This window comes from Sinohyriopsis cumingii, chromosome 8, assembly GCF_028554795.1.
Source record: "Sinohyriopsis cumingii isolate HCF-2022 chromosome 8, ASM2855479v2, whole genome shotgun sequence".
Lineage (NCBI taxonomy): Eukaryota > Metazoa > Mollusca > Bivalvia > Unionida > Unionidae > Sinohyriopsis > Sinohyriopsis cumingii.
In genome coordinates, this window is record NC_142968.1 from 19078633 (window position 1) to 19150721 (window position 72089).

At 36.6% G+C, this 72089-nt stretch overlaps 2 protein-coding genes across 3 annotated transcripts in view; both read right to left on the minus strand.

The window, feature by feature from the left end:
• Positions 1-13906: 13906 nt before the first annotated feature.
• Positions 13907-39058, minus strand: LOC149793078 (uncharacterized). 2 transcript variants are annotated; one of them, XM_089966976.1, is made up of 3 exons: positions 38903-39058; positions 20886-21008; positions 13907-14068 (listed from the first exon to the last, which is right to left on the minus strand). In XM_089966976.1, exons 1-3 carry the CDS (start codon positions 38976-38978, stop codon positions 13929-13931), a joined length of 339 nt encoding a protein of 112 aa, XP_089823102.1. In that variant the 5' UTR covers positions 38979-39058; the 3' UTR covers positions 13907-13928. The 2 variants fall into 2 exon arrangements, with proteins under 2 accessions (XP_089823102.1, XP_089823103.1); XM_089966977.1 differs by lacking the exon at positions 13907-14068 and adding an exon at positions 15767-15804.
• Positions 39059-68322: 29264 nt separating this feature from the next.
• Positions 68323-72089, minus strand: part of LOC149793079 (uncharacterized) — a 10012-nt gene continuing 6245 nt past the window's right edge. The window contains exon 3 of the mRNA XM_089966978.1: positions 68323-68480. Within this exon, the coding sequence (XP_089823104.1) occupies positions 68350-68480 (131 nt within the window). The 3' untranslated portion in view covers positions 68323-68349. The remainder of the gene's footprint in view (positions 68481-72089) is intronic.

The following is a 72089-nucleotide window of genomic DNA, read 5'->3' on the forward strand; positions in this document are numbered from 1 at the left end:
ATGTTTCTTACAAAAGTAGCGATCTGCAACAGCGTCATATCGCGGACGTAAAATTAATTCACGCGTTAAATGCTATTCCTGATAAATCCGTCAAAGAAAAATTGGCCTCATGGTTGGTAAAATCGGCTATGAAAGGTAAATTAATGATTGGAAGCGGAGCTTCTCGCGCTGGTAATTGAAAACGCTAGCGTTTATAATAACAACATGGAATCCATCTATTATTCTCCGAGAGGATACTGGAAGGGGAAGGCCGCAATTGGTAAGCTTGCAAGCGCTGCAAAAGTAACAAAGGCCACTGCGGCTAATTGGTTATCCAAACAGGCTATATGGCAAATTTATCTACCACCGCCTAAACAAATCAACTTCTCGCGCTTTGATGTCAGCGTACCTAATGAAGTTCATCAGGCTGATATACTATTTTTGCCGCATGACAACGGTTACAAATACGCGCTAACCGTAGTTGATGTTGCGAGTCGATACAAACAAGCGGAGCCGTTAAAAACAAAGTCACCAACTGAAGTAGCCACTGCGTTTGAAAGAATTTATCGAAGAGGTCCTCTGCGCTGGCCAAATCTATTACAAGTTGATCCCGGTAGTGAATTTCGCGGCGCTGTTTTATCAACGCTGAAACATCATAGCGTCGCGGTACGACGAGGTCATACTGCGCTACATCGTGATCAGGCTATTGTTGAACGATTCAATCGGACTCTTGCTGAACGGTTATTTGGATATCAATACGCGAAGGAATTCATCCAAGAAAAACGATCTCGTGAATGGGTCAAAAGGTTGCCAGGCGTAATTGCAGCTTTAAATAACGAGATTACCCGAGCAATCAACATGAAGCCCAGCGACGCGATTAAATACGAGTATATACCCGGAAGATCAAAAATAGATAGCGTTTCCATGCCGATTCTCGGCGATGTTACCGTGAGATATCTATATGAACCAGGAGAGCTTGAAGGCGGTAAAAAAAGAGCTACTGATCCTATCTGGAGTGTTACCACACATAACATATCAACGATAACACGATCAACTGGTAGACCACCGATCTATAGACTGGATTCAACTGCCCCGCAGCGGGGGTTTACACGCGAGCAACTACAAGTGATACCTGACGATACTCAATTACCCCCGCGTGGTCTTAACTAGCGCCGTTGCGTCTATTGCACTCAAGACAGGTCAATCTCACATTGTTTTTGACATGACCAAGACTGTTATCGATCCTGTCCACGGTAAATTGGCGAGCGTCTTTATCCGAATAGCGCCAACTCATTATACAATTACAACTCGCGCAGTGATTATTCTGTTGTTGTCGTAACGCAATTATTAATTCGGCATCAATATCAAAACGCCGCTGTTTGTTTTAATCCTGTTGGCGGTAACCCGAGAGTTTTCTATCAATGACGCTTGCATCGATGATGTCGTTGTCGTTGGTGACTCCGTCACTGACTCCGTCAATAACAATTCTTCGATGCTGATTTATCCTCCGTACTCGGGACACTGCAAGATAGACTAGATTCGACCATTCGATGCGATTATCAACCATCCAAACAATTGTGTCCGTGATGGTTAGTCCCTGCGAGGAATGTATTGTTGTTGCGTATCCTAGCGTCCACGGGGATTTATTAGCACGTAGCGCGTCCTCGACGACGCTGATATCAACGAGCACAATATCATTCAGCACGAGAATTTGTTTTTCTGTCCGGCCTGGAATCTCAACTTCAATGTTCTGCCGCCGTGTGTCCGCGGGTCTATAACATAACGGCACTGGACGCGTTGGAAACTTTTCCTTATGCAACGTAAACAACTTCCGCTGAAGTGTGTCTCTGACTATCTTTCTACTCGCTACAATTAAATCGTTTGGTCTCCATGTTTCCCAGAATTCATTTAACGGCGTTTCCGGAATCACCTCGCGGATTATTTCACACTGAATTCTATCCGGCTGTAATCTGATTAATTTTTTAACCCCGCGCAGTTGTTCATCAAGTGCCCGGTAATCAGTATCGGTTTCTTCATAATAGTCCACAAAACCCCTTAACCAATCATGTGGACCCTCGCCGACAAATGGTGGTGGTTGGCCATGATCCCCACACATGATTACCGCTGTATTCGCGAGCAGCAACCAATCAAGAAACATTCGTAAAACATCTAACGAAACAGTACATATCTCATCCCAAATGATAACCCCAGGAATAAATTTTTCACCCATTCGATCAGGAGTCCACTCGCCGCCGCTGTATCGAAAAAAGCTGTGATAAGTAACGGCGTCAACATTTCGTTGTTTTATCTCTCGCGCTAGTCTATGGGTCGGTGTAAGCACGATTATACTTGCCCGCGTTCGAAATAATTCAATTACCCGAGTCGTCTTTCCTGACCCGCCACAGCCGCTTAAATAAACCGTCTTGTGTCTACAAATTGGATCAGAACACGGTGGTGCATTAGACCATTCTGATAATTTATCACCGCGTAAGTAATTGTTTTCAACGGTGACATCTGCTGACGGGGAATAATCGCGTCGTATTTCATTTTTAATTCTCCATGTACCCCAACTCTCGTCTGGACTAGTAAACTCGGCTACGTTTTCCTTATACGCTACGTCAACATAAAACGAATCAACGGCTACTCTAACCGCTGTGTCGGGGAATCTATTTATCATCGAGAATAAATTGATAGCGGCGTAACCCAGCATAGACGCCCTCAAATGCGGGTATGCCGGGCTGTCTCCATCGCTGTAGGTAACAACTGTACCCAACCTTGTTCCATTGGACAAGAAAGCTGTTTCGCAGTTCACGTATCTATTTTTCGCCACTGCGTCCTTGATTACGAAATCATATTCTGCGTCATCTATAATCAGCCGTGAGCAATATCGTTTGTAGTCGCAGTTTTTTCCACCTTGTGTGAACTTACCAATTATTCTTCTACCGAGATCTTTTGCCTCGCGGTTTCGTTGGTTGAATATCCTCCTGGACCATTCGACGATATATTCCTCGTCGGCATCGATGTGTTTTCTGGATTCGTCAATTATGCTATCTAGACGCTCCGGTTCTGGTAACCAGACTTCAGTCTGCGCTCGGTATGATATAATCGCGTCACTGACAATCAACGATACAAGCATGCTACAATCAATCATGTACCGTAGCAGCGCTATTGGCAGCCACTTCTTTTCAGCCATGTGTCTACCGATCCAAATATAGCAACAGCGATGAAGTCCTGCCGCGAACTCAAATGATACTACGCGAGCGAATCCGGTTAAATCAAAATCGGGCAGTGGTCCATTAATAGCAACACGAGTCATTTCATGTCTGGGGTGTCCAAATCGTCTAAAGTACTCAGCGGCGGATCCATACCCGAGAAAACTCGCTGGATAACAGGCAACCATATCAACGGAAATCATAGCGTCGCGGTTGTATTCAGTGTTCCATAGTCCACCGTGATAGTATTCCAAACAACTGGATTGTACATCCGGTAGAAATTCCTTGCGTGTTGGACTCCACGCATTTTTCCTCGCTGCAACATGAGCCGCAACCGATGGAATCGTAAAACAATTTGTTAGCAGTTGTTCATCATGCTCTTCAAATTCTATGGCGGTTTTTTTCATCCTGTTGTGAAATGCTTCAGTGCGGTATAATTCACCGTTTGGTCTTACAAACTGATCAAAGGTATCAGCGCTGCGAAGTAACCACACTGATACAGGGTCGTTTTTACACAAATAAGCGATAGCATCAAATAGTTTCCTCTCCGCGAGAAAACCATCCTGTATAAATTCCCCGGGAATATACTTTACTGTTCTATCCCGTGGAAACACTGTGATCGCGGGCGTCCATGCGTGTTCGTTATGGTCAATAATTTTGATTGGGGCCCCATTTGATTTGTACTTTGATTCGTATAATACTTCACCGGTTATCGTTGTAACGGTTATTGGAAATCTCAGCGATGTTTCTAATCTCGCTATGTCGCTGATGGTTGCTCCGCGCTCTTTTACGGTTAGTTCCCACTGGTTGATTTTGCTACGTCGTAAATCAGTCAATTTGTTTCCTCGACATGCATTTGTAAAATGCTCTATTATTCGTTCTGCTACACAATTTATCCCAGTTGACTGTTTCATTGGTTTCAGTTTTCCGATATCAGGTTTCTTATTTAACTGGTATATTCCATAAACAACTGCTGTTTCAGGATACGCTCGTTCATAGTATGGTTTGTCAATTCCGGTTAACAACCCCGGCTTGGAGTCGCGGCTAACAGTGACTGTTTTCTTGTCGCTGAGAACTGGTTCAAATTTATCACGTATGATCCAATCACCTGATTCCACCCGGACAATGAATTTTACTCTGAAGAAATACCTTTTACCGTCAAGTTGTGATATTATCGTTGCTGCGCGGTTGTCGTTCATGGTAGCATCAACAACGCCATCAATTCGAAATGTTGACCAACTATGAGATGCGCCATCACGCTTGAATTCATTGATACAATCGCGTATTTTACTCAACAGGGTTCTATCGTTTATTAACGCTTTTGGTGTGTTCTTGAGGACTCTATCGAGATTGAACTTAATATTTTTCCGGGGCTTAATTGCTGCCAATCTCTCGAACTCATCCATATAATTAAAACAAGTATTTAAATGAAAGAATATAGTATAATGAATCACTGCAAATGGTTGATGATTGGGTCGACAACCCCGTGCAATAAATCATGTAGAGGTGAATTCTGCGGGTACCATTTACAAAGCGTTCGTAATGGTTCTCTTGGCCCCCTCCCGTGCTTGGTTTGCCACGTCGGTGTAAGAGGAAAATCGCAGTTGTGTATCAATTGTGGCGGAAAGCGATACAGGGAACTAAAACGCTATTATGACAAGCGAATTAAAAACGCCGTCATTGACCCCACCGCCGACTTCGTCATCAAAACCCCCCAAGACTACGTTGAAAGATTTATAATTAAACCAAATAATAAATTAGACAAGTAGTATTATTATATAAATGGACCAAGAATTTCAGCCGCATCCTGTGCTCGTCAATTACGAGGCATCTCGCGACGGCATTGTTAGAAACCGCAAACTGAAGAAGCCGGTTGGTACCGTAAGTAATCAGGGGTATCTGATGTTTGGTGCCGGAAAGAAGAAGTACCATGTTCATAGGGCGGTATTTGAGGTATTCAACGGATTAATCGAAAATGGACTTGTGATTGATCATATTAATAATAATAAGACTGATAATTCTCTTATAAACTTGCAAGCTGTCTCGCAGAGTCAAAATACCAAAAAAGGCCAAACCGGTAAATACCCAAAGAAAGCAAAACCCGTAAAGTCATTTGATACAACAACTCACGAGGAAAAAATATTTCAGTCGATGAATGAAGCCAGTAGATACTTTGACATTTGTATCGCCTCAATACGAAAAGTAGCAGAACGAGTATATCAAACAGCAATCTCAAAAAAGACCGGGCATAGAATTCGATTTTCATATATAGATACGAAGTCACCGGCGCCTATGGCGCTGACGAAGTCGCCATGACAATAAATTGTCCATTCCGGAAGAAAACAAAGTATTCAGTATTGTTGAACACCTCGGGATTGATACACGGGGTTTCATTTTTTTTATTTAAAAACAAGATGTTCTATAATAATAATGAATATCGAAGACATCAATAATATATTAGCCGAGATTTCAAAATTAAAAAATCAAGGAATTGAATTATCTGATGGTCTCGACAGTGAAAAAATATTATCCGATTATGAGATTATTAACGAACAATCGAAACGGGGGCGTTTTACCCTGGCCCGCGAGTACTTTTTTATAAAACGATTACAACATACGATCAATGAAAACTTGTACCACAATGACGCAAATGCATTCATTGGACTATTCACTGCCGTTGAAATAATACGAAAAAAACTCGGACGTGTTTATGAACGACGCCGGGAGATTTCTAGTAAGATCAAAAACATTAGAAGGATTATAGACGAAAACTCCGGCGAGAAATTAGAAATTGCTTCGCAATTGCAATAATGGTAGGCGAATCACTTACTACTCGGCTAGCCAGAGAGCGGCTAGCAGCGCTTAAAAAGTTCATACCGTTACGAGACAGGGTCCGAGAACAACTTCAAACGCGGCAGCAACTACAAACCGATTTTACTGTTGGAAGCGAACAACTCTTTGCCCCGGTAACTAAAGCGACCAAAGATGTTACGGCGGCAACTGTACCCGTCCTCGATGCGCTTGAAAAGATAGCGGCTCAGACCGAACAAACAAAAAGGTCTTTAGAAACACTCCCTGCAAAAATAGCGACTGCCACAACACGGAGGCCACCACCACTCGCTATAACCGAACCACAAGAACCTTATGTTACAATGGCCGACGAAGAAGAACTAGGTGCTACCGCAAGAGAACCAGAAGAAGAAATACCGGAAGAAACATCGGAAGAAATATCGGAAGAAAAAGAGAGAGAGAGGAATATACCCAGTAATATACTCAAGAAGGGCATAATAGATCAAATCAGGGCCTTCAGCGATGAAGAATTAATTGATTTTGCCGCCAACAATTTTGCTAAGAATTTACGAGATAGGCATATCAATAGCGGCTACGAGAAAAATATAAAGTCGTTAAGGGATTGGACAAGAATGGTGTATTTAGCGAATAAACACAAGAGTGCATTACTACGTGGTGATGGCCCCGATTACGACGCATTCTACAATAAAGTAAAAAGTAGAATACCAAAAAAAGGAAAAGGATACTCTGTTGGTAAAGAATCCTACGGCGTTACCTGTCCTAACAGTGTTCTCAGTGATATATCACGGCTAGAGGTACTAATCGGAGGAAAACGAGCCGGAAATAACTCTCCGGAAATAATCAATGAGGCCGCTGATATTTGCAAGCGGTTATTTACGGGCGGTATCATGGACGTTAGTGCGTATCGAACGCTCATAGACGAACTCGTGGATGATTAAAAAAATTATCGTTTTTGTTAATTCTGGCCGTTTTTTGCCATTTTTCGAGGGCAAAAACCCCAGGAAATCATTTAGAGAAAATCGATGTTTTTGCTGAAAAATCGAAAAAAAACGACTATAGGCAACCAAAAATGACTAGAAATCAAGAAAAAACCGGAAAAAAACCGGATTTTTATCGAGGGCAAAAACCCAAGGAAATTTTGATAAAATTTATTCCGGTTTTCCACACGGCGGTGGGAAGGGGGTGGTGATCACAATCACTGGTGATCACAATCACTAATTGAAAAACCGGTGTTTTATAATAAAGATGATCATACACTACAACCACGATAAACCAGTACTCGTCTACGTGGTAAACTCGCGATTGCCTGTTTACCGCGCGTACTATGGAGATGGTCTCGGTAGCACCATTGCGGGGTTATTTACAAGAATGGCTCCAAAAGTAGCGCCGTTAGCCAAACAATTAGGAATGAAGGCTATTGATGTTATTCGTGATAAGGGAATCAGCGCTATTGGAGACGTTGCCGGAAAGGCGCTTTCTGCAGCAAAGGACAAACTAATGTCGTTGGTGAGGAGAAAAAAACAGAAACCACCGGTGATGCCATCAACGACAGTGATGCCTGCGAATGTCAGTAAAGTAATAAATAACGCCGTGGAAGAAAAATTAGAGTCGTTGGCGGCTCAGTCATCCACCAACGCGCCCATAAACGCAATAGCGGGAGAGTGGTCTTAAACAGAATTCAAAGAATTTACGACGAAAAAATCGCAATTGAAAACATCAACATGATAAATAATAGAAATGTTTGCGCGAACCTCTGATCCCGCGTTTGATATGGATGCCCCAGTGCGCAGGGATGATTCTGTCCGCGATTATCAATATTATTCTTATTATGCAGCGCAACCTGACCTACGATCGCGAATTGAACTTCAAATCCAAGATACCAGTAGATACTTTCTGCCATGTGAAGCGTTTATCGAAATTGAGGGAGAACTCGTGACAAATGCCGCCGATAATGCACCATACGCAGATGACAATCATGTTCGAGTTGGTTTCGTCAACAACGGTATCATGGCGTTATTTGAGAGCGCCAGATATCTTATTGACGGGCGAGAAATTGAATCAATAGAACGCGAGGTTGATGTTGCAACGACGATAATTGGGTTAGCGAGATACTCGGACGATTATACGAGATCGGCGGGCCCATCTATGATGTTTGCGAAGGACTCCGCCGATAACGCTGATCATTTTCAGTACGTTAACGTGCTGACGAAAAAAGATATCGCAGGTGATCAGGCTGAAGCAGCCAATCCAGACCGCAGAGCAAAACCGGACGCTGATTTCACTGTTATAAAAAGTCTTAACGATAATTACAATATGGGATTCGCAGCACGAATGTCGATGCTAAAAAGACCACGCCGGCAGTTTTCATGCGTGATTCCACTCCATCACATATTTGGATTCTGCAGAAATGTCAGAAGGGTTATCTATGGGGCCAAGCATACAATCGCGCTAACGCGAAGGGGCGATGATAACAATGCAATATGGCGTGCTGCTGGCGTCGCTGCCGGTAAAGTCATTTTGACTAAAATGGCATTGTGGATGCCGGTTCTGACTCCATCAGTTACCACGGAAGCACGATTGTTAGCATTTATGGAACAGGAAGGAAAATCGTTGTTGAGTTGGCTAGCGGTAACAACTGATGCTAAAGAGGATAACGTCGCCGATACGTTTACATGGCACTTGGCATCAAAACAGGGTGTTTCAGCCCCGCGTCATATATTCATAGCGCTACAGAATAGGGAACGATTGGGCAGTCAAGAACGCAGCCATATGATATTTGATCAATTAGGAGTCAGGGATGTTTCGCTGAGAATAAACGGACAACAGGAACCATCCGAGGATATACAGCTTAATTACGGCGACAACCATATCGCACGTGTGTATCATCGATTGCTGACACTGGTTTGCAAATATCACAACATGATTTTAAAAAGCTGTATCCGATTTATTATTTTTCATTGGAACATCTTGATTTAACGAGACAATCCGTCGTTGATATACACTTCCGAGCTCGTATAGCCCCGGCTGGTGTTAATTATAGAGCGGTTGCTGTCATTCTCAGCGATAAATCAATGCTGTTGGAAGGTGTTGGTGGACGAATGAGAATCGTTGATGCACCAGTGGAAAACATGTAATTGAAAGCACAAACACGTTTACAATAAAATGTCGTATAGTGTCGTCAGTGTAGAGTTGACTGATGGTCAAGTCAAGAAATTACGATCAAAGTCGGCTAAACAATGCGGGACCACAATAACGCTGAAGCCGTCACAGATGGCGGGTGGTAATCATAAGATATCGTTGACGGCGCGTCAAATAAAACATTTCAATAATGCGATGAAGAATAAAAAGGGCGTTCAAATAGATTTCTCGGCCGCAGCGATCAAAGACATGGAAAAGACCGGTGGGATATTTCCGTTGTTAGCCGCGATTCCGGCATTGATTGCCGCGGCGGCCCCAGCAGTGGCTAAGGCGGCTGCGTTAGGAGCCGTTGGTACCGCGGCGGGGATGGCATTGAAGAAGGCAACCGGGAAAGGTTATAAAAAAAAACGACCCGTAGCCGGAAAGGGACTAAGACTACCGGGGACCCCGTATTCATGGTACTCGGGAAAGGGTCTAAGACTACCGGGAACCGTTTATTGACTCAGGAGTCTATGACTCCCATGTCTAATTTTGATTTAATAGACGCCGCAGACGCGCTAGCGATAAAAAACTTCAGAGGTGTTTTTATGAGGGATCAATTACCGGCGGCACCAAGGAATATTGAAACCGGCATAATTAACCTCGATGGGTCCTCCGGAGCGGGAACTCATTGGGTTGCATACGCGATTGATCCGCGTGCGATCGTCTATTTTGATTCATACGGGTTAGCCCCGCCGAACGAGTTTATGCGGTATATCCGGACGTGTTCAGCCCGGGTTTTTTATTCCACGCTGCCAACACAGCAGTTAAGCGACCCGCCGATATGCGGCCGTGAAGTATTGAACGTACTCGCGGCGATTTCATCATCGCGAAAACCACCTCATGTGGTTGTAAACGAATACACTAGTGGGGTCGTAGAGGCCCGGCGGGTTAATTAGAAACGCTGTTTTTTTTACAATAACGATGATTGATATTTGGGGACGACCTATTTCGGCGCTGAAAGGATCCACGGAAACGCCCGCCACCGATGACATAAAAAAACTAATCGAGGATGAAATCGCTGATACGTTGAATTTAACAAGTGTTGACCCAGGTGAAATAGTTGTATTTCAAGACCGCCAGGGTAAATTGAAATCCAGTAATGTGTCGCTGGATGACGTTTTAACACGACGGCGTGATGCCGCCGAGGACACTATCGCGCTGTATACCAGCGACGGACGACTCAAGCCGGGTGAACATCTGTCGACGATAACATTAGTCAAAGACGGTTTTATAAGGTTGAATAGATCGGTGACCGAACTTGACGCGCAGGTGAAAAAATCTGTCACCGAGGTGAAAAAATCTGTCACCGATATACAACTCACTACCGCTAGTTTTTTCGGGACCCCGACGGTAACCGAACCGAATCTTGCAACAATAAAAAATACTATTTCGGAGTTTACAACGCTGTCGGGCCAATTTTACACGTTACGAAAAAATGTTAACAGGATCGATGACAACTTTGATAAATTCTTTGGTAAAAAAAATACCAAGCTGGATGAAATCACAACAACTATAAATGATATCACTGCGTATGGACAGGAAATAAAAACAATCAAAACTGATGTTGCAGCGAACAAAGGGAGTGTAGACGTGCATGAACGGGAAATAGAAATAATCGGCGCTAATGTTGCAACGATCATAAATAATGTAGACTCGCATACAGGGGAAATAGGAACGATCAAAACTGATATTGTAGCGAACAAAAGGAATATAGACGCGCATACACAGGACATAATGACAATCAGAGCTGATATTGAAGCGAACAAAAAGGGTGTAGACGTGTATAGAGGGGAAATAGGAACGATCAAAACTGATGTTGCAACGAGCAAAAGAAATATAGACGTGTATGGACAGGAAATAAAAACAATCAAAACTGATGTTGCAGCGAACAAAAGGAATATAGACGCGCATACAGGGGAAATAGAAACAATCGAACTTGATGTTGCAGCGAACAAAAGAAATATAGACGCGCATACAGGGGAAATAGAAACAATCAAAACTGATATTGTAGCGAATAAAAAAGGTATAGACGTGCATGAACAGAGAATAGGAACGATCAAAACTGATATTGTGGCGAACAAGAATAATATAGACGCGCATGAATGGAGAATAGAAACAGTCAAAACTGATGTTGCAGCGAACAAAAAAGATGTGGACGCGCATACACGGGAAATAGATACACTCATTACTAAGGTTGCAGCGAACAAAAAAGATGTGGACGCGCATACACGGGAAATAGATACACTCATTACTAAGGTTGCAGCGAACAAAAAAAATGTGGACGCGCATATACAGGAAATAGATATACTCATTACTAGGGTTGCAGCGAACAAGAATAATATAGACGCGAATTTGCGGAGAATAGAAATAATCAGAACTGATGTTGAAGCGATTAAAGACGGACTACCGAGAGTAGCAGAGCAATTCGAAAAAATAAAAATCCCTCATGAGAACATCATCAACACAGTATACACAATTCGGCATGGATCATTCGATTGGACTCCTACACGGAATACAGTAAATACTACCGCAACTGTTAAGGGCATTTATCGACTGACACTGGTTTCAATGATGCAGTTTAATATATTATCGTCGAGTTCATCCGGGTTTAACAATACAATATCAACAATTATAGACAAGAACGCAACTGAACAGTTTACAATTTATGCCGTTGATGGAAATTTAGCCCGGGCAAACATCACATGGTATGTGGAATTTGTAGCGAATCTAAGTAATTAAAAACACTAGCTCTTTTAGAATAAAATGACCACCAGGGTAATTGAATCAGAGGTATCACCGACGTCACATCAATATCGATTCGATACCGCAAAAGAATTCTCCGCGAATTTGAAAACGCTTTCCGAACAATACCGCGCAAAAATAAAAAAATACCGCAGAAAAATAACCACCATCGACGCGGTCGTGTACTCGGTGTCGGGTATAGTAGCTGGCGCCGGTGTTATTTTATCCACGGTGACCACGATAGCCCCGATCGCTGTTCCAATCGCTGTCTCCGCGATGACAACAATTGCTGGAGTCGCCAACGCAATCACTAAAAAGATATCATCGTGTTTTCAGAAAAAACTCAACGAGTATACAGTAAAACATCAAATAGTATCCGACGCGTACTCGAAATTATCCGGGTTGATCTCATTATCGATTGATAATTTGTTCGTATCCGATGTTGAATTCTCCACGATGGTCCAGTTGTATAGCTCCGCGATGTCAAAAATCGAGGATTTTCAACTGGAAGCCGGAACCACCTGGTTGTTGAAATTAGACACTAAAAACAACGAATAATAATAATGTCGCTGAACCCCGAAGGGTCTCAATTACTTCAGCGGATCGCGGAGAATACCACTCCGGTACAAACAAATATGATATCGATAACGTCAACGAAACCCGAATTCAGTGTGAACTTCCCATCGCCGGTTCCAGTAAAGGAAATAGCACTGGCAAAATTGCGAATATATCACAGTTGGCCTAATATTCGAGCGGACGCATTTAACGGACAACAACCTAATAACTCGCTGGTTTTTGCACGGACAAATAAACCCGATGGGACCCCAGACTGGGAGAAGGTTACAATACCAACTGGGTCATACCAAATAGAACAAATCAATAAAGAATTTCAACGCAGGATAAAATCGATCACAGGAAAGGAATCAAAAATCGCTATTACGGTTCATGAACCGACGTTATCGTCGACGATTGAAATAAGCACACCGGGGTATATGGTTGATATTTATAACAGTTCAATAAGAACCATACTAGGATGGCCTAAGAATCCACCCGCGGACGCCCCCCCCCATCAACTATCCTCAGATACGATAACGGAGATGGTGGTAGGCATATTGCTCCATACAACGTAAATATTGCATCGGTGATAGCGATTAATCTAGTGTGCGATGTTATCGAAGGGAGTTACCAGGTGGATACCAAGCAATCAAATCAAGCTCAACAGGGGTATATCCTTTATTCGTTTTCACCAACAGCCCCTCCGGGATTTTTAATCGTTGAGAGTCCGATTAATCCGGTCTATATGCGATGCCATGATCGGTTTTTAACGAGAATTAATTTTAGAATTACCGATCAGTCAAATAACCTAATTGACCTACAAGAGGAGGAGTTAGTGATCACTCTGTTTGTAAGATCATAGCAGCAGGGGGGGCGATGACATCGACGCGGTCGTCGCTGTGCTTACCGGACGCTGACGACGCTGGGGATCGGCGCGCAGAAGGTATTAATTAAACCAAATGACGTCCGGACGATCCCCTCGACGACGACGTCGTTTTTTTTTTACCAGGCGCTGACGACACCGGATCCGCTGAGTGCAGAAAGTAATAATTAAGCAAAATAACGTTTGGACAAAATGTCGGATTCGCCCCCCCCCTGCTGCTGTTCTTGCTGGTGGTGGTGGTGGTGATTATTTTAGCTTTTACAATCACAACATTTTACCCGATACAGTTTCTAATATAGCATAGGAACTAAACGAATCAGTTCTAAACATCTAGCCTGTCCGTAAATAGATTAGACGATAAATAGCATACTGGCTTGTCTGTTGGTTATCAATGTACCTAATTTAATTAACTTCAAACTGGTTGACTGACTATCCGCGTTACTGTTCTACTAATTAATTCAGCGACTGACTTAAATTTTAATTAACTGAATGAGTGACCAGCTACTTCTATAACTGGTTGACTGTCAAAGATTGCACAAAGAAATCAAAAGAAATACATTTATTGATTAGTGGAAACCGTAGACACAACATTGTCCGAAATCAGTGTTTGGTACATGTTGGCAGAATGATCCGATTGGACACTCTGCTCCGGCAATTCCGCCACAAATTACCCCGTCGATTGGAAAGCTACCACATGGGCAAACATCTAGAAACAAAAGGAAATGAAAATGTTCAAGGATTAGCAGGTATGCAGGCAAAAAGGAGAACAGTATGCAGACCAAAGGGTATATATATATATATATATATATATATATATATATATATATATATATATATATATATATATATATTAAGCTTAATAGATCACAGAGTTATACATGACAAATAATTAATATAATATCAAGAGGTCTCTTCATTGTGAAGTGAGCACAACAAAATATGGGTAACATGGTCACCACAGTCTGGCGATTCAGTTTGAAAGGAAATCTAAGTTTGAGACGAACTTTGGATGTTTCTATGGTAGTTTTGTCCTCGTCCTATCGTTCAATCAAAATTTAAGGTTATTGAATATTGTTCTAAAAACAATTTTTATTGTGACTGAGCATATGCACTATACTCAACAGTTGAGAAATCTTGTCTTTAAGAACCAAAATTTCAAAGAATAATTAAGAAAAATTCTGAGAAAATGATTTATATACTTATGTACATACTCACTAGTCTCGTGTTATGTATATATATATATATATATATATATATATATATATATATATATATATACGCGTTTACCTAACGTATGTACCTACATACTATTTGGCTGACTCACTGACTGGCTGTCCAGTTAACTCTCACTAGCCAATGTTCAGTTAACTGACACACATGCCAGTTCCTATGGAAACCGTCAGACTGACTAACTGAATGATTGACAGTTTGAATGTCTGACTTGCATATTACACAACGAAATAAAAATGACATTTATACCTAGCATTAGTAACATTGTCTGAAGTCAGTGTCTGGTAGATACAGGCAGAATGAACTACTTGAACATTCTGCAACGACAAAATCTTTTACAATGTGGCCAGGTTGGTAAGCTGCCGGATGGACAGATACCTCTAAACACAATCAAAACATGTGGAAACAGTTCACTTTAATTAAACTTGATATTGGGTTTACATTTTCCAAATCAAGTTTCTTGTTACAATCATACTCATCACACTTCAATGGACATGACTCCAGTTAAAGCATGCAAGGAATAAGGCATACAATAAGTATGAATAAATCTATTTGATTACCAGACAGAATGATGCATCTGAAACTCCTAAATTCAACATTGAACAAAGAATCCTAACATTTAAATGAAACTATTTAAAATCAGGCAAGTAACTGAGATTATGTGGTTGTCTTCAAACTCTATCGACCATCTAATGCTGTATGTGAGTAACCAACAGACAATATCAGTGGAAACCCTATTTGTTGATCAGGATCGGAGAAATAATACAAGGCACAGTATTTTACCTGATCCTTGTATGTTGTATATTCAACCATATCTTCGTGTTTTATGAAAATTAGCCATCTACGATAATAGTCTTGTTTAATACTAATTAGCTGGATTTTTTTATCATTGTGATACATTTCTTTTAAGTATTTCTTATGCAGAGTTTGCTGTACACTATGTTTTACTTGAATCATTTCTTATTCCATAATCTACTGTACTGTTTGTTTTACGCTCCAGGTAATTTGTTTAACTTCTCACCACAGTGACAATGTGTTGAAGTTTATTTCTTTAATTTACCCAATTTTCTTCATTATTTATTTAATTTACCTAATTTTCTTCATCATTTATTTAATTTACCTAATTTTCTTCAAATATTTATAGTAAATCATTTGCCATTGTTCAGATTCCGATTTATATTCCTCAATCTTACCAACTTCCTCGCCAGATAACTGTAAGTGAAGAAGAAAAAAGGAATATACAAACAAGTTCGCAAGGAACATAAACCATTAACTTAAGAAATGTCAAAAGATCCACGTTGATTCGAACCTATTTCACGCGAATTTAATAAACAAAACATAATGTTTAAGGAAAGAATCTGCATAGTCCCAAGATGCCGAACTCACTCAACGTGAAAACTCTCTATGTGAAAGAAATTAATACAGCCACATAATTTGCCCTGCAATTTTAAGCTACTGTCGAGAAACAAGTGTTGAGGTTTAATATGGGTCCACGATCAACGATGTTGCGAACGCATAACTGCATCTTATTTGGACCAGTTCACAAAAGATTACCCAATAGAAAATTGTATTTTATCTTATAAAATTACTACTCTGTTAATGAAAAACAACGTTTACAAAATAATTAATAGCTCAAACTTTAGTTAATCCATGATATCGAATACTATCAAGGTATATAAGAAAAATAAGTGTTCACATGCATTTCGTCAAGGCGACTGGATGTCAGTTATTAAATGAATGGATAGAATACGTCACGTCCACAAATCCTTTAATTGTGATTATGCATAAGTTATTACAAAGACTCTCCTTTTCATTATTGTTGATGTTGTTCATGAGATAAGCCTGCCAAAGGAAAAGAAACTTGTTCAGGTTTATAGCTCTAATGAACCAGTCTGAAACACAAATAAGAGCAAGATTCCATGGTACGTGCAAAAAAAACGTTCCAATCATAATGGAATAATGAGTATCCCTGGGTAGAATATTGCTATTGTATTGTTTGACTGTTAAGTTCGATATATTGTACATGAATGAACTCTCTCTCTCTCTCCGTTCAAACCCTTTTCGAACTATTGATTTATCCGTCGGTATAGATGTCTGCTTTTTCAATCCAATTATATCTGCATTCTAACCATTTCTCATCAATATATATATATATATATATATATATATATATATATATATATATATATATATATATATATATATATATATATATATATATATATATATATATATATATATACATGCATTATTTATATATTTTCATACGTTTCATCATGGACAAGCAGTTTAAAGAAAAAAAAGATACCAAAAGTATAAATAAATTTAATGCGATTTCCTTAAAAGATCCTCTATTTTTTATTTTATTGTTTTACTCATGTTTTAAATTTATGTTTTGGGTAAGCTCAACAACAGTATTTAGAAACAGACTATACGCCGGGGAATAGCTTAAGAATACCGTTCTAGCGGCAAGTTCACACTCTGGGCAGCAGCAGATATTGCACATGTGGGACAACTTCTTGCAAAATTGGAAAATTGGATTAAGATGCAGAATTTTTTTTAAGGTATACATTTCCATCTTTTATATAATGTATTTATTTGCAAGATTCTAAAAGATATATAGTAAATAGGATCTTCCGGGTTACAGGTCATAGAAGGTCATGCAGTGAGTCTTCGTGTCGACATTTAGAAATCATATTCTATATGCCTTTCGAGTCGAAATGTGGGATATTTTTGGTACACTTTATGAATATCACTTTTCTTAATTAAAGTACGATGGTTCTTTCTTGATATAATGGATTTTTGACCCAAAATAGTACGTGATCCAATGTTGACGGCAATGACGTATCGTTTAGATTGATCGATTACTTGGATTTACGTCGCGTGCGCCCAAAAGGGCACGTGCGATGGGTTTATTCCCGAACAGCGGGATGCTAAATGTTCCTGGGGGAAGGAATTAGTGCCACATCCCCTAGGCGTTTATGTGCTCAAGGAGCACTGCTAATTTAACCGTCAGGTCATAGGACTATATGTCCCTAACGACCTGAATGAAGGACTTTCATGAGTGCGAATGGGCCCAACACACACTCATGTTAACAAAGAGTTGATTTCAGTCCGTTATTGACTGTACTATGTGTCGACCCAAACAGTATGTAACGCCCGTTGCAATTGATCGCAACGATGATGTCACATCAGGACACCTAGCTTTAGGTGGGTGGAAATCGTTCCACATCTCCGCCGTTTTACGATGTCCGAGAGAGGCAAAAGGACAAGGAACTCGGCAAGCCAGTCATGGATGTCGTGCACTCCCAAGAACGCCAGCCCGTACTTAGTCAAATTTAGTCTAGTTGTACTAATGGACAATAAAAAATGCCAATAATGTGTTAGCCACCTGTGAAATTGGGTCAAATCAAAACAAGTTGTAAAATATTCCTACGTCCTAACAATTGTGAAAATTCTAGTACATAGTGTACGTTGAAGATGCCTACAAATTTTTAATAACTAATCTGTCTGAGCGACATATAAAATGTTCGGCCACTGTTAGGTCACAAAAGGTTTGAATTTTTAAGCGGTGGATTGGAGGATCAAATTAGTGTACATAATAGTTTTATCGAAACGGGATACCAAACCAAAAGGGTTCCCTTAATAAGAGGCAATATTGGTAACCCTTAGAAGGGCCTTTTAAGCAAAAGTTCCCCGTTTTTCTTCTGCATCTTTACATTTCTCCGCAGTCCTTTTTCCTCTCAGGTACTGCTAGCTGCTAGACTGGGTAGTTCTTGTAGGCCTCTTGATAGAATTGTGTAAGGATATTGACACCATAGTGCACTCGTTATTCATTTTTTTGTGCTTATATTTAAGTTAGGTGTTTCATGCGCGCGTTGCACGCTTATTTGTGTCCGACTGAGGCAAGGGAGGTAGTGCCCAGGAAGGCAGGCGACCATCTGCAGGCAGGAGTCCGCTCATTCCAGGGTACTGGTCTTAATGGGTGTACTTGCACGGATTTTGAGTTTTGGTTCTTGTGTCTGAAATTGTTCTCAAGATGAGCTACGTTGCATTGGATGGAAAACTTTGTGCTGTTTTAGTGTCAGTATGGTCTGTATCACAGAAGTAGGCCGCCGTATTACCTTGGCTGTCTTTCATGTTAGGGCTAGGAAGAGAGCAGAGAAGAAGAGAGCAGAGAAGAACATTTTTAACAAAATGTTATTTAAAATATTATTTTTGTTGATTTTAAAGGATATATTTGGGATTTTAAAAGACGGGAACCTTTGCTGAGTGTTCAGGTTCTTAGGGACGTATCAAAAGCGCCCGTCTATGTATATTAATCTGGTTTTAGAGAGTATATGGGTGGGTTATTTATGTTTTACAGGTTGTTATTTTTAAGCTAGAGGGACACCCTTGCTGAGTACTCAGGTCCCCCAGGACATGTCAAGGGTGCCATCTGCTAGTGGAAATTTATATTTAAGTAAGGTAGGGTTGTTTATTTTATGTTTTCAGGGTGTTTTATCTTTCTTCTTTTAGCTTGGATGTGTCAAAGAATTTAAGTATGTTTTGGAAGGTCATATTTATGCTGGGGTTGTTACTTTTAAGAAAATCTGGGTAAGTGGTAGGGGAGCCAAAAATTTGTTTGGGGGGGATACGTTTTGGATTTTTTATATATTCTAGCTTCCTGATATTTTGAGCAGCTATTGAATATATGTGACAGGTCTTCAATGGTTTGGCAGTGATAGCAATTGATATTAGCAGGCTTGGGTCCTAAATGTTTGCCAAAACTTCCTGCTAATTTTGTTTTTCCAGTTACGATGCGATTGATAATTTTTTGGTCCAGGCTGTTCACTTTGGGTGGTTTGATGGACCTATTGGTTTCTTTTATAATGGAGTAGAGTAACCCGACTTTGGTAGTGGAGTTCCAGTGCTCCTGCCATTTCTGGTTAATATAGTTTCTTGTTATGCTTCGGGCTTCTGTTATGCTGTATCTGAGTGGGGCAGGGTTAGGGTTCCCTAACATGTTTTTGCGACTTTGTCGGCTAGCTCATTACCAGGGATTCCTATATGCGAGGGTATCCACATGAATTCAACTCTCTGATCCGCTGTGGATAATTCCTTAAGCATATAGAAAGCTCTAGCCAAGAATTGTTCTCTTGATTTGGTGCTGTGAGATTTGATGGATTATATTACACTGAGTCGCTGATGATAACTGCTTTTGGAACTTTTTGGTCCTTAGTCTATTTTAATGATTCTATGTGGTGAACGTAGAGCAGTGGTCTGGTAATCTGGATCCCATTTGTATGTTGAATTCGGGAATAACCACTGCAGCTGCTGTTCTGGAGGGTTCGGTTGTTTTGGATCCGTCAGTGAAAATTATTACGAAGCCAGAGTAGGAGTCTTGTATTTCCATTGCTGTGATGGTTTTGAGTTTAGATTCTTGTTCCAGTTCTATAATTGGTGACTCTAGTGTTGATCGTTGCGCAGAATTACCGGCCGCACAGAACTGGCCGACATGGTAGTATATATATATATATATATATATATATATATATATATATATATATATATATATATATATATATATATATATATATAAACTTACGGTTCTCACTTATTTTAGTAAGATTTTTCATACGTCTAATTGTTAATTCTAGCTGCCATTATAAGAACCACTTTTTGAAATCATTGAACAAGATGTTCTTGCTTCAAATATCATTTAAAAATGCACATGAATCGTAAGTGTTGTTACCGTAAAATCTATACAAATTAAAATTTATTTTCAATTAATATCATAGATATTTCGTTAGAAATCTGTTTAACAATTGATGATTCTTACGACTTTATTTTTAGTTTGAACTCCTATTAATGGAGCGTTCGTGCTCTGCTGTAACGTCCTTCCAGGACAGGAGTTGTTGCACAGGAACATCTACCTGTCGTCTGCTAAGCCGTGTTTAGTGCTAGCTCACGGGTTGTATTGGATTTAATTTGAGACAGAAAACTGTACCAATTTTAAATTGTCAATTGTGTTCGCAATGCTCCAGTACCTATACATGAGATGATAAAAATTTCAATTTATACGTTTTCTTGAAATGTTCCACTAGCCCAGCTCAAGATGGTATTTGAGAGTGAGGTAATTTGAATGCTGACATCTGATTGTTTTGCCACTGTTAACGACGTGCTATTGCACTGTCATACACGTAGCCAGACACAATTTATAAGTATTCTTGCACATAATCTCATAGACTTACGGTCTCAAAAGCACATACGACAATAATAATAATAATAATAATAATAATAATAACACTTACTTATGCAGCATTCCCCAAGAATTGAGCCTGGAATAATTCTACATATCTGACCCCACGGGCATTGCTGATTTACGAAACCAAGGCACGTATTTCCGGTTGGAATCTCTCCAGGGAGACAACTTCCTGTAATTTGAAAAAATGATTTATTTATTTATTTATTTATTTATTATTATTAAAGACAAATTTATGAGCACAATAAATGTATAACAGAAGAATTTACTAATTTATTTCCAGTGTTGTCTGCTGATGACTTGGTTGCCGTTGCCGAAACTGTTACTCAACTGCAAAGAATTCTAAATAAACTAAAAGAATACTGCAACGTATGGAAGTTGAAGATAAATCTGAAAAAGTAAAACTTGTAGTCTATAGGAAAGAGGAATCTTTGAGAACATATGAAAGTTGGTATTTTGGCGATTCGGGACAGTATCTTATAAATAATGGCTGTGTATTTTCTTCCAAAAATGTAAGGTCTTTGTGTCAAAAAAACGTTAGCACAAGCGGGAAAGTCACTTTTGAATTTGAAGACTAGACTTAATCGGCTTGTTAAACTGTCTTCAAAAACTATATTTCTAATATTGATACTGCAATAGTACAAATTTTGAATTACGGGTAGGAAGTTTGGGCTTTTCACAAAGCAATTGACGTTGAAGCTGCATATACGTCATTGTGTAAATCTACTATATGTATAAAAAACACACACCGTACGCTTTTATATATAATGCGTTGGGTAGAATGCCAGTGCAAGTAGTAAGATACACACAAATTCTTAAGTACTTGTTCAAATTATTAAAGATGACTGATGATGGAATTCCCAAACAAGGCTATAACCATCAACGGACATGTGACGAACACTGACTGTTGGGTGAATAAAGTTCAGAATCTACTGTTTTCACACAGAATGGAAGCAGTTTCGGTTAATCAAAGGGTGGGTGATGAGAAACCTGTTTTCTTCATTATATTCCAACAACGATATAAGGATATTTTTGTTCCATTTATGATAATTTGAGAAAGGTCTATGTACCTTCATACGTTCATTGTAATGCAAACAATATTATATTGTAGAAATTAATCCAGATAATCATTAATAATATTAATATCCTACAGAATTTTGATTTTTATCTAAGAAAACATTTAACAGTGAGAGAATCAGTGTGTTAATCATAGAATCATTATCTTTTGTGTTTGTAACATATTTGTAATAGATGCACGTAGTTAGTTCCGATGGCCTTTGTTAAAATTACAGATTATTATTATTATTATTATTATTATTATTATTATAAATGGAATTTGATTGATAGAAAAATAAAAGTACTTGGTAAGTTTAATGTTGTCACTTTTGTCAAGTATTGCATTATGATCAACATGGTGTTATTTGTAATCAATATATCTGATACTTGACAACATGTGATGTCTGTTGTTATATCCCATATATACAAATATTTATTAACTATTGATCTTGATTAAATGCAGTGTAAATTGGACGACATAATAATTTGACCGCCATATGAAAGTTAAATAGACTATTTATCAAGTCTATATGGTCGCGGACAATAAGGTGTTTTCTGACCACAGCCCGTCTGTTTTGGGTGTTTGGAGCTTAGAGGCTATACTAGACACGCGGACTGAAATCATTGCACCAGGTAAGATATAAAAGAACAGAAATAAGAAACCAGCCTTAAAAATAGAATGCTAGTATATCAGAAAAAGGACAACTGGTCTTTCTGAAGCCTTCAATAAATCAACGACGCACAGTAAACTGCTGTGATCAATAACGAGCTGGAAAGACTAAATGTGGACATTGTATTTATCCAAGAAGCAAAAACTGGATCGCTTAGGAAGAAAGCATTCATCTTCCCCTTGCAAACAAAAACATCCAGAAGAAAAACAAAGTTCAGGAATATGCTTCGCAGTCCAAAACACACTCATGTGGATGGTCGACTCTACTATAAGCATTTCAGAGAGTCTTGATAATGGCCTGTTAATGTTTAGTTCCTGGTTAACTTTGTAGGCCTGTACTCTCCAACACTACGCTCTTCATTAGAAACAAAGGACCAGTTTTATGACGAACCCAAGGTTACCAGCAAGGCAATCTTGAAACAAAGTTATCTGTAATTGTTAGGGGATTTTAACGCAAGAGTATGTGTTGCTATTGCTTCATAACCCATTTGTCTAGGACATAAAGATATTGGGAACATGTACCACAATGGGCTGAGACTACTTCCACTTTGCTCCTATGATAACCTTGGCATCACAACACGTAGTTCCAGAAAAAAACCTCAACACCAGGTGGCGTAGAGACGTCCCAGGCCAGGCCAGTGGAACCAATAGTGCCAACGTTAACAGCGTCCTCATCATTATCAGGTACCATAGCGCTGACAGCGACACAGATCATTATTTGGTATGCAGGAAGGTCATACGTCAGCCAAAGAGATTACACAGAGAAATACAAATTAATGGTTGACTGCTCAGCCTCAGAGGCGGTTGACATATGTATTGGGGTCAAGCAGAGATGAATTCTTGCCCCAACACTGTTAGAGCTATTTTTCTCTCGCTTGTCGAAAGACGCATATGGCTCGTCAACTGAGTGAATCTACTTTCACATCAGGTCAGATTGGAAACTTCGCAACCTCACACGTTTCATAGCAAAGCCAAGATCGGCAAAGTTCTCATCAGTGACATACGCTTCGATTATGATGCAAAACTGCCAGGCCAGATATAGGCTCATCTCGAAAACGCCACTGACCGATTTTCACAATTACTGAGAGGACTTCGGGCTTACACTCAGCCTGAAAAAGATGTTAGTGATGGGTAAGGTTGTTGAAGAGACACTTTCCATGAAAATCAACAACTTGATTTTGTCAGCAAGTTTACGTACCTTGGGTCTACCACCAAGGAGAACCTGCTTTTGATGCTGCACTATATTTGAGCTCAACGATAGATTGGCTGACCCTCCAACAGTGCTGGAAACTGATAAGGACATTGAGCTCCTGTCTAGTGGGAAAGCTCCAGAAGCAGACTCCATCACAGATGCGATTTACAAGTCTGGTGTGCCTAAGCTAGTAGAAAGACTAACAGAGATGTTATGTGGGATGTGGAAGATAAAACGCATACCCCATGAATTCAAAGATGCATCCATCATCAACATTTACAAACGCAAAGGCAATCGCCAATCCTGCGACAACCATAGAGGAAATTCTCTACTTTGCATCGCGGGCAAGGTCCTCGTCAGGTTACTCCTGAACAGACTCACAGAACAACTTGATCATGGCCTACTGCCAGAAAGTCAGTGTGGCATCAGAAAGGAGAGAGGTACCAACTTCACCACGAAGTAGGCATTCAACAGAGAATGGACCTTTTCTACACAGCGTGCATCAACTTCGCACTCACCATTTCTACCAGCAAGACCGAGGTTCTGCATCAGCCATCTCCTGGAGAAGATTACCTATAACCATCCATCACAGTCAATGGCCAAAAGCTCAGAAATGTAGACAGGTTCACATACCTCGGCAGCACCCTCTCACAAGCAGTCCACATAGACGATGAGGTCGGTCAACAGCATGATTGCCAAAGCCAGCGTAGCATTTAGCATACTCCGTTCAAAAGGCTGGGATAGGAGAGGCATCAAGCTTGCCACCAAACTCAAAGTCTACGCAGGGGTTATTCTCCCCACCCTCCTTTATGCTTGCGAGACATGGACTGAACCACTTACATATGAGATCTCTGAGAAAACTACTGAGAATCAGATGGCAGGACAAGGTACCGAACTCAGAGGTGCAAACTAAAGCCGGCATGGCAAGCAACCACACAAAGCAGTGCAAGACACAACTCCAATAGGCTCGCTATGTTGTCCGCATGCTTGTAGAACGCCTACCTAAATGGTCTTTTATGCAGAGCTACGCTGAGGCAAGATATATCACGGTGGTCCAAAAAGAGGTACAAGGACAGCTTCAAGGCCTCGCTGAAGAACTTAGGCATTGATCCTGACAGTTGGGAGAGTATCGCTGCTAATTGATCTGCTTGGCGCATTCAAGTCAATGCTAGTGCGGCAGTCTTTGAGCAGAAAAGACTGGTGGACGTAGCTGAGAAACATGATCTGCACAAATCCAGGAGCAGCATTTCCACAACTCCCGGTCAGCAATCTGTACATATATGACCCCACTGCAATAGACTCTTCCTGGCCCAGATCAGACTGATCAGCCATCTTCGGACCCAACCCCAGTGAATCGATGACATTAAATGGTCCTCATCGACAACGATGGACGAACATCATATTTTAATGATACAACCAAAAATGCCTTAAAAAAGTGTCAAAACCAGCAAAACAAAACAGAATTAAACGCAAGTATCACCCGTTAACAAATTCATGTTTCTGGTCGACGTATTCTAGCTTCGAGCAGACACATTTTCCTCAGACCTCTGACAACGGTCACCAAAACTTGTAAAAAGAGTCTGAATAGCGATGGCGACCAAATATTGATTATGTTCACATACCCCCACAACATATCATAGGCATATGCACTGAACAAGCGTACTGTTTAAACTTTCTCATGAAGTTGCCAAATGTAACTTTTCGACATTTAACTGGTCACATGGAGTGTTATTTATGCGTTTTGATAATGCTAAGGAGAATGTGTGCAGTGCGTAGACGAAAAACTGATTTTTCATATAAAGCGATATGTAAGAGAAGGTGGTGGCACATATTTCAAGAAGTTGAAGTATTTTGATCCTATTGACTTACAAAAAAAATATAATTCAGGGATAGAAGTAACATCAGACAATTTCAACGAAAACAGTAAAATTCGATAAAGTAAGCCGGATGTAATAACTCATATATATATATATATATATATATATATATATATATATATATATATATATATATATATATATATATATATATATATATATATATATATATATATAGTTATGGGATGTATATTAGAATTTGTAACACTCATTCAAAGAAGAAGTACAAACAAACGACGATTAATTTGATTGTATTGATCAGATTAATTCTCTAGTCATAACATTGAAATGTGAAAATAATTTTAGGAAACTAGGGTGCTTTTTAAAATTTATCCTGAATGAAACAAGCAAATAGCGAGAAACAATTCTTACATATAACAGTTCACATTAAAATAATAGGACTATTATTATTATAGACCGCTCCGGTGGCCTAGTGGTTAGAGCGTCCGCCTCAGATACGGAAGGTCATGGGTTCAAAAACCCGACCGAGTCATACCAAAGACTTACAAAAATGGTACTAACAGCTGCCTCGCTTGGCGCTCAGCATATAGGGGTTAGTGTTAGGACTGGTCGGCATGGTGTCAGGATAATGTAACTGGGTGGGACATCAAGCTACTTGTCTGCGGCATGATGTCCCAGTGCTCGACATCACTATAAACTGCGATACTGCAGACATCGTAGCGATATGGCCGAAAAATTGTTAAAGCTATGTTAAAAATCCAAATAACACACGTTATTTTCTTATCTGGGAAACTAGTGAAGATATTTTTAACCTGAAGCAGGATTGCAAGGAAAGCAATGATGGTGATCTTTGCCATTCTGTCGTGTTTCTTGTATTTGTCATTGGAAACCGTATTCCTTCATATACTTATGCACTAGTATGCAATTCATCAATTCTAAGGAAATATGACATAGATAGAAAGGTTTATATCGTGTTCTGGTATAGAGATTCACATTTATTTGAGCAAATCTTCAGTGACAAACTAATGTAATGACACGACACGGATTCTACTAAACTGGATTGCGAGTCAGTCTAGTTACTTACACCCATTTTTAAAATAAAATATATGACACGACAGTCTACATATTTTCATATTTCCTGCAGTTGATCAAACATGCATACTTGTTGCCAAACTATTCTGATCCTCTGGTAGGACTGACTCACATTGCCAAACTAATCTGTCGTCTGTCGTGAAGGATTCGGTCCAAAACAACATATATAATGGATTATCTTTTGTCATTTCTGTATCCAATATTAATCTTAGATCTGTGAGCGATAACTAGTGAAAATTTCAGATTGCTGTCTTTTGCAGTTACACACTTTACTAGGATGACATTAGTGTAGTGAGCATACAGGTGTTGCATTTTTTCTATTAATCCATACTTATGTACGGCTGGGGTGTGGTTGTGGACGAGATCATGTTTCATGAGGTTTAAGTTTTGATTTCTCCTGTACTCGTAGGAGATGTTTATTTCAGGGATAAGAGTAATATCAATCAATGTCAAGTATGAAATTAAGATTAAAGCGTAATAATATTCCATGTCCAGCATGGCATTCAAATGAGGGTAATATCAATCAATGTCAAGTATGAAATTAAATGTGCAAGTGCTACGCCTAAACATTATATAATTGCTAATCAAGGAAGCAGTAAGCAATAATCTAAGACTACAGAGCTCGAGAATGTACCCTCTCACTTTGAAAACAACCCATTATGGGCCACCTCAATGCTGGGCAAAAAGAAAGTATACAAGGCCTACCTTAACGGAGAAGACGCACCCTCGTTGCTGCTATCCAAAAATTTATCAAGACCTATACGATATCGTGATCGGGAGTCATGTACGTTAATTGTTATAAATCCATGCGGGGTTGACTGAGCCTGACTAAATAAATTTATAAACTTAATTATATCCATATCACCGCTACAACAAGCCTGTTGAATATTTCACAGAGTATGTGTGTCAACTCCGTTAAATACAACTAAAATATTACAGTTGTTTCTGATCATTTTAGGTATTAGTGTGTATCGTTGAGTAACATAAATCACATCTGTGTTGTTATCCCTGCTTCTAGAAAATATCCGAGCTGGATTTGACTGTTTGTCTAGCATTACATCGTCATATACAACTAAATTGTCAAATAAATCCATCGAGGTCATTTACGGACGGCGCTTCATTAATATCAGTAATAAATTCAATAACGTTGTCGTTTAAAAACTTTGCATTTTCATTAAAATCCTTAAGTACTTCGTAGCATCTCTGATCATCAACTGACGAAGAAAATAAATACAACTTATCCCATTTGATCCATCTCATTATTAAATTAAGTAACGGTTGTGTTTTGCCAGACCCGGATGGGCCAATTATAATCATTCGGACATAATTTTGTAGCGCTGGATGATGCTAGACCGGCTCTTGCTTTCGTGTCGCTGAAAAATTAATTGCATCCAAGATGTAGAAATATAATAAATAATATGAATTTATATTGTGTGAAATGCAGGGCGCGTACCCCCACAAGTGGACTAACAACTACAACTACAAAAAATAAACGACAAGCATTTACGGGTAAGTGTGAACGATGTGGTACAAAAAGATTTAAGTTTATTTCCGCTGAACAACCAACGGGCAAGAGTAAAAAGAAAAGGGAGGTGATATTGCCGCACAGTTAACAAAGTTACCGGGAACACCATGGGCTACGTACCCAGGAGAAAAACACCTTCCCGGATATAATTACTGCGGTCCTGGTACCAGATTTGATATCAGACTCGATAACCAAAATGAAGCAACATAGCATCAAAATCAGACGAGGACATGCTGCAATTCATCGTGATCGGGCAATTGTTGAGCGATTTAATCGAACACTTGCTGAGCCGTTATTTGGGTGTCAGTATGCGAAGGAAATAATTCAAGATACGAGATCTCACGAATGGGTTGCAAGATAACCAAGTGTGATAGCTGCATTAAATAATGAAATTACTCGAACAACTTCTATGAAACCTATTAATGCAATTACAAAATAAAACATATACCCGTACAACGACATGATTTTTCAAAACAACCAGTATTAGGTAATTTGTCTGTAAGATATTTATATGAACCCGGTGAACATGAAGGTGGTTTAAAAAGAGTGACTGATCCTATCTGGAGTATTACAACGCATACAATTTCCAGCGTGGTAAGATCCACGGGTAGACCCGCAATCTGCAGGTTATATTCAACTGCTCCTCAACGTGGATTTACACGTGAACAATTACATGTAATTCCTGAAGACACACAGTTACCACTTTTGTAAGATAGCGCCCCTACTTCGATTACACTCAAGACAGGTCAGCATCACATTTTCGCTTGCATGACCAAGACTACCATCTTTTCTATCTACGGTAAATGTTCTTGGATCATTATTTGAATATTTCCACAACATTACTGTATTACAGCTCGCAAAATCAACATCGAGATCAAAGTCGCTTATTTTTGTCACATTGTTAATAACCAGATAATATTTTTCTTACTATATCGCTGTCAATAGCATCATCGATGGTTTCTGTAGTGTCCATGATAGTTCTCCGCAGCTGAGATATTCTTCTGACTCGAGACACTGCGAGATAAACTAAGTTTAACCATTCGATACGATCATTGACGATCCAAACAACTGTATCAGAAATAGTTAACCCTTGAGAAGAATGAATTGTCATTGCGTATCCCAACGTCGATGGAGTCTTATCCGCGCTCAGCGCATCCCCAACAACACTAATATCAATTACGACGAAATCATTTAATACGAGATTCTGTTTCTCAGTCTGTCCTGATATATTAACGTCGAAATTCTTTCGTCGTGTACCAACCTGTCTTTAACATAACGATACACATAGATCTAAAAAAATCTTTATGCAACTGAAATAACCGCTGTTGAAGTGTATTATCTTTCTACTTGCCACTATCAAATCATTTGGTCTCCACACTTGCAGAAAATCGTTCATAGACGTTTCTGAAATTATTTTACGCATTATTGCACACTGAATTTTATTCGGTTGTAGTTTGATTAATTTCTTAAACTCAGTTAATTCTGGATCAAGAGATATTTGGTCATCAGTTATATCTTCATAATAATCGACAACATTCTTGAGGCATTCATGTGGAGATAACTCAACAAACGGCGGGGGTTGATCATGATCGCCGCAAATGAAAACAGCTGTATTTTCCAATAACAGCCAATCGAGAAACATTTTTAATGTATCTTCAGATGCTGTGCATACTTCATCCCAAATGATGATCATTGGAATGTATTTCTCGCCCATTCGGTCAGGAGTCCATGTGTCACCCTTCCATCGGAAGAAGCTATGATTAGTACATGATCACACTACTCGTTGTTTCATTTCTCTCGCGAGTCTGTGTGTAGGTGTTAAAACACCCATATCATCTGAACTCTGCCGAAATAATTCAATACCTCGCTTTGTTTTATTAGATAAACAGTCTTGGGTCTGGATACTGGATCATATACGGATGCCGCAGACGATAATTCTGATATCTGATTTTTAAAAAATAAATATCTTTGATTTCAACGTTGGCGGAATCAGAATAATTATGTAACATTTCTTGTTTTATTCTCCATTCGCCCCATGATACATCGTAAGTAGTACTTGTAAACTGAGTCAGCAATTCTAAATACTTTCTTTCAATATAGAATGAATCCGTTCCAACTCTAACCGCGGTGTCAGGAAATCTGTTTATCATCGATAATAAATTTATCGAAACATACGCGAGCATTGATGATCTTAAATGAGTAAACTGAGGCGACTCGCCATCAGTATAACCAACAATTGTACCTAATCGTGTTCCTTAACACCAGTAAGCGTTTTCTCGACGTAAAAATATATTTCTCTTCGTTGCATTAGCAATTATAAAATCGAGTTCAACATCATCCATAATTAATCGTGTATAATGTCGTTTATGATTATATGCCCCGCCTTGAGTAAATATACCGATTATTCTTCTGCCAAGATTGTTTGCGGTTTTATTTTTCATCAGGTGGTGATAACCAAACTTCTTTCTGAGGACGGTATGATATAATTGCATCACTTACAATCAACGATATTAGTATTTTACAACCAAGCATATATCGTAATAGCACTATTGGTGCACAAATGTTTTCTGAAAAATGTCTACCAAACCAAAGATAACAGATTGGATGGAGACCTTCAGCAAACTCGAATGACTCAACACGAGCAAATCCAGTTAGATCAAAATCAGGTAGAGGATCATTTATCGATAATCTAGTCATCTCGTGTGTGGGGTGCCCACATCTTTTAAAATATCCAGAACACTCTCCGTAACCAAGAAAACTTCCCGGACAACACGCGACCATATCAACAAAGATAACATCGTTGTGGTCACACTCGGTATTCCACAATCCACTGAGACATTATTCATAGGAACTTAATCTGACATCGTCAAGAAATTCAAATCGTGCTGGCTTCCACGAATTTTTTTCTCTTGCAAAGTGAATTGCAACAGATGGAACTGTAAAACAATTATTCAACAATTGTTCAGTATTCTCTGTTGAAAATTTCTGCGCAAGATTTTTCATTTCTTCATGAAGAGATTCCTTACGATATAATTCGCCGTTAGGTCTTACAAATTGATCATATTTGTTATCATCAGAACTCTTAAACAGCCATACTGACACAGGATCGTTTTTGCTTATTTCGTGAATAAAATCAAACATGTTTCTCACAGAGTCTTGAGGGTAACATCTTACGGTTCGATCTCGTGGAAATATTGTCACTCCGCTAGTCCACGCGTGCGCATTATGACCACCGATATTTATTGGAGCTCTCCCCTTTTTATAACGTTTCGAATCATGTAAAAACCCTCCTGTTATCGTTGCTACAATTATTGGGAATTTTATTGGTTTTTTTTCTAACTTAGCGACATCATTTATTGTAGCTCCGGTATCCTTGACCCATTCAGCCCATTTGTTTATTTTTTCACGTCGCTGATCCGTTAACCCATTTCCAGTATCGTGTTTGTAAAATGTTCGATTACTCGTTCGGCTACACAATTTAGTTTTAACAATCTCATTGGAGCAAGATCATCAATGTTTGGTTATCATTTAGCGAATAAATTCCATAAAAAACCGTTTGTCATAAGATACGCTCGTTCGTAATATGGTTTATCAATACCAGTCAACATCCCTGGTTTTGTATTTTTAGCACAGCGGTTTTCCCATTAGCAAGGACAGGGTCACGTTTGTCACGGATAATCCACCTAGCGGAATTGCCTTGGTTGTCTGTTGCGGCTAATACAATAAACTTTATTCTGAAAAAATATCCCTGAGCGTTGAAATAATTAATAATCTTATTCTCCCGCTCATCGTTCATTGTAGCATCAATTACTTTATTATCGCGTATGATTTTGAATTCTGACCATACGTGAGTTGCACCATCGTCGCGAAATACTGTTTTAGCATCTCGAATATTATTAATCAGATTATTAGACGGATCAGCCAGGGCTCGCTTCTGCAAGTCAGGAGTTATTCTGTCAAGATCGAATCTGGGGCCCAGTAAAATTCGTTTTCCAATTCTCGATTGTAGATAATCTCTCAAACTCTTCTATACTACATTTTAAACAAGTATTTCAATTATGATATTATATATACAATGACTCAAATAAAGAAACAATGCAAGTGATTGATGATAGGGTCTGCAACTCCTTGTAACAAATCTTGTGTAAAAGAATTCTGCGAACAACATTTGCAAAGCTTGAGAGAAGGAAATCTAGGTCCAAAACCCTGCTTACGATGTGGTGTTGGAGTTAGAGTGGAAATGCGGTTGTGTGTGCAAAATGGTGGTAAAAAATAGAGAGAACTAAAACGATATTATGATATAAAAATATAACAACATTGACAGAGTCAAGGTCCTTGATAAAAATCTACACGATAAGGTTATAATAAACCCTGAAGATCATATAGCTAGATTTGTAAAGACAAATTATAATTTTGACAAATAATATTATATATAAAATGGAGTAAAAATAATTTGTCAGACATGCTATCAAAAAGAGATATGAAGCATCTCGTGATGATGTAGTCAGACACTGTCAGCTGAAAAAGAGCCTGTTGGTACAGTTGATAATGCTGGTTAACTTAGATTTACTGTTGGGAGGAAGCGTTATCTCATAAATGTATATACGAATGTTACTTTGGGGTGATCAAAGACGGTCTTGTGATCGATCATATTGACTAAAATTACATAATAACTCCTTGGATAACCTGCAATTTGTCACACTGAGCGAGAATTGAAGGATGGGAAATTCTGGAAAGTATAAAAATGTTCCAAGGGTCGTTAAAGCCGTAAATATAGAAACTGGTGAGGAAATAATATTTCAATCAATGATTGCAGCTGGCAAGTATTTTGATATTTGCGCACTTCAGTACAAAGTGTTACAGATAAAATATACAAATAAGCATTTTCGCAGAAGAATAAACAAGGGATTTCATTTTACTATGACCCAATAGTGTTACATACGGACAACGGCCTTGATAAAAATCAAAAGCGAATATGCAACGCGGTTAGTAGAGTTATTTTTATTCCCTTGACAACGGTCAAAAGAGAAAGATTTCACAAAAATTTTGACTTGTAAATAAATATTTTGTTTTGGTGGTCAGTTCTCTCTCCTGGAGTGTATCTCCGGAATTCCTCTTGGGATCACGTATTCCTAAAGTCACGTTGGAGGAAACGAAGGATTTGGTGCAACACCTATTACTGTAATGTTAGCTTGACAGACCGAAATTAAACGCGGAAGTAAATTACTGTGGTTTTAAGAGAGCGGCTTATCGTACAAATCAGACTGTGTCACAACAACGGCATTATATTTCAAGGAAGTACAAGCAATAGTATTTATTTCAAGCGCTGTGAGTTATCTCCGTTTTTTTATAATATTATTTCCACCTTCATTTTATCAAGGATTGTATCAACGACTGTCAGTGAAGATAGGTATAATCGTTTGTTTAAGTTAATGGAGTTTTGTTTTAATAACAATATTCTCGTTTTACTGAATCCGTTGGATTTCTTGCTTCATCTGTATTTTTTCTGCGATTATAATTAAGAAAACATAAGAATACAAACAGCAAACAAGCCACGCCCATCGCGTAAGCTATTTTCGAAGTTTCAATTATTGGTTACCTTATATATTATACGACCTTTCTATCATTAGGGTCCTCTATATATGCTCGAAACTCAGCAGACATACACACCCTCCCACTATGTCACCACGTGGTGTGTGCCCTTTTGCACTCTCCCGGGTTGATTGCGGAGGAGGTTGTGCAAAAATCTGTTGAACGTAGAGAATAGCTCCCGTGTAAGTTGTGCCTCTTAGAGGATGTAAGAAATTAAGTTAGATACGATTTATATACTGTGCCCTCCTTGCTGTAAATATATCTTCCTGGACTTGCTAGAATGTCATACGGCAATCTAGAGTTTCACATGGAGATTGTGCCGTCCTTACAATTGTATATACTATATGTACTGCACCGTCCTTGCTGTAAATATATCCCCTTAGCCTGCTAGACTGTCATATGGCAATCTGGGACCTCACATGGGGATTGTGCAGTCCTTAGAATTAAGATTTATGCATTGTGCCGTCCTATACTAAACATGCCCTCCTGAGCCTGCTAGAGTTTTGTTTGACAATCTAGGGGTTCACATGCGGTGTTGTGTTTCGTGCGCCCTAGAATCTGCTAGAATGTCATATGACAATCTAGTGACTCACATGTGATTGTGTCATCCTTAGTGTAAAACACCCTCCTGGACTTACTAAAATGTCATATGGCAATCCAGGAGTTCACATGACGATGTAAAATATTTTTCTTTTAAACGTATATTTAGAATATAATGACTTTACGAAAATATAAATGATATCATTTTTGCTATTAAAAAATTAAAACATGACAGCATAAATATATCTGATGAACTAAATCCTGAAAAAAATATTTCTGATTTTAAAACATTACAAGAACGTAAACTTGAAGGGGGATAAATACTAACATCAGAATACAAATTTGTAAAGAGAATTCAAGGGGCTATGTTTCAATCTTTGGCTACATAAAAAAAACTGAAATAGGGGAATTTGTATCTCTCTCGCGCGCAATAGAAAAAATTGGATAGAACTATCTCGTGAATACGAAGCAGAAAAGGCAATCAACACTCGCATAAGACAATTTAGAAAGATTATATCTGAGGATGAAAGTTAGAGTCATTTCTTGAAAATGAAGGTGAAAGTATGTCAGAATTTATATCTTTTTAAAACTGATTTTAGTCGATTTGTCAGTAAAAAATGTCCCCTTGATAAAGTCATGGGTCAAGGAGGGAGATTATTATGTATTTATTCCCTCCTGTTTCAAGTATGTGTTGTCTTTTATTAAAATCATTAAGATCGCACATATAAATGCAGACTTAAAACTTCTCCACGAAGGTCATACAAGTTGCCGGTCTGGTCAGTTAGTTTGAAATTTATTCTTGATAAAGCGGATTATGACATCGTAGATAGGCCGGATTGATCGGCTCTTCCACAATCAGATATCCGAGCGGTACTTGCGGTGTAAAAGTATATAAGTATATCCTTGCTGCGCCTGATTTAATATTTCTGTGTTTGTCTGATAGCTGCCATCAATTACGTCACATACAAGATTGACCGCGATCGTTGAGGTTATATTTACAATTCCCGGTGAAATATGACGGCCTTCGCCGTGACGATCATTGATGTATGTGAGAATGCTTGCTGACAGGGTTATCTTACTCCATGACTCGAGTATCCTAGGAATGTTTTCGTTGATAAGATTGTTAAATGATTTTTTTTTTAACTAGTCGGTGGCAAACTTTCATCAGAATAGTTTCTTTTATTTTTTAATATACTACCACAAATTTCTTGATTAACATACTTAATATCATTAAGGATATAATTTAAATATTGTATTGTTTCGATGATTTGTTGTTTTAATTCATCAGAATAATATTATCTGATTCTAACTAATAAATTATTTAAATTACGTTAGCTCTGAAGTATATGTCAACGACCGATTGCCTGAATAAATCTAAATGTTCCAGTGAAAAGTAATAAATTGGATACAGTTGTAAAATCCAGCTGTGAAATTTGCAAACCGGTATCTACATTTAGATCATGTCCCAAATACGACAACAATCGATGATACACATGCGCAACACTATTATTTTCAAAATCTTCGGGTGGTTCTTGGTGTCCGTTTATCCGTAAAGATACTTCACTGACTCCAAGGGGATCAACTATGATATGACTGCGCGTCTGACTATTTAGCCGATTAGTATTTTGCAGAGCAACAAATACATGTCTTGGTGCAGAAGTACCCTGCTGGGTCGCTATTTGTCATGTAAATAACCCGGCAAAGGCCACTTCCTGAAATAAAACTCGTATTTATTTTACTTCAGGCGTAATCATCTCTTCTAGTTTTTTATTTGCGGCTTGATATATTATTTTACTGACATCCAGGGACATGATTGCCGTAGACGGTAAAACCATCCGTGGTAATTTTACTGGTTGTGGTTGACTTCGCTGAGGTCTGCGTGTAAACGTGCTATTCTGTCCTTGACTGCCGAGAACGCTTTACCAGCAACATCGTTGATTACACCAGGAGCTTTTTCTCGAATAAGGTCGATAGCTTTCATTGATAATTGCCGCTTTGGGAGCCATCCTTGCAAATAATCCCTGAATAACATTACCGAGTTCATCTCCGTAATACGCGCTGTAAACAGGTAGTCGTGAATTTACTACTCTGACCATCACGGGTCTACTACGAGACTTGTGTATGATCATCTTATTTGTTATTCATTTATCTAATCATGGTGACAACTAGTCACTGTAGTAGCCATCCGCGACTTTGCAATAACCGCTCGATAAACACTGATATCCATGATACCGCCTTGAAATAATCGTCGACAGATATCAGCTGCTTCATTTATTATTTCCTACTCGTTTTCCTCCTATGAGAACTTCTAGTCGTTGACCGTCATCGAGAATATTATTAGGGCATGAAGTAAAACCACTTCCTGTAGCGGTAGCGCCTGTATCGCCTGGTTTGCCAGGATCCATTTCTCTTTGTTCTCTTTCTGCTTGTTCTCTTTCTTTTTGCTCTCTTTGTTCTCTTCGCATTTTTTCTGCCATCTTCTCTTGCTGCTCTATATACAACATTTTCAACGTTGGAGATCGTTGTCGTTTTCGTTGCTCTCGTTCTTATTTTCGTTGTTATCGTTCTCGCTGTTTCTGTTTTCGTTCTCGCTGTTTCTGTTCTCGCTGTTCTTGTTTTTGTTGTTCTTGTTCTCGCTGTTTCTGTTCTTGTTTTTGCGTTGCATCTCATCAAACAATGCTACTCCGCCTAAAAAAGTCATAACTATCGTCTTGTTTGGATATCCGACTAGTACCCCGGTTTAGTTTATACACCCAATCATTCCACGTATCGCGACTTACGTTTTTAACATAATCAGGTTTTAAAGATATGTGTTGATTGATAACTTGTAGCAGCAAACGCACCAAGCTCCACTGCATCCTTTTTACTTTTTAATACACTTAATTTTATTTCTTGCGTACCACCATCAGTAAATTTTTTCCGTAAAACCAGTTTCCTTTTTATGTTCTCCTTCATCCACGACAGGGTCAACGGCAACATCTTCTGGTTGTAGTTGTGGCTGTGCGGCAGCTATATCAGTTAGAAGTTTTCGTAAAATCCTTTTCCTTTTCAGTAACTTTTTGTAACAGGCTTAAATAACTGTTCTGCGCATTCTACAAATTCAACATGAGATTCTTGACGTTCTTGTAGTTTTTTTTAAATACAATCTCTCACGGGAAGATATTTTTTAATTTCTTCTAGTCTTTTTCAAGCTAATTTAGCTGTATGAGATTCCAACGCTGGGGGCATTATTTGTTATAATTTTATTTAATTACAGCAGCAACGAGGGTGCAACCTCTCCTCCGTTAAGTTAGGCCGTATAAACTTTTTTGCCCAGCATTAATGTGGTCCCTTCCAATGCCTTCCTTCTTGAAAGCTTTATTTTTCAAAATGGAACCTTTCTCCTTTAAGGTAAGCCGTATAGATTTCTTTGCTCGGATTTACTGAGGTGGGTTCACCCTTGCTGCTAGTCAGGCTCATTCAACCCCGCATGGATTTATACCAATAAACTTACGTGACCACCGATCACGATATCGTATAGGTCTTGATAAATTTTTGGATAGCAGCAACGAGGGTGCGACCTCTCCGTTAAGGTAGGCCGTGTAGACTTCTTTTGCCCAGCATTGAGGTAACAATGGAGCCTTCCTTCTTGAAAGCTTTATTTTTCAAAATGGAACCGTCTTCCGTTAAGGTAAGCCGTAAAGACTTCTTTGCTCGGATTTATTGGGGTGGGTTCACCCTTTCTGCTGCTTATTAAAACATTATGTTAACGCTATAAGATCGTGTCCATATACAATTTAGTCAACTATTATAATTGTATGTTCTATTTATGGGCAAACGGGTTTCGCTTTAAGCAAACTGGAACTTAATTGCTGTGTTTTAATTTCATCTTGATGTAAACATTCAATAAATAAAGTTATTAACATTATCATTTCCTTCTATGACAGTGAAATCACTTTATGGAGATGACTTCAAAAACGAATAACGAGAGCTGCAATGAATAAATATTATATTTCGTTCTGAATGAGTACTTCGTTTTCTCGTTTCAAAGCTGTAGGATAAATACACACAAGTTAAACTTATCACCGGTCACATTTGCCGCATTGAATTAGGCTACAAGTCTATCTTTTAGGTACAGAACAACCAATATCAATTTATTCAAACAGGTAAAACATCATAACTTCGCAGAGCAACGATAACATCAACCAATGTATGACATTACCTCTAACGAAAGATACATACATACATACATACATACATACATACATACACCGAAACTACGTTGCCGATTGATAAGGTCAAACAAGAAACGAGAATAGTTCTAAGAACACTGAGATGTAAATTATATATATATATATATATATATATATATATATATATATATATATATATATATATATATATATAGATAGATAGATAGATAGATAGATAGATAGATATCGTTGAAATGTGAAATTAATGATAGGAAACAAAAGGACTTTTAAATTTATCCTGAATGAAACGTGCAAATAGCGAGGTACAATTCTTACATATAGCAGTCCGAACATTTAGCATTAAAATCATAGGACTATTATTATCTTACCTGGTGGGATACGAGAGAAGACATTATTAACCTGATGCACGATTGCCAGTAAAGCCATGATGGTGATCTTTGCCATTCTGTCGTGCTTTTTGTATTTACCGTTGGGAACTGTATTCCTTTATATACTTATGCACTAGTCAGCAATTTATCAATTGTCAGAAAATATGACATAAGCAAAAAGGTTTATATGGTCTGGTGGAATAGATATTTACATTTAGCAAAACTTAAGTGACAAACTAATGCAATGACAAGACACAAACTCAAATAAACTGGATTGCGAGACAGTCTAATGACTTTGCACCCATTAAAAAAAATATATGACGATACAGTCTAAATATTTATACATTTCCTCGTGTTGATCAAAAATGCATACTTGTTGCCAAACTGTTCTGATCATCTGGCAGGACTGACTTATATTGCCAAACGATTCTGGTCGTCTGTCATGAGTGATTCATTTCACAACAACATATATTATGGATTATACTTTGTCATTTATGTATCTAATATTATGATCATGAACATAAGGAACTATGAAAGCAGATATTTGTAAATTGTAACAGACATGATTTCGGTCATTAAAAATATGTTGATTTCATGACACCATGTGCACTTGTTCTTTCTCATTCCTATGCTATGGAGGAGTCGGGACTGTTTTATGCATGAGACAGAGACATGTTATATACGCCTATTCCTCATACGTGCACCTGATGACCTCAAACTGATATCAGTTTGTCTCAATTCATAGGATATCCATATCATTTCATAAATTTTCACTGTATCAACCAATATTTTAAATTGTATCCACACTGATGCCGGAAAGATATTAACTAACTAGCCATATATTTCGGTGTGAGATTTCTCTATTCCACACCAGAAAATGCTATGGATTCCAATAATCCCGGATGATATTCTCACATGTGCAACATGTGTCACAAATACAGAACAAGGATTAAATAGAATTTCCCCTGACAGTTATCATAAAATTTCTTACTCTTTTGCTTCCGTAACTAGACATTTTATTACGTAGATTCTTCCAGAGTAGGACGAGACTTACCTCAAAATGTTGCCATATGATATCAATGAAATCATCAAAACTATAACTGATCCACGGATTTGATATTTTACTCAAGATATATTTGTGCTTCAATAAATCTTGCAACGTATAACATATTTTGCTTTAAAGGGACGATGATTTAAAACCAAAGTTATTACTGGGTAAATGATTTCCGAGTCTTGTACCAGACACGTTGTGAATTTCTAGTCCATTACGACCTAAAGCATGAAGCGTCGCATCTAATCCTAAAATCCAGACCATTACAACCTAAAGCATAAAGCATCAACTCTAATCCTAAAATCAAGACAATTACGACCTAAAGCATAATTCATCACATATAATCCTAAAATCCAGACCATTACGACCTAAAACATGAAGCATAACATCTAATCCTAAAATCCAGACCAATACAACCTAAAGCATGAAGCATAACATCTAATCCTAAAATCCAGACCATTACGACCTAAAGCCTGAAGCATAATATATAATCCTAAAATCCAGATAATTACGACCTAAACCATAAAGCATCAACTCTAATCCTAAAATCCAGACAATTACGACCTAAAGCATAAATAATCACATATAATCCTAAAATCCAGACCATTACGACCTAAAGCATTAAGCATAACATCTAATCCTAAAATCCAGACCATTACAACCTAAAGGATAAAGAATCACATATAATCCTAAAATCCAGACCCTTACGACCTGAACCATAAAGCATCAACTCTAATCCTACAATCCAGACAACTACGACCTAAATCATAAATAATCACAGATAATCCTAAAATCCAGACCTAAGCATGAAGCATAACATCTAATCCTAAAATCCAGACCATGACGACCTCAAGCATAAAGAATCACATCTAATCCTAAAATCCAGACCATTACGAACTAAAGCATGAAGCATAACATCAAATCCTAAAATCCAGACCATTACAACCTAAAGCATAAAGAATCACATATAATCCTAAAATCCAGACAATTACGACCTAAAGCATGAAGAATCATATTTGATCCTAAACTATACTCTTTGGTAACAATACGAAAATGACACACCACACACAAGCCCATCTCCAAAACCTCGCTGACTAATTTTCACATTATTGCCAGGACTTCGGACCTACCATCAACCTGAAAAAGATGGTAGTAATGATGGAACATGTTGAAGAGACATCTTAAATCAAAATCCACAACGTGATTTTGTCAGCAAAATCAGGAACCTTGCGTCTATCATTGATGAGAACCTGCTTTTGATGCTGCACTGTTTCAGCAATACAACCAGCAACGTCTTAAAAGGGAATATTAAAACCAGCAAAACAAAACAAGATTAAAGGCAAGTATCAGCCGAATTCTAGTTCCCAGCAGACACCTTTTCATCAGACCTTGACCAATGTCACCAAAACTTGTAAAAAGAGTTTGAATAGCGACCGAGTACTAATTCTAGTCACAGGCGCCCACAACACATCACAGGTATGTGCGCTGAACATGTATACTGTTTAAACTGCCTCATGAAGTCGTTAAATGTATCTTTTCGACATTTTACTCGGCACATGGAGTGTCATTTATTTTGATAATGCTAGGGAGAATCTGTGTAGTTCGTATTCGAAACATTGATTTGCTTATGACGCGATATGTAGGAAAAGGGAGTTGGGACATATTTCAAGAAGTTTAAATCTTTTGATCATATTTACTCATACAAAAATTATAATTCAGGGATAGAAGTAATATCAGTTAATTTCAAGAATGAATGTAAATTCAGTTTAGTAAGCCGGCTGTAAAAACTCATTATGGAACAATCAAAGGTTTATCAAATCCTCTCGCACTGATAGTATACTTTATTATGAATTATACATATTTTGCTTGCTGTGAAATAAATAAACTGTATATAGACTAATATAAATTTAGGAGTACATTTCGTTACTTTTATATCGCCTACAAATTGAATCAGTTGCACATACTAAAACAATCTGTAAGACAAATACGAAACACGACAATGAGGAACATCACAGTAGATTACTGGATACAACATTTAATTCGTCAACATGACAGATATACAAGCAATTCATAAGATGTATAGAAACAATAATTTTCTAAGTCTGTATCCCTCAAAGTCTGACACAATACTGTGAATCATAATTGTGATTTTGCATTATATGAAATTTAATGCTGGTGATCTTGAAATTAGTTCCCAATGATAACTCTGCAATATTAATCTGAGATCTCTGAGAGATAACTAGTGAAAATTTTAGATTGCTATCTTTTGCAATTACACACTTTGCTAGGATGAAATTAGTGTAGTGAACATACAGAAGTTGCATTTTTTCTATTAATCCATACTTATGTACGGCTGGGGTGTGGTTGTGGACGAGATCATGTTTCATAAGGTTTAAGTTTTGATTTTTCCTGTACTAATAGGAGAAGTCTTTTTCAGAGATAAGAGTTATAAAAATCAATGTCAAGAATGAAATTAAAATTAAAACGTGATAGCATTCCGTGTAAAGTTAGGGTAATATCAATTAACGTCAAGTACGAAATTAAATTTGCATGTGCTGCGCCTAAACATTATGTAAATGGTAATTAAGGAAGTATTATACAGAAGTATATACAGACACTGCGTTGCACCCATGTGGATGGGAAATTGACCCTGTCGCAAAGCATGGAGAATTTTAACTCCTCCATCATAAAGTTCTATGTATATTTTTTATGCATATTTAATTTGCATTGTCTCTTAGATTTTCAATTGTTTTCATTTAATAATAATAATAATAATAATAATGAGGACTTTGTATAGCGCCTAATTATTAGAAGCTCTAAGCGCTTTACAACATTAGACAACACCTACAAGATAAAAAAACATATATAATGATATGATTACAAAACCAAACACCATGAAATTAGAAAACCTAAAAACATGCTGAAAATATGTAAGGTAGGAAACATTATTAGATCTTTAAGTTTGTTCTTACAGTCGAAATAAGTGAGTTTTGAGAGCACTCTTGAATGGGATCACTGTGTCTTTGTGTCTAAGTTCAGTGGGCAATTCATTCCACGTTGCTGGGCCCTGTATGCAAAACAACGCTGTCCATATGACTTGCTTTCATAGTGGGAATAATGAGTATACGATTGTCAGAAGAGGAGCGTAAGTATCTTGCTGTTGTGTACACATGGGTGAGGTCGGATAGGTATGTTGGACTGGAGTCCGTCAGTGAAATTGTATGTTGGACTTAACCTTGTCCAAAATCAAGTGTATTTTCTACTTGACCTGAATTATTTAACTTTTTAATTCTATAAACAACTAATACATAGCTAAAATATTCTCTTTGTGAATGGGTTTATTATCAGGATCATTATTAAACGAAGTAAATATGTATACATTGGTTATGGTCTTGGTAATTGACAATCCCTTACAATTTAACTCTTATACCTGACATTGTCAAGTTATATATTATAACTTTATTAACATACTTTCTAGTAATAACTAAAAATTTATTTTGTAAACATTAATAACTTTCTAGAAGATTTTTTAAATAGGTGATTTGTTTCTAAAGAAAATGTTAATTGTGACATGAGGTCAAGTAGAAAACTATATAATCTTGTCACTGGAAAGATTTATTTTATTCCTGCTTAAGATCTAGCAGAATCAGTTTATATTATTGTTGTGACCAGCAGATTATTTGGGCTAGAATGTTTTTCTTCAAATCATTAAATTCAACTGACTATATTTCTCTGGAAATACAATAGTGCTCTGATGACACTCTTGTGTACAGAGACTTGGATTTATAGTGAAATACAAGCAAAAGGATACATTCTCGAATTGTATTATTCTGATCCAACAAAAGACTGTTGGCACATCAGCATTATGGGGGTGATACCAGACACATCAATACATACACCGTCGGACTTAATTTGGATTTCTACTAAAGTATATTCAGAACTTCAAATTATTAGGACTTTTGTTTTTCCTTCCATGTTGTTTTGGATTTAATTCGCAATACCGCAAGTTCTTTTATAAGTTTGACTTTTGTGTTAAAAAAAATAATTATTTTGTTGAAATTTATAAAGCTTGTTGCTTTTCACTCTTTTCTGTAACTTATTTTAAGAGTGTCGACATGTGAAAATTAAATGTATGGCAAGGTATATAGTATAATGACTTCATTGATTATTTTTATGTATTACACAATCATACAAATGCAATATCTGATAAGGATGTCCAAGGTTTAATTGACAAAATAATGGTTGTTAATTTCGTTAAGAAAACAATATTTTATGACATAGATTAAGCTATCTCTTTCCGTGTAATTCTAACGACCAGCAATACTTTCACGTGGCCAGTACTACTTGAAGGTGGCCAATACCTATGCAATTGTGATATAGGAGTAATTATATCAATTCAAGAAGCATGACTACATATACGGAAAATTAGAAGGTAATCGCTTTTATAAGTCGTGATAATGGTTACATGCAATGTTTTGCATATATGATACTCTGTATAATGTACGACAAAAATGTCCCCTGTCATATTATGACTTTAATAACGCTTTGTAAAATAGCTTACACATGGTACACCGTCATTGTGCAGCTATTTTGACACGACACACAAACAGGGCTGAGACATGATGTACTTTGCCAAGGTTTATGACAATATGACATAAACAACTGGCGCACACGACCTTGCTTGAAAAACCACAAACATTTATCTTGCAAATTCCGTAGACATTATTTATTTTCGGTATGTACAGTTAAATTCAAGACTGGATAAAAGGATTCAATCACCATAGTAAACGCATGGAAACACCGTTATAATACAAATTAAAGAACTTGAAATTTTCTCAATTTTCAAAATCAAACCAACATTTCTCAGTACACATCCATCCTTGATGGCAGATTCTTTGTGGAGAATACCGTAGGATAGCGGCATTGTTTATCCGCAACTTTTTTAAAAATAAGTTTCCATTTCCTCAGGTAAAACCTCATGTCCTAATTTTCGTAATGAGTGTTACAAGGTCAAGTCTGTTAAATGAATAAAATTCAATATTGTCTCTATTTTTCCATTTACAACATAAAACAAAACATTTATTTTTTATTATGAGCTAATCGTGACCATCAAAACCCATGGATACTCAGTGTTATCCTGGACCATATCAAGACTAGTTCCTCTTTCTCCATATAACTCGCATAGCTGTGAAATAATACAATAAAATACGGAATGGTTGTTTGTTGTCCTAGAATTAATTTATGCAAACACAATGAAAAACGAGAGAGAGAGAGAGAGAGACCTGCCGTTTTTGTAAAGCAGTTAACATCACCGTGCACACGTAGAAGCTTAGGTGATGTTTAAATCAGTAAAGCTTTTTTGTACTGGGAACATTTCATTTAGTGCAAGTACTGTCGGTCTCATAAGGATAATATTTTTCAGGCTAGTCAAACAGTGTCGTAACCTGTGCGCCGGGATTCTCTTATTTTGAAATAGATCTCATCCGGTGCTAATAGCCATCTATTGAAAAGGAAACGATAGAAAGTCCAAAACAAAAGTATGCATGCTAAGAGAAATCAGCCAAAATGAGAAACGAACTTATAAGATCAGGTCTACAGCTTACTCGAAAAATTGCATAGGCACATTATTCTCAACACTGTGCACATGCATTTACTGTCTTATGGTTCGAATGCAACAAGAATATCATGCCAAAGCATCATTTCTGCCAGAAACTGCAAGTATCCAAACAACGCTATTTAGATTTATTCCGAATTTACATGGTGCGATAGGTTTTCTTTTAACCGTTTGATAGCTAATTCTTGAAGAAAGGCGAATAATAAAAAGTCTCATCAGTTTTTATAAAATTATCATCAGCCAGGCTCCAGATTCTATAACCAATTTACACTAAGCTTGTTCAAGAGACAGTGGCATGAGAAACTAGAACAATGTCATTCAAAATCAACCTAAACTTCTTTTCTCAAAACCTCGTATATAACAAACTTATCGACTCCTGGAAAGGCCTTTCCACAAGAAAATTGTTCATGTATACTAACCCATCAAAAACGAAATTACCGATCTCAAAGGTTCTGGAATTTAGGTCCCTGTTATTTGGCACCTATTATCAGGCAAGCATCTGTGTTATCAGGGCAGCTTAGAAACAAATGGAGTTTGCTAAATTATGATTTTTTTGTGTAATCTTATCTTTAATTCTTCCTGTTCATATGAATTTCAAGGAGAACACGACCATTGCTTTTATATTGCAATCTATTTAATAAGGAAAGAAATGAACCTTATCACATATTAGCATTAACCAATATTAATCTTGATTCTGATGCACTTTTATTTGGCAAGAAAACTTTGCACTTCGGAAACATACATTTTACTTGAAAAAGAAATGCAGAAATTTATTATTAATTAATTATTTTACTTACTTTATGTTTCATTATGACTACAGTTAAAATTGTACTAACCGGACCACACCAAACACTATCCCTCCGTTCACAGTCTTCATTCACCCCTCTCATTTATTGCCTGTGTGTCACATGTCTTGACTTTTTCCAAAACTCTTGCCTATATTATTGATAAGTAAGTATTATGTCTATAATGGAGAGAGACTTATAAGCTGAAAAACTCGTTTCAAATCCTTTTTCACCGTATCCATACATGTGATCTTCTTGGCAATAAAATGTTTGAGAAAAATTGAACCGTTTGATGATTAATTATATCAATGGTTGCATTATTTTGTGAACTAAAGTAGTATATTTGTAATTTACACTTAAGAAAACATTAAGAATAACTTACGTGTAAATCATATCATGACATGCTAATGATACTATTTATATTTATAAGTTTGATATATACCGTTACAGTTTTAAGACGTGTTTCTCTGAACTTAGTCTTCCATGTGCGTATGGACGAATACAGCTTCAATCTGGATGAGGCTACGCCTTTATCTTACAGAGCGGACATGAACCAGTAGACGTGTCACATTCATACGTTGGATGTTTAATACCAAGTTCAATCTCTGTGATAAACAAAGAGTGATGAGCGCTTCTGACGTTGACAAAGGAATGGTGCTTGCTGCTAAAACGTTATAATAAAATAACATGGGAGTTTCAATAGTAGTAGGTTAATGTGAATCATTGTTTGTGTTGATTAGTATTGTTTCTCAAAGTCAATGAACCTATGACGTTTCATGCAAGTAATCCAAAGCAACGGTGGCTGAAAAATTAAACTTCAGTTATTATATTTTCTTTGTTAACAAATACGCCTCTCAAAGAGAAACATAGGTCTTTGATGCTTGGCAGGTGATACATTAATAAAATGGAATTATATGGGTCTGTGATTTTGTTTACAGCTCGGATCCATTTAATCAAAACATCGCTCCATGCACGAGAGAACTCTGTGGTTTTCAGTACAGACGCATAAGGCAGAGAATAGCTATCTGCTAAAAGTAGAATATAGTATAAATAGTGGTATATGGTGTTTTGTATATTTAATTTATATTGTGAGATTAACCTTCGTCCATAATTGAGGGTATATGTCTGAGCATACCCGACTAATGTCTTTTTCTTGTAAACAACATAATATAGAGCCAATTCTTGTCTATGATATTAGATTATACTTTAAGATCATTATTCACATGGAGAACCCTGGTGTAGGCGACTTATACCATGTTATTTATGAAAATTGTAGCAATAGACATGATATTGTTGACATCCTAAATTGTTCTAGAAATGACCTTTTGATCCCCATCCTGGTTTAGTTATTGTGTCTGAGTATTATAGATAAAGGTCGTTTACCAAAGAATTACTAATTCCTTTCTTAACATCATTCTTTAGGGGAATCAATTTCAGTTGTGTTCTGTTAAAATTTGAGACGATATTTTTATTTATTTTATGCATTGGAGTTACAAAGTACTCTTTGACTTTAGCACTCAATCACTAATTTAGAATTACTGTGATATCATTTAGTGACATTTTGGATTATATCATTGTGATTCATCAACAGGCTATTAATACACTAGCATATTCAAAAATAGAATTCATTGAGAATACCACTGCAATTCATTTGGAATGCTCTATACTTTTGGACATGTGATATAATCGTTAGGACCATTTGGGATTTAGTTCGCAATAATAAAAGTTCTTTTTAAATTTTCACCTGGAATTCTTGAGAAATAAATTGTTTGTTGACTTTATTAAACTTTTTTTGTTTTAGCTCTTTTCTGCTTCTTAGTTTAATGTCACTGAGTTGTACCAATGGTATGAACAGTTAAGTGGTGGTTTACAGTATCGTAGAATCCTGAAGATTAGGGTCAAGTTTATGTAAAGCAGTAAAACTGAAGAATAAATACTGAATGCGATTGTCAACTTTTCGTTTGTATTGAAATGGCGATTAAAAACACTTGTATTTTGAATTAGCGCAGATATCTTACGGATTACTCCATTTATAATAATAATAATAATAATAATAATAATAATCATATTCATCATAATCATCATCATCATCATCGTCATCAGCATCATTAATGTTCATCTGCCCAATTAGCACATTTTCTTCATCAGTACAGCAAGGTTGATCACATTTATCTAATGTTTGGTTACTGTCCATTGGGATAGGCGCAAAATCAAAATTCATTTGGATGATCTGGTTCCTTCTTCTTTCCGGTCGGACCTCTCCGGTAGCATAAATGGTTAGAGCATCTGTCTCGGATGCGGGAGGTCGCGGGTTCGAAACCCCGGCTGAGTCATACCAAAGACTTGTAAAAATGGTACTAACAGCTGCCTCACGTGGCGCTCAGCATTAAGAGGTTAGTGTTAGGACTATTTGGCCTGCTGTCAGGATAATGTGACTGGGTGGAACATGATTCTACATTTCTGCGGCAGGATGCCCCAGTCCTAGACATCAGTATAAACTGCCACATTGCAGCCATCGTAGCGATATGACTGATTTAAAAAAAAAAAACTAAGTCAAAAGTCCAAATATATCAACATACCTTCCGGTCGTTTGGTTGCCAAGTGTATACAAATAAATTAATTTTTGTCCTCGACTGTCAAACCGTCCATATCACGATTCGATATAATTTGATTTTTTGCTATTATGTCATCCTGTATGATTAGAAGTTAGTTGTAATTATAGATTTGTGCCAGAATTAATGATAATGAGCATAAATTTACATTTAACGGTATAAACTTCTGTTACAAAGGGAGGGAAATCCGAGAACAGTCATAGTTGCACTGAAGTTCCAGTTTCTTCCCTTCAATTTCAGGACCTTAAATTAATCATCCGAGTGTGTTCACATTATACCTATTCGTTTTATAGGTTCTGATCATAATAACATTAAGGCTATTTATTATTTAAAGAACGTGTATTGCCTGTATTCTTTTTCTACTCTCTGTCTATCTAACTGTCTCTCCCAGCTTATGTGTTTTTTAGTTAACAACTTCACTGACGTTTCTGATTCATTTACTAACTAGTTTATTAATTATTTAGCAAGGTTAATGTTGTTGAATTACCTGGTCTCCAATTAGCAATTATTATATATTTAATTATCTTTCTTTCTCTCCACTTCATCGCATACATCAATTTGTACTCACATGCAGTACGTTATATTTTACACACAGGTCCACAGACATTTCTACATGCTCACACACTACGTTTCTGTCAGTGTAATTCCTTCACCTCTTCTTTCTGTCTAAATCCTGTCCACGCTTCCAATATTACGCATACTAAACATTTAAGTCAAGTTCAAAATATAGCTTTGGATTTTGTGTTACTGCGCTCACATAAACATCAGCTTGATCAATCTATCCAGAAATTAACTGAACAGAAAATTTTACAGGAGGCACGTTGTAAAATATTTTTTTTTGTATTTGGAACATTTAGGAAAAAAGACAAGAAAATATTTCAGCAGTAACTGTTTATTTCACACCTGAGTATTAAATATAAGCTATTTGCTAATTGCTTAAACATAGTAAGTAACATACTCTTGTACACAAACGCTGCCATTTTCACACAGCTGCACCCTCCCCGCAATACATTGATTAAAATTTCATTAAAAAAAGGCTTAAGGTCATCATATCTGATCTGGACACAATGATATTATAAACAGACAGACCTGTTTATCGTAGATCACAACAGTTGCCGAGGTAGAGTCCCGGACCAATTACAACATTTAAAATAAAACAAAATGTAGAACCTCCTTAACGGATATATAAGCATTTATAGAAGACTCATATTTTTATTAAACAAAGCTACTCCACATCCCAACAACTAGGTCCTTACTCGATAGTGATAGTTTGGAGCTAAACCATTATATATATATAACTACTGAGAACACACTGGAGTTTCTTTTCCCGCACTGTTATCTAATTGTATATTGCGTAAATATCACACAGACTAAATCATGCAATCACATAGAAATTGGATAGCGTCTCATTAAGGTTATCCTGTGTTCCAACATCACGCAAACTCCAACAGACTGGATCTTTCATATGCTATCTGGTGTTATGCAGAATCAAAAGCCATTGTCTTTATTCACAATTGCAAAACGACCGTATCGTATTATTTTTAAATCGTTCTACACACAGTAAATGTAGATCTTAAAGTGCACAGGCTGAGAGCAGATCAACAATGGAATTCTACGGTAATACCAAGCTCAACGCTTAGCTTTTTATGTCAAAACAGAATAGAAATTACTAATAACTGAATTATGTAGCTCAGTCAGTATGCATTATATTTCAGATCGATATATGGTAGATATGATTTGGCTTCTGCCAAAATATTTTTCTACATAAGTCACAACCAACTTCATTGTCTAAAGTTGGACACTAAAATGGTAAAATCCAAATATAGTACTGAATGGCTTTCGAGCAGGCCGTATTAATAAATAAATGGAACGAACTTAAGCTACTGTTAAAGTCCTATAAACGTGACACAGAATATAGTGCACGCCATAAAATAATTGTAATATTGTGATGTCCGGCCTTGAAGACAAAATCTATAAATATCCTCATAAGTCTTGGATGTTACAGAGTCAAGAAGCGTAAGCAATAAAGACGAGTAAGCAAATAAAAAAAGACCATATGGATAACATAGTACAACTGCGAGCCAGGTTGTAGTTGTTGCAAAAAGAAAAGACGGAGCACACAGCTCTACCTACGTGCATAAAAAAGATATCCAGTAGTATACATGTCTTTCTCCTGGAGGCAGCATATTTTGGAACTATACAAATTACGAACCACAAGAAGGGACCAAAGTGTAACAAGATAACCGGGTGGGATATTTCGGATTGACAACAGAACACGTTTTGACGACACATATATATAGTTTAATGTGGTGATTTATATGAGCAGTAGATTATGAAGATGTGTGCGTATTTATAATCCAAATATTGGATTTATTTAACATAAAACGCACAGATTCAAAGATGGAAAAAAAATACGAATAAATTAGTTCAGTAACACAAAAAACCACAGGATAAATGATTCACAAATGATTCAATAATGGAAAGATGAATATAGTTCACTCAAATAGTAAACGATGTAAGCTTTTTACCCTGGTCCTTTGACGGCTCTACAGCTGGGTCACCTTAGTCACTCTTGACATTAGACACTCCGGCACCTTAAACGCTCCGGACAAACGGACGCTTCTACACTCAGACGACACCGGACACCCCGGATATTCCTACCCTCAGACAACACCGGACACCCCGGATATTCCTACCTTCGGACAACACCGGGCACCCCGGATATTCCTACCCTCAGACAACACCGGCACCCCGGATATTCCTACCCTCAGACAGCCCTACAGCTGGAGTTGTGCGAATCCTTTAAGCAGGCCGCTTGCTGACAAAACCATTAGTATTGTAAAGACCCTTTACATACAGTAAAGTATTTATACGTTTAGACTTTTCGTTTTGCCGTATCAAAAGCACCTTGCACGTGTGGCATAGGACGAATCGTACTCACGATTTCGAAATACAATAGACCATATACATAATCACCCTCGGGCATCATTGTACAGCGAAAAAACACGAAACCCGAGTACATGTATTAAATGAATAACATTTACACCATTCCGTGACACAAAGGTCCTATTGTATATCACCACATGAGATGGTACAAGACATTGAACTAATTACATTCAGTTTTGTCCGCTTTGTTTATTTTATAAATTTGTAAAAAAGAATATAATTGTAAGTATTAACTCGTCGAGTTTGTTTGATATATTTCTGAATATTTTGGATTATGAGAGAAATAAATCCAGAGTTACACAAAATAGTGTTGAAAATTAGAGGAGTTTTGGGGTATAAAATATGGGCAATAGAAACGTAGAACTCAGCATTTTCAATATCATAACCACATGCGTACGTGGGAGTGTTAACTAAATTAACTCTGTAAAAATCGGATTTGAAGGAACTAAATGCGTGTCTAACTTTAGTATGTATGATATTAAGGTCATGTTATGTTTTCTGGACTTTTTAAGGATAAAAAGATTAGGAAATTTTATTTATATTTAGTCATTGTGGCGATTTCTTTACATGTGGTATATGTGAAAGAACACGCTGCATAAAGCAGGCAGCTGATGGAAATAACTGTTTCAATGTGCTCAATAAATGAACGAGCCCAAAGTATTCTATTGTAGTTATTGAAATAGTCAAAATAATATACAATACCGGCTATTTTTTTAATTTATATCTGAAGTGGAGCAAGTGAAAATAACCAAGCGGAGCTAGTAGCCTTTTGAGAGATACACATCTTACGTAAGGCTACGCTCTAGACTCTTAAAGCCTAATTAACCTAGTCAATTGTATACTACAAGAAAGAGAATTTAAAGTTCTTTAATAATACCTAAGATATAAAAGATATCTTTTAAATAACCAGGATTACCAACGAGGAAATCTGGAACATTCTTTTTCTTTCAAAATCAAAGCCTGTAAACCCTGTTTTTCCCCAGTTATTCTTCAACTATATATACTTTTTCCGTCATCTGTAACCTTTCACGATGGATTTAAAAAAATGGAGTTAAACTCACAAAAAACAATGTTCCCTGCCGAGATGACACCTTATGTTAGATGTTTCATTATGTCTGTAGCGATATCGGGAAAAAGATATAAATGTTGTTGAAAGAAAAAAGATACATAATTGTTTTGTCAGGAAGTATCGTATAATTTATACCTTTCTAAATAGAATTGTTATGTCAAGTAATATTGTGTTTTTGTACTTTTCTAATAAATGGAGCTCAATAGCTATCATCTCGCATTTTGAAACATTTGTGAAAGCATATCTCGAAAAACAAGACATATCTGTTTCATATTTTATTGACCGCTCCAGTGGCCTAGTGGTTAGGGCATCCGTCGCGGAAGCGGCAGGTCGTGGGTTCAAACCCCGGCCGAGTCATACCAGAGACTTACAAAAATGGTACTAACAGCTGCCTCGCTAGGTGCTCAGCAGTAAGAGGTTAGTGTTAGGACTTGTCGGCCTGGTGTCAGGATAATGTGACTGGGTGGGACATCATGCTACATGTCTGCGGCATGATGCCCCAGTGCTAGACATCACTATAAACTGCCACATTGCAGACATCGTAGAGACTTGATTGAATTTTTTTTAAAACTCAGTTAAAAATCCAAAGCACATCATAATAATACCTTGCGGTTGTTTGGTTGCCAAGTGTACACAAATTAATTAATTTTTGTCCTCGACTGTCAAACCGTCCATATCACGATTCGATATTATTTAATTTTTTGCTATTATGTCATCCTGCATCACTAGAAGTTAGTTGTAATTCCAGATTTGTGCCAGAATTAATGATAATGAGCATAAATTTACATTTAACGATATAAGGTATAACGGTACCAATTGCGCAAGTCCAGGTGGGCGGAGCTTAAGGTGTATGGAACATTGTATTCAGAATTAAAGAACAAAACTAGCTGTGATTGGTGCATTATGTAAGACTTGTACTTTCTGTTTGGCTTAAAAAAAAGTTGAGCCTCTTGGCAACATGTGAGTTTGTGTTAATTTCTATCTAGATCATATTTTGCATTTTTTATGATTTTTTTAAAATATGGTACACATGACTGAAAATGTGCTTGTTGTGACTAGATAACTCTTACCCCTGTCTAGTTCCAGTAGAGTTATCTCTCTTAAATGCAATGGAGTACCTGGTTATGTCATTGTCAAATTGACAATCTAGCATTGTTCTATATGACAGCATGTGACATGCATGCCCAAGTAGGACAGAAAGTATATTTATTTCACAAAACATTAGCATTGAGGTATATGGAAAAACAATTGGTACCGTGATACCTAAAGGAAAGAATAGCCTCACAGTGTTTCCATAGAAACGCATGCATGTGGGCGGCATTTATGAACTATACTAGTTTGATGTAGGAAAACAAATGTATGCTGAACACTTTTGGTCAAATATTGAAAGTTCTTTAAGAATAAAATGTATGAAATCTTCAGAAAATAGCACAAGATGGCTTTGGATGGGGACTTTTGATAACTATAGCTATGATAGATATAGACTTGTGTTACCTGATGCCTTTATGTATGTGCTGTTACCTCCTAGATTGGAATGCATGCAACAAAATAAGTTATGTAAACATAATATAGTTGATTTTGGTCAAATATTGGCTATTGTACCTGCAAAAGATGAAAAATCATGTGTACATAAACAACTATCTTGTTCTTGTAAGGCATGCCATAAACCAGGATAGAGAACACTCTAAGTACACTTGTAGATAGATCACTTGCACCATGTGGGATGTTCTGGCATGAGTAATTTTTAGGTAATTTATTAAGGATTTGGTATTCCTTCCCATTTTGATTTGAATTGTCCTGCTCTAATTGTCCCTTTTTTTTTACACTCTCCTGCTTTGAAATTGTTCATGTAGTTAGTTCAGTTCTCTTGCATTCCCTTTTGTTGAAGTAGCAGTGAATACCAACAAACAAGACCAGTTTCCTTAAGTCAGCATTTCCCATTGGCACTTGTATAAGCCCAATTATAATCTACTATTGACTTTCAATTAATCCTATTTCTTTCTGTCAAGCTGCTCCTGTGGAATTTCCATGTTTGGTCCAACATTACAGAATGATAACCATTTTAGTCACACAGTGCGTATTCATTCCATTCAAATCCACACTGTTCTTGAAACTTTGAATCCCATCGCAAGAATCCAAATTGGCATGAGATGATATCTGCATGGTTATGGAAGGCTGCACTCTACATGCCGGCATTGTAGAAAATATGAACTATGTGATATGAAAGAGCTGCGTCATCTTAGAAATTAAAATTACATGACTCTTGAGGTCTCCACTAAACATAGGAGTCTAAATGTTAGGTTCTCACTTTGTCAGTAATGTATTTTGAGATAATTTAATTGCAATGAAGTTAATACAGGTTGTTGATGAACTCATCTATATTACATGGATAATGTATTCAAGGTTACCACACCTTATGTATATCATTCAGTTATCTCCCTTACACCAGTCATAACATTTCAAGGAAATAAAATCTCACATTTTCAGTGACTGATTATGAAAATAAAGAGAAGATTTGTGAAGTATTATATTAGCCCTCAATCTTGATGCAAATGTAAGCAGAAGCAATTTGATAATTTCTCACAGTAAAGTTTACAAGTTTAAAAACTGATAAGGTATGTTCTGCTTGGCTCTGAGATAAGTTTCTCTCTATCTTATGCCAATTATTATTAAATTCTTATGTAGAAGAAATATACTTTATATGTATCTATATTATCTAAATTATTCACCCTTTTATATTAGATGGAAATGAACACAACTTCACTTGAAATTTGGGTCCTGTAAGGGATGTTATAGCACAGTTGCCTTTGGGCTGTCCTTGGACCTGTTGGGCCCTGCCCCATATATTTGTCCAAGGTAAGGTCATCAAACTTTCACTTCTCATTTTTCGCATTGCTGATTTTGCCACCTTTAATTCCTTTATCATAAGCTACCTCTCCCTTTTAGATAAACACTTTCCTCCTGTTTTTAACTCCATTTGATGTGCTATACTTAGTGTTTATATTTGGCATTTTTCTGTATTTTATTCCCCTAATTTCCCTCCCAATCCAAACATAACCACTTAGAAGCTGCGATTTACTATATTTGGTGACTGACTGGCTTATTGAAACAATTTTATTCACATTACAAAGGAGGAAAGCTTACTATTTGTGTTACAAAGAGGATGGGTAGGTGGACCTTTGTGTGAGGACTGGTGGTTAGTGACCTCTTGTATCTGTAGATAGTGTAAAGTGGTCAAAGCTTATACTTTATAATAAGATTGGGTCATGTCCACCTGTCTCTGATGTTAAGTTCTGCACCTACCAAACAAATATAAATTCCTTTCTTTTAGGTGAATTGTACATTTTGAAGTAGGACAGGTGCATACTATTTGGTACATTGACCTTTGACCTAGTTATTACATAATATGATATAATGTGATTTATCCCATATCACCTATGTGAAGTTCAATAATTGCTGATACGAATAAGATACAACTCATAGTTGAAAGAATTCATTTTATTTCAAAAGATGATTTTGATGGTGAAGCAAAAGTATGAAAACAATAGTTCAAACAGCTCAATGACATTTCTATACACATTCATATAAGACATAGGTTAGTACCTCATCAAATTGTTTTTCACAAGTGAGACTAAGTATATTTGTTACTTATACAGTCCCGAACTATTTCACAGATTATTGGAAAAATTAAGGTTTGCTATAGGTATAACGGTACCAATTGCGCAAGTCCAGGTGGGCGGAGCTTAAGGTGTATGGAACATTGTATTCAGAATTAAAGAACAAAACTAGCTGTGATTGGTGCATTATGTAAGACTTGTACTTTCTGTTTGGCTTAAAAAAAAGTTGAGCCTCTTGGCAACATGTGAGTTTGTGTTAATTTCTATCTAGATCATATTTTGCATTTTTTATGATTTTTTTAAAATATGGTACACATGACTGAAAATGTGCTTGTTGTGACTAGATAACTCTTACCCCTGTCTAGTTCCAGTAGAGTTATCTCTCTTAAATGCAATGGAGTACCTGGTTATGTCATTGTCAAATTGACAATCTAGCATTGTTCTATATGACAGCATGTGACATGCATGCCCAAGTAGGACAGAAAGTATATTTATTTCACAAAACATTAGCATTGAGGTATATGGAAAAACAATTGGTACCGTGATACCTAAAGGAAAGAATAGCCTCACAGTGTTTCCATAGAAACGCATGCATGTGGGCGGCATTTATGAACTATACTAGTTTGATGTAGGAAAACAAATGTATGCTGAACACTTTTGGTCAAATATTGAAAGTTCTTTAAGAATAAAATGTATGAAATCTTCAGAAAATAGCACAAGATGGCTTTGGATGGGGACTTTTGATAACTATAGCTATGATAGATATAGACTTGTGTTACCTGATGCCTTTATGTATGTGCTGTTACCTCCTAGATTGGAATGCATGCAACAAAATAAGTTATGTAAACATAATATAGTTGATTTTGGTCAAATATTGGCTATTGTACCTGCAAAAGATGAAAAATCATGTGTACATAAACAACTATCTTGTTCTTGTAAGGCATGCCATAAACCAGGATAGAGAACACTCTAAGTACACTTGTAGATAGATCACTTGCACCATGTGGGATGTTCTGGCATGAGTAATTTTTAGGTAATTTATTAAGGATTTGGTATTCCTTCCCATTTTGATTTGAATTGTCCTGCTCTAATTGTCCCTTTTTTTTTACACTCTCCTGCTTTGAAATTGTTCATGTAGTTAGTTCAGTTCTCTTGCATTCCCTTTTGTTGAAGTAGCAGTGAATACCAACAAACAAGACCAGTTTCCTTAAGTCAGCATTTCCCATTGGCACTTGTATAAGCCCAATTATAATCTACTATTGACTTTCAATTAATCCTATTTCTTTCTGTCAAGCTGCTCCTGTGGAATTTCCATGTTTGGTCCAACATTACAGAATGATAACCATTTTAGTCACACAGTGCGTATTCATTCCATTCAAATCCACACTGTTCTTGAAACTTTGAATCCCATCGCAAGAATCCAAATTGGCATGAGATGATATCTGCATGGTTATGGAAGGCTGCACTCTACATGCCGGCATTGTAGAAAATATGAACTATGTGATATGAAAGAGCTGCGTCATCTTAGAAATTAAAATTACATGACTCTTGAGGTCTCCACTAAACATAGGAGTCTAAATGTTAGGTTCTCACTTTGTCAGTAATGTATTTTGAGATAATTTAATTGCAATGAAGTTAATACAGGTTGTTGATGAACTCATCTATATTACATGGATAATGTATTCAAGGTTACCACACCTTATGTATATCATTCAGTTATCTCCCTTACACCAGTCATAACATTTCAAGGAAATAAAATCTCACATTTTCAGTGACTGATTATGAAAATAAAGAGAAGATTTGTGAAGTATTATATTAGCCCTCAATCTTGATGCAAATGTAAGCAGAAGCAATTTGATAATTTCTCACAGTAAAGTTTACAAGTTTAAAAACTGATAAGGTATGTTCTGCTTGGCTCTGAGATAAGTTTCTCTCTATCTTATGCCAATTATTATTAAATTCTTATGTAGAAGAAATATACTTTATATGTATCTATATTATCTAAATTATTCACCCTTTTATATTAGATGGAAATGAACACAACTTCACTTGAAATTTGGGTCCTGTAAGGGATGTTATAGCACAGTTGCCTTTGGGCTGTCCTTGGACCTGTTGGGCCCTGCCCCATATATTTGTCCAAGGTAAGGTCATCAAACTTTCACTTCTCATTTTTCGCATTGCTGATTTTGCCACCTTTAATTCCTTTATCATAAGCTACCTCTCCCTTTTAGATAAACACTTTCCTCCTGTTTTTAACTCCATTTGATGTGCTATACTTAGTGTTTATATTTGGCATTTTTCTGTATTTTATTCCCCTAATTTCCCTCCCAATCCAAACATAACCACTTAGAAGCTGCGATTTACTATATTTGGTGACTGACTGGCTTATTGAAACAATTTTATTCACATTACAAAGGAGGAAAGCTTACTATTTGTGTTACAAAGAGGATGGGTAGGTGGACCTTTGTGTGAGGACTGGTGGTTAGTGACCTCTTGTATCTGTAGATAGTGTAAAGTGGTCAAAGCTTATACTTTATAATAAGATTGGGTCATGTCCACCTGTCTCTGATGTTAAGTTCTGCACCTACCAAACAAATATAAATTCCTTTCTTTTAGGTGAATTGTACATTTTGAAGTAGGACAGGTGCATACTATTTGGTACATTGACCTTTGACCTAGTTATTACATAATATGATATAATGTGATTTATCCCATATCACCTATGTGAAGTTCAATAATTGCTGATACGAATAAGATACAACTCATAGTTGAAAGAATTCATTTTATTTCAAAAGATGATTTTGATGGTGAAGCAAAAGTATGAAAACAATAGTTCAAACAGCTCAATGACATTTCTATACACATTCATATAAGACATAGGTTAGTACCTCATCAAATTGTTTTTCACAAGTGAGACTAAGTATATTTGTTACTTATACAGTCCCGAACTATTTCACAGATTATTGGAAAAATTAAGGTTTGCTATAGGTATAACGGTACCAATTGCGCAAGTCCAGGTGGGCGGAGCTTAAGGTGTATGGAACATTGTATTCAGAATTAAAGAACAAAACTAGCTGTGATTGGTGCATTATGTAAGACTTGTACTTTCTGTTTGGCTTAAAAAAAAGTTGAGCCTCTTGGCAACATGTGAGTTTGTGTTAATTTCTATCTAGATCATATTTTGTATTTTTTATGATTTTTTTAAAATATGGTACACATGACTGAAAATGTGCTTGTTGTGACTAGATAACTCTTACCCCTGTCTAGTTCCAGTAGAGTTATCTCTCTTAAATGCAATGGAGTACCTGGTTATGTCATTGTCAAATTGACAATCTAGCATTGTTCTATATGACAGCATGTGACATGCATGCCCAAGTAGGACAGAAAGTATATTTATTTCACAAAACATTAGCATTGAGGTATATGGAAAAACAATTGGTACCGTGATACCTAAAGCCTCTGTTACAAAGGGAGGGAAATCCGAGAACAGACATAGTTGCACCGAAGTTCCAGTTTCTTCCCTTCAATTTCAGGACCTTAAATTAATCATCCGAGTGTGTTCACATTATACCTATTCGTTTTATAGGTTCTGATCATAATAACATTAAGGTTATTTATTATTTAAAGAACGTGCATTACCTGTATTTTTTCTACTTTCTGTCTATCCAAATGTCTCTCCCAAATTATGTTTTTAGTTAACAACTTCACTGACGTTTCTAATTCATTAACTAATTAGTTTATTAATTATTTAGCAAGGTTAATGTTGTTGAATTACCTGTGCTACAATTAGCAATTATTATGTATTTAATTATCTTTCTTTTTCTCCACTTCATCGCATACATCAATTTGTACTCACATGCAGTACGTTATATTTTACACAGAGGTCCACAGACATTTCAACATGCTCACACACTACGTTTCTGTCAGCATAATTCTTTCACCTCTTCTTTCTGTCTAAATCCTGTCCACGCTTCCAATATTACGCATACTAAACATTTAAGTCAAGTTCAAAATATAGCTTTGGATTTTGTGTTACTGCGCTCACATAAACATCAGCTTGATCAATCTATCCAGAAATTAAACGAACAGAAATAATTTTATAGGAGGCACGTTGTAAAATATTTTTTTTTTGTATTTGGAACATTTAGGAAAAAAGACAAGAAAATATTTCAGCCATAAATATATTAAAAAAAAATATTTTACAGGTCTACAGATTACTCCAAAAATTACATAGGCACACTATTTACAACACTGTGCGCATGTATTTACTGTCTTATGGTTCTAATGCGACAAAAACATCATGCCAAAGCATAATTTCTGCCAGAAATTGCAAGTATCCAAATAACGATATTTAGATGTATTCCGTTTTTGCATGGTGCGATAGTTTTTTTGACCGTTTAATGGCTATTTCTTGAAGAAAGGCGAATAATAAAAAGTCTCATCAGTTTTTATGAAATTATCATCAGCCAGGATCCAGATTCTATAACCAATTAACACTAAGCTTGTTCACGAGACAGTGGCATGAGAAACTAGAACAATGTCATTCAAAATCAACCTAGAACTTCTTTTCTCAAAACCTCGTATATAACAAAACTTATCGACTCCTGGAAAGGCCTTTCCACAAGAAAATTGTTCATGTATACTAACCCATCAAAAACGAAATTACCGATCTCAAAGGTTCTGGAATTTAGGTCCCTGTTATTTGGCACCTATTATCAGGCAAGCATCTGTGTTATCAGGGCAGCTTAGAAACAAATGGAGTTTGCTAAATTATGATTTTGTTTCTGTAATCTTATCGACAATTCTTCCTGTTCATGTGACTTTCAAGGAGAACACGAGCATTGCTTTTCTATTGCAATCTTTTAATAAAGCAAGAAACGAATCTTATCAGAGATTAGCATTAATGAATATTAATCTTCATTCTGATACACTGTTATTTGGCAAGAAAACTTTGCACTTCGAAAACATATATTTTACTTGAGAAAAAATGCAGAAATTTATTATTAATTAATTATTTTATTTACTTTATGTTTCATTATGACCACAGTTAAAATTGTACTAACCGGACCACAACAAACACTATCCCTCCGTTCACAGTCTTCATTTACCCCTCTCATTTGTTGTCTGTGTGTAACATGTCTTGACTTTTTCCAGAACTCTTGTCTATATTATTGATAATTAAGTATTAAGTCTATAATGGAGAGAAACGTATCAACTGAAAAACTGGTTTAAATCCCTTTTCTCACTATCCATACATGTGATCTTCTTGGCAAAATATGTGTTGAAAATTAGAGAGGTTTTGGGGTATAAAATATGGCAATAGAAACGTAGAACTCAGCATCTTCAATATCATGATCACATGCGTATGTGGGAGTGTTAACTAAATTAACTCTGTAAAAATCGGATTTGAAGGAACTAAATGCGTGTCTAACTTTAGTATGTATGATATTAAGGTCACGATTGCCAATGTCATAAGACAGTGGTGGCCCGTTAGTTAAATTAGACAAGCATTTTATATTTGTTTGGTTTTTAGTTTTGTTTTGTTTTGGGGATTTTTTAAGGATAGGAAGATTAGGAAATTTTATTTATATTTAGTCATTGCGGCAATTTCTTTACATGTGGTATATGTGAAAGAACACGCTGTTTCAAGCAGGCAGCTGATGGAAATGACTGTTCAAATGTGCTCAATAAATGAACGAGCCCAAAGTATTCTATTGTAGTTATTGAAATAGTCAAAATAATATACAATACCGGCTATTTTTCAATTTATATCTGAAGTGGAGCAAGTGAAAATAACCAAGCGGAGCTAGTAGCCTTTTGAGAGATACACATCTTACGTAAGGCTACGCTCTAGACTCTTAAAGCCTAATTAACCTAGTCAATTGTATACTACAAGAAAGAGAATTTAAAGTTCTTTAATAATACCTAAGATATAAAAGATATCTTTTAAATAACCAGGATTACCAACGAGGAAATCTGGAACATTCTTTTTCTTTCAAAATCAAAGCCTGTAAACCCTGTTTTTCCCCAGTTATTCTTCAACTATATATACTTTTTCCGTCATCTGTAACCTTTCACGATGGATTTAAAAAAATGGAGTTAAACTCACAAAAAACAATGTTCCCTGCCGAGATGACACCTTATGTTAGATGTTTCATTATGTCTGTAGCGATATCGGGAAAAAGATATAAATGTTGTTGAAAGAAAAAAGATACATAATTGTTTTGTCAGGAAGTATCGTATAATTTATACCTTTCTAAATAGAATTGTCATGTCAAGTAATATTGTGTTTTTGTACTTTTCTAATAAATGGAGCTCAATAGCTATCATCTCGCATTTTGAAACATTTGTGAAAGCATATCTCGAAAAACAAGACATATCTGTTTCATATTTTATTGACCGCTCCAGTGGCCTAGTGGTTAGGGCATCCGTCGCGGAAGCGGCAGGTCGTGGGTTCAAACCCCGGCCGAGTCATACCAGAGACTTACAAAAATGGTACTAACAGCTGCCTCGCTAGGTGCTCAGCAGTAAGAGGTTAGTGTTAGGACTTGTCGGCCTGGTGTCAGGATAATGTGACTGGGTGGGACATCATGCTACATGTCTGCGGCATGATGCCCCAGTGCTAGACATCACTATAAACTGCCACATTGCAGACATCGTAGAGACTTGATTGAATTTTTTTTTAAACTCAGTTAAAAATCCAAAGCACATCATAATAATACCTTGCGGTTGTTTGGTTGCCAAGTGTACACAAATTAATTAATTTTTGTCCTCGACTGTCAAACCGTCCATATCACGATTCGATATTATTTAATTTTTTGCTATTATGTCATCCTGCATCACTAGAAGTTAGTTGTAATTCCAGATTTGTGCCAGAATTAATGATAATGAGCATAAATTTACATTTAACGATATAAGCCTCTGTTACAAAGGGAGGGAAATCCGAGAACGGACATAGTTGCACCGAAGTTCCAGTTTCTTCCCTTCAATTTCAGGACCTTAAATTAATCATCCGAGTGTGTTCACATTATACCTATTCGTTTTATAGGTTCTGATCATAATAACATTAAGGTTATTTATTATTTAAAGAACGTGCATTACCTGTATTTTTTCTACTTTCTGTCTATCCAAATGTCTCTCCCAAATTATGTTTTTAGTTAACAACTTCACTGACGTTTCTAATTCATTAACTAATTAGTTTATTAATTATTTAGCAAGGTTAATGTTGTTGAATTACCTGTGCTACAATTAGCAATTATTATGTATTTAATTATCTTTCTTTTTCTCCACTTCATCGCATACATCAATTTGTACTCACATGCAGTACGTTATATTTTACACAGAGGTCCACAGACATTTCAACATGCTCACACACTACGTTTCTGTCAGCATAATTCTTTCACCTCTTCTTTCTGTCTAAATCCTGTCCACGCTTCCAATATTACGCATACTAAACATTTAAGTCAAGTTCAAAATATAGCTTTGGATTTTGTGTTACTGCGCTCACATAAACATCAGCTTGATCAATCTATCCAGAAATTAAACGAACAGAAATAATTTTATAGGAGGCACGTTGTAAAATATTTTTTTTTTGTATTTGGAACATTTAGGAAAAAAGACAAGAAAATATTTCAGCCATAAATATATTAAAAAAAAATATTTTACAGGTCTACAGATTACTCCAAAAATTACATAGGCACACTATTTACAACACTGTGCGCATGTATTTACTGTCTTATGGTTCTAATGCGACAAAAACATCATGCCAAAGCATAATTTCTGCCAGAAATTGCAAGTATCCAAATAACGATATTTAGATGTATTCCGTTTTTGCATGGTGCGATAGTTTTTTTGACCGTTTAATGGCTATTTCTTGAAGAAAGGCGAATAATAAAAAGTCTCATCAGTTTTTATGAAATTATCATCAGCCAGGATCCAGATTCTATAACCAATTTACACTAAGCTTGTTCACGAGACAGTGGCATGAGAAACTAGAACAATGTCATTCAAAATCAACCTAGAACTTCTTTTCTCAAAACCTCGTATATAACAAAACTTATCGACTCCTGGAAAGGCCTTTCCACAGGAAAATTGTTCATGTATACTAACCCATCAAAAACGAAATTACCGATCTCAAAGGTTCTGGAATTTAGGTCCCTGTTATTTGGCACCTATTATCAGGCAAGCATCTGTGTTATCAGGGCAGCTTAGAAACAAATGGAGTTTGCTAAATTATGATTTTGTTTCTGTAATCTTATCGACAATTCTTCCTGTTCATGTGACTTTCAAGGAGAACACGACCATTGCTTTTCTATTGCAATCTTTTAATAAAGCAAGAAACGAATCTTATCAGAGATTAGCATTAATGAATATTAATCTTCATTCTGATACACTGTTATTTGGCAAGAAAACTTTGCACTTCGAAAACATATATTTTACTTGAGAAAAAATGCAAAAATTTATTATTAATTAATTATTTTATTTACTTTATGTTTCATTATGACCACAGTTAAAATTGTACTAACCGGACCACAACAAACACTATCCCTCCGTTCACAGTCTTCATTTACCCCTCTCATTTGTTGTCTGTGTGTAACATGTCTTGACTTTTTCCAGAACTCTTGTCTATATTATTGATAATTAAGTATTAAGACTATAATGGAGAGAAACGTATCAACTGAAAAACTGGTTTAAATCCCTTTTCTCACTATCCATACATGTGATCTTCTTGGCAAAATATGTGTTGAAAATTAGAGAGGTTTTGGGGTATAAAATATGGCAATAGAAACGTAGAACTCAGCATCTTCAATATCATGATCACATGCGTATGTGGGAGTGTTAACTAAATTAACTCTGTAAAAATCGGATTTGAAGGAACTAAATGCGTGTCTAACTTTAGTATGTATGATATTAAGGTCACGATTGCCAATGTCATAAGACAGTGGTGGCCCGTTAGTTAAATTAGACAAGCATTTTATATTTGTTTGGTTTTTAGTTTTGTTTTGTTTTGGGGATTTTTTAAGGATAGGAAGATTAGGAAATTTTATTTATATTTAGTCATTGCGGCAATTTCTTTACATGTGGTATATGTGAAAGAACACGCTGTTTCAAGCAGGCAGCTGATGGAAATGACTGTTCAAATGTGCTCAATAAATGAACGAGCCCAAAGTATTCTATTGTAGTTATTGAAATAGTCAAAATAATATACAATACCGGCTATTTTTCAATTTATATCTGAAGTGGAGCAAGTGAAAATAACCAAGCGGAGCTAGTAGCCTTTTGAGAGATACACATCTTACGTAAGGCTACGCTCTAGACTCTTAAAGCCTAATTAACCTAGTCAATTGTATACTACAAGAAAGAGAATTTAAAGTTCTTTAATAATACCTAAGATATAAAAGATATCTTTTAAATAACCAGGATTACCAACGAGGAAATCTGGAACATTCTTTTTCTTTCAAAATCAAAGCCTGTAAACCCTGTTTTTTCCCCAGTAATTCTTCAACTATATATACTTTTTCCGTCATCTGTAACCTTTCACGTACTGAAAAATGGAGTTAAACTCACAAAAAACAATGTTCCCTACCGAGATGACACCTTATGTTAGATGTTTCATTATGTCTGTAGCGATATCGGGGAAAAGATATAAATGTTGTTGAAAGAAAAAGGATACATAATTGTTCTGTCAGGAAGTATCGTATAATTTATACCTTTCTAAATAGAATTGATATGTCAAGTAATATTGTGTTTTTGTACTTTTCTGAATAAATGGAGCTCAATAGCTATCCTTTCGTATTTTGAAACATTTGTGAAAACAGATATCGAAAAACAAGACATATCTGTTTCATATTTTATTGACCGCTCCAGTGGCCTAGTGGTTAGGGCATCCGTCGCAGAAGCGGCTGGTCGTGGGTTCAAACCCCGGCCGAGTCATACCAAAGACTTACAAAAATGGAACTAACAGCTGCCTGGCTAGGCGCTTAGCATTGAGAGGTTACTGTTAAGACTTGTCGGCCTGGTGTCAGGATAATGTGACTGGGTGGGACATCATACTACGTGTCTGCGGCATGATGCCCCAGTGCTGGACATCACTATAAACTGCCACACTGCAGACATCGTAGCGATATGACTGAAAAATCGTTAAAGCTACGTTAAAAATCCTAATCACACACACATATTTTATTGACATTATGACATTGCTAAGTCCAAAGTAAGGGCTCTATTAAATTCGCTAGCTCAAATCCTGCTCGAAATTTAAAAGAGCGAACCGTACTTTTTAATTAAGAGTACGATTAGCGGTTAACGGTTATTATCCAATAGTTACTTTTGTTTTTAAAGAAAATGCTAATTGTGACGTGAGGGTTGAGAACTATATATAATGTAAATGAGAGGATTTTATGAGTTGCTTTAAGATCTGGCACCTTGTAATTGTATATTATGTTGTGTCCAGTTGGGCTGAAGTTTATTTCTTCAAATTATTGAATTCAAGTGATTATTTTCTCTGGAAATACGAAAGTACTCTGATAAAATTCTTGGATAGAGACATTCACTGGAATTTATTGTATATTCAAATCTTGAATTATATTTATGTGATTCAACAAAATACTGCTATCTTATCAACACACTAGGAGCTATAACAAACTCATCATTGCCATCAGTTTTTGGATTTATTCTAGACTTGTATTGAGTTTTATTCAAAACTTTAAATTACTATGACTTGTGTCTGTAATTCTTGGGTTATTTTGGGATTTAATTCCTAATACGGTAAGTTCTTATTTTTTCATTTTCACTTTGTATTCTAGGGACATAAATTATTAGTTAAATTTTACAAAGCTTGCTGTCTTTCACTCTTTTCTGTTACTTATTTGAAGAGTATTGACTCGTAACAATGTAGGTAGGTATCCAAGTATCAACTAACCCAAAAAAACGATCAAAAAATGTTAAAGCAACCTCCGGTCTCTACGAGTACAGTTGCAAAAGGTTGGTACGTACGCTATGTCCTCAACAGTTTGATTAATATTCTAGAACAATCCAAATAACCGTGACTGAGTTCAAAGAGCGACACAATTTTTACTTTGATTATGTATGTTCGTTCAGTCAACACAAATGATTCTGATTTTCACGTCGTTTCACATGACAGTATGATCCTGGATTTATTTATGACTTTTGACCTTGAGTACATTTCATCGAACCAGGCTTAAGTACTAGTCTTAGTCCCAAGAGTTTGAGAAAACATATATTTTAGGATTTCGCTTTTACGTACATTCTTTTAAACCATCATCAACATTTTTATTATATGGAGAATGGCCCAAAAGAACGTCAGTGCAAAGCTGGCAAAGTTTCTCCTTGTTTTGTATATTGTCTGAAGTGAATTAGTCTTGGGCTGGTAAAAGTCTGCCATGCTGTTGTTCTTGTTGTTGGCGGTAGTGATGGTGACTCTAATTTTTACTTTCACAGAATTTCACTCGATTCAGTTTTGTTTAATATCATAATACTAACGAACTCGCTTGTACATAAGTGGATAAGTCAACAACTAACATACTAACTTGTATAGTTATTTGTCAGTGTACCAAGCTTATTTATCCACAGGTTGTTTCAGTGACTAACCATCTGACTGTCCAAATAACTGACACCTTAGCCAATTACTTCATTGACCGCCAGACAACTGAATGACTAACCAATTACATCACTGACTGACTGTCCAACTGAGAGATTACACGAAGAAATCAAGGGAAGTACATTTAATCCAACCATTAATAGACGTAGGCACAACAGTATCCGTAGCTAGTGTCTGGTATATACTGGCAGAATGAACCACTTGGACATTCTGCGACAAATGCTCTACAATCCGGTCCGCTTTGGACACTGCCTGGTGGGCAGACATCTGTAAATACAAACAGAAAATGAAGACAAATTGTACATGCATAATTAAGTAAGCAGGCGAAAGAATATATTAAGAAACATTCTGACATAGATTGCTTAGAAAAAGATTCTGAGACAAGGGACAAAAATGTGCACATCCACACACAGGCTTAAATCAAATTCCAGGAATTACCAACTTGAAACAGTAGACGTGGTATGGACAGTGCGAGAATAATATAGGCTTAAGTGATGTTAAATTAGACCTTTATTCGCAGAATGAAAATAAATGCACTCTGAAATGCCATCTCGTGCAAGGTTATTCGAACAAAAGAACATTCGTAGATTTGAAATTATTACCTTCACTCATACGGATACTGATGAATTTCAAGTACTTGTCAATTTCAAATTAATTAAATTTCAACTTCGATCCTGAGCTACCATTGCTATGACAAAGTAAAGCAAAGAATGGAAATGGCATACGGAATGTTCTGAGAAAAATCCTCAGAGATCGAACACAAAGACAAGATACGGTTATTTCATGGAAAAGAGTTCAAAACAAGGGATATAAGGATTTTTGGAGTCTGATTGTTTGCAAACGTTACTGACAAACAAACAATCTCTCCCTGGCTGAATTAGCAAGAGACAATATCGATGGAAACATTTTCTTGTTTATCAGGTTCTGAGAAATCGCCTGAGGCACAAGATTACTTGATCCATGTATAGTGTGTATATATATCCGCAAACGAGTACCTCATAGCAAATGGACCATTACATTATAACATTTTTGCTTAGTAAAATGAGCCATAATGTGTCAACTGAAAGAAAACAAAGTATGCCAAATAATAGAGCCCAAAATATAGTGAAGGGTGTTGAATAGTAAAAAACATGAAGCGATAATATACAGTGCCAGACAGTTTTGAAAAGGTCAGAGGCAGATGTGAAAACAATTACAGATAGTATGGGTGTGTCTGAAACTAGTTTGTGTTTAATAATAGTGGTTATTGTTCGTTTAGCTTTTACTAGTGTTGCTTCATTCATGCAGGGCATTCTTGTACAAATTAAGAGAGTATAATTGATAATGATGAAATTATTTTAATTATCAACGAGTTCAAAAGTTACCAATATAATTTTATGTTGACAGAAAGAACAATTATGATACAAATTAATATAGAAACAATAGGCATAGAGGATGGTACGCTATGTACATTTGATACAAATTAATATAGAAACAATAGGCATAGAAGATAGCACGATATGTACATTTGATACAAATTAATATAGAAACAATAGACTTTGAGGATGGTACGCTATGTACATTTTAGTTTATAGAACATATTGCAATGTCCAACAATACAATCTATTTTCGGCAACTTATAAAAGAACAGCTTTAAAATTAGCAGATTCTTCAGTCAGAATTAAAAAACAAATACAAATCCTGGCAAATGGTTGTAGCAATTGAAGAAACTTTCGCTCACTTACAGGAATCAAATATATCTTTAAGTTATTTGATCCAGAAGAAACTGATGAATAAATATTTAGACACGGCAAAACTTGAAAAGTGTATCATCTAAAGGGCATTAGTACTTATCCAAAATAGCAAAAGCAAAGTGATTTTTTAAATTGTGTATCAAAAACTGGTACCAAGTTTTATTGCAATCCATATGAGGCACTAGTTGCGCAAACGAGGTTGTGCCATACACATTTACAAGACAAGAAGGCTAATAACTCTAACCAATATTTCGTGAGCAAATTGATGTGTCGATAAGCACATCTCTGGGTGTTAATCCTAGTAGTTACCAAGTTTCTCTGGAGAAAGCCAGTAGTCCTTCAAAATGACCGTGAAGGTGTAAAGGATTCTCTTTGACGATTTGTAATATACGACCTATATTGCTAGTGCCGTCGTCGCAAAAAGGAACAAATCTTGTTTCTTCTCAAAAGCAGCAATTCTTTCGAGCATATGTGATACTACACGTCTAATTTTGTTCATAATTTACCCATCTTATTTACTTTGTCTTTTTCAAGCATATATGGGGTTAATGTGAAATCACATAAATAGTAAACTTACAATATATATAATTTTAACTTTGACTAGTTGAACTCTGCATCGTATGTATAGTGCCATCAATGTCTGAATTTTATTTGTCACTTGCTTTTTGCGTACATGTGTCGTATCGTACTGCAAAGCTATGTGGTATTATATTGCTTATCTCTGTTGTATCCTATTACGTATATATGTAGTATCATACAGTGTATCTATGTGGTATCACATAGCGTATGTATGTGGTATCACATTGCTTATCTATTTAGTACCTTAATAATTCCAAATCGAATTTCACTAGCGATCATTATAAATGTGTCATTATCTGTATTAAAAAAATCCAGTTCAACACTTGATGTCTTTAATTTCGCATCATGCTTTGTTCTAATAAATACAAATTCGGAGCAGAGTCTAACTTATATTTTCCTATATATACATTCACTATTTCTTCAAAGATCTAAAAAAAGACAACAAAGCAGGAATGTACAAATCCGCTTGCCCGACTCCATGGACAAGTTCAAATTTGTCTCAAACAAGCTCAGGTTTCCAAGGTGCTTGCCAGCGTGTATGTCCCAAAAATTAATAGTGAGGGAGATAGAGCTTGTCTCTTTCGTAATATTTTATGTTATTATAATGTAAATATTTAATAATTAAAGCAAGTTTGGACAAATAATGAATAGATATTGTTACTTTAGCTTGTCAGTTACATTTTACTTGTAGCAAGTGTATGTATCTGGAAAGCACCAACTTTCTAGTCCTAACCTAGCCACAGGCAGCTTCTAAGCTTGCCGACTCTAAACAATCTGCTTATCAAAGATTGTTCTGATTTATGCCACCGAGTTGAAGGTGAGTACGTGTTAACATTTCATAATTTGTGAGATTTGTTTGAGATATATGTTTGAAAATAAAAGACACTCGTCTCCAACGATTAACATGCCAAGAAGATTTCATTAAAAATGTGATCGATGTACCGATCATGTAACACCTACAAGCAATGTTAATGACTTGTTGTTTACGTGATAAATGCACGATAGACACTTACTCTTTGGCAAACAATATAATAGATGGTAAGTAAAAGATTTCTTTTGATGGTATATCTGTTCCAAATAAATTTTATCCGTGTATTCGTGTGGGCAAACGCTATTTCTCCATCAACCGATAAGTATTTTATTGTAATTACATTGTCAAGCATCCATTTCTTACATTCGCTTATTTCCTCGCCAATTTTGATATGCAGAATGTTATATAAATATTCAGTGACATCATTAATTTCACCTCTTTTTACGGCTCTTGCTGTATGGTGAAAATTGAATTACTTAAATCGTTTTTACTTCTTGTGTAAGACGTTGCATGATAAATTTGATCGTTAAGTCTAACTGTACATTTGCAGAACCAGTTGTTGAAATCTTTGAAGAGGATGTTCTTGTTTCAACATCATCGAAAACTTCATATAAATTTCAAGTATTACCAGCGTGAAATCTCATAGACTTTTCGTTATATATTTGTTCAAAGTTTGATTATTCATGCGACTTTATTGCTCGCTGGAACACATACCAATGGAACATTAACAATCTGCTCCAAAATCCTCTCAGG

What these genes read in the sequence shown, in the direction of transcription:
- LOC149793078 (XM_089966976.1), bottom strand. Translation starts at nt 38,978, where the DNA reads ATGGCAAAGATCACCATCATGGCTTTACTGGCAATCGTGCATCAGGTT. An exon ending in CTTCTCTCGTATCCCACCAG is followed by an intron (nt 21,009 to 38,902) that starts GTAAGATAATAA and finishes TTCAAATTACAG; the next exon opens with GAAGTTGTCTCCCTGGAGAG. An exon ending in TCTTGGGGAATGCTGCATAA is followed by an intron (nt 14,069 to 20,885) that starts GTAAGTGTTATT and finishes TTTTGTTTCTAG; the next exon opens with ATGTTTGCCCATGTGGTAGC.